The sequence below is a fragment of the Ostrinia furnacalis genome, unplaced genomic scaffold, assembly GCF_004193835.3.
Source record: "Ostrinia furnacalis isolate ACB-3 unplaced genomic scaffold, ASM419383v2 OfSCF0216, whole genome shotgun sequence".
Classification (NCBI taxonomy): Eukaryota; Metazoa; Arthropoda; class Insecta; order Lepidoptera; family Crambidae; genus Ostrinia; species Ostrinia furnacalis.
In genome coordinates, this window is record NW_021130455.1 from 1,230,490 (window position 1) to 1,299,051 (window position 68,562).

At 36.9% G+C, this 68,562-nt stretch overlaps 2 protein-coding genes across 2 annotated transcripts; one reads left to right on the top strand and one right to left on the bottom strand.

The window, feature by feature from the left end:
* Nucleotides 1-22,603: 22,603 nt before the first annotated feature.
* Nucleotides 22,604-36,053, bottom strand: LOC114357040 (uncharacterized). Its single transcript, XM_028310465.1, has 2 exons — nt 32,408-36,053; nt 22,604-22,678 (listed from the first exon to the last, which is right to left on the bottom strand). The coding sequence occupies exon 1, from the start codon at nt 35,445-35,447 to the stop codon at nt 32,598-32,600; it is 2,850 nt and encodes a 949-aa protein (XP_028166266.1). The 5' UTR covers nt 35,448-36,053; the 3' UTR covers nt 22,604-22,678; nt 32,408-32,597.
* A 160-nt stretch (nt 36,054-36,213) lies between these two features.
* On the top strand, nt 36,214-59,718 carry LOC114357458 (ATP-binding cassette sub-family A member 1-like). The gene is made up of 32 exons (XM_028311075.1): nt 36,214-36,659; nt 38,072-38,178; nt 38,406-38,535; nt 38,877-38,962; nt 39,051-39,221; nt 39,654-39,882; nt 40,084-40,251; nt 40,677-40,855; nt 41,098-41,244; nt 41,377-41,494; nt 41,567-41,721; nt 41,909-42,136; nt 42,212-42,350; nt 42,640-42,889; nt 43,002-43,101; nt 43,197-43,260; nt 43,353-43,465; nt 43,539-43,764; nt 44,003-44,085; nt 44,603-44,819; nt 45,112-45,330; nt 45,615-45,737; nt 45,818-46,027; nt 46,108-46,205; nt 46,517-46,661; nt 46,887-46,997; nt 55,164-55,300; nt 55,424-55,571; nt 55,820-56,030; nt 58,923-59,113; nt 59,188-59,273; nt 59,387-59,718. The coding sequence occupies exons 2-32, from the start codon at nt 38,146-38,148 to the stop codon at nt 59,618-59,620; spliced, it is 4,749 nt and encodes a 1,582-aa protein (XP_028166876.1). The 5' UTR covers nt 36,214-36,659; nt 38,072-38,145; the 3' UTR covers nt 59,621-59,718.
* Nucleotides 59,719-68,562: the final 8,844 nt, after the last annotated feature.

Sequence of the window (68,562 nt, forward strand, 5' to 3'; positions counted from 1 at the left end):
AAATAAAAAATCAACCTGTGTCGCTAAAGCCTGCCGAATAAGGACCGTCACGTCGGTAACTGTTATAGGTCGCATTAATCATGGCCTGTCAAGATGGACTCGTGAGAATGTTTGAGGAAAAGTTGCAGTATTTGAACTATCAGAAGTTACTGCTAGTTTCAGCCAAATGACGTCCACTGCTGGACAAAGGCGTCCCCCAAGGATTTCCATAACGACCGGTCCTGTGTAGCCTTTATCTAAGGGCAGGCCTTTATCTACTTACCAGGTCCACCTAGTGGGGGGACCTGCCCACACTACGTTTTCCGGCCCGTGATCCCTACTCGAGAATTCTTCTGCCCCAGCGGCCATCAGCTCTACGAGCTATGTGCCCCGCCCACTACCACTTGATTTTAGCAATTCTTGCGGTGCTTCTCATGACTCCTTATTGTCAGTGGTAGGGCGAAAACTGCATCTTGACTACAGTGGTTATCATTTATCAGTCCACCCACAGATAAAATTTTTGATGAAAATCTCGTCGTCCCGTTCTCACGTCGTATGTACCAATCTACAAACGTTATAGGACGTCATTTTCACCTAAACCGTTTCCATAACAATTTTCCTGTCCACTTCAAAAAATCCCACCACAAAAACGGCCCAATTACGAGCAATCAACATTTCGAACCGATTTTAAAATGCACAATCGCATACTTCCACTCGGCACTCGCGAGAAACTATTCGATGTATGATCGATAACTCGGGCGAGGTTAGTCGAGCATTCGATGCTAATTCCAAGTCTGAATGCTTGCTGTCGTGTTTGCTACTTTAGTGTATCAATCATATCTTTGATGGATAGATCTGTAGCTGGACTTTTAAGTCGACTCGCTGAATGAATATTTACGATCTTGAGGTATAGGCTAGCTCACAGATCAAACCATTGAACGGATTGCGCTGTATGGCACGCAGCTTTTATAGAAACACACTATATTTTACAAGCCAAGAAAATAAATAAAATATAATAAAGAGTTTTTTTTATGCATAACAAGACAGGTATTTGACCACAATCGCACCTGATGTTAAGTGTCATGCAGTCTAGGATGGTACATATCGGCCCTGCAAGTGCCTATTAACTCTCGCCTTGAAAAGGCCCGGATTATAGTCTTCGGGAAAGAGAGCAGCAGGCAACAAATTCCACACAATTCGGACAATTTCGGCGGTTTTAGCGACCTCTTCCAGACAATCTGAGGAACACTTAGATAAAAAGAAAAATAATAATGGATCCGCTAAAAAAGGATTTTCCAAAATTCACCCGCCAAAGGGATGAAACAGGGTCCTAAATTTAACGCGAGGGAATCCGCGGGGAAATGCTAGTCAGTCATACAATATTTACAAAATTGGTAGTTTATCCACAAACGATTTTTGATTTTGGGAAATAAAAACAAAATGTATCTTGTGTTCATCAATTTGTTTCTATCATTCTACGATTTACTTTTTTATTATTTTTACTCAAAGATTGACTTCTTTTTTATGATTCGATAAACATTTTGCTTAGTTAAATATTACATTTTAATTAATTACTTTAGGTTAGGTGTTTTTCAAGCGTGACGATAACCCTGTATTGTAGTTTTGTATTAATTAGCGTTGTTGATATTAAGAAGCGTAATTGAACACGTAATTGAAAGTTTATCGCCGCTACAGCTTTATCTTACGCGTGTCGATTCATGTTTTTTTCCTTGTAATACAATGTAGTTGTTTATTACCAAGAAATAGGCATCAGTGTAGAAAAAAAGTTAACATCGATGATTTTTTATTTTATTCAGTACATTAGAATAACCTTTTGCGGTAATTGTGGTACATAATGATAGTTCATAATAAAATATCCGTTTCATTTCTTTCTTAGTATCTATTGCTTCGTTTTGGTGTTAAATAAAACTATGGTTGATTTCAAAAGTAATTCTACATTTTTCAATCAAAATAGTGCCGATATTTTTATGCAATCTATTGCATATTTATAATTTTTTTTATCTCATTGCCAATGCTAGCTGAATTTGAATAAGTTTCTGGCATGTTGCTTTGCGTTAGAGGATTAGCCACATTCGAAACTTGGGAGAATTTTTGGAGCAACCCCACTGTCATGTCCAATAATCAGCTCAATCAGCTCCATCGATTTGCTGTAAATATTTAAATGCTGATTTAGCAAACTGACATTTAATTAGCGTGTACTACAAGTTATCTTTGACATCCGACCTAACAAGATAGACGCAGTAACCCGCGATAGCCGCCATAAATTAAATTAATAATTACGATATGCGCAAGCGCTCCAGACATGATGGCACCGAGGCTCTTTGTTCGTTTCGCTGCGTAATTGCAGTGAGATAGTAATTCGATAGATCTGTGCCCTGAGCACGAATCAGAGACTGCGCACATTATTTGGGAGGGCACGGCAAGGGAATTTTAGGTGTCTACAAAATCTACAAATATTGTTTTTCTTCTTATCGTATCGACAACAAACCTACACAGTGTCAGCCCAAAACTCTGCTACAAGAGTGGCGTTGTCAGCAGCATTCATTTAATCCTCCTGCGTGCAGTTGTCTTATGCCCGATTCCCATATTCAATCCTTGTCCAAATCCGGATTCAACTGTCAAATTGAATTCAGTTTTAGATTATATTTCCAAAATTTTCGATGAATTTACACTTTAATATTGTTTAAATAATCTTATAAACAATATAAAAATGTAAATCATCAAAAACCGCAGTTATTTTGGCCAAAAACATATTAAAATTTGACAGTTGACAATCCAAATCCGTATAATTTGGATTAGGATTGAATATAAAAATCCAGCATTAAAGAGCCATTGCATGTCTCATGATTGTCCTACTAGCGAAAAAAAGAAGAAAGTATAAGAAACTAGCTTTTGCTCGCGGCTTCACCCGCGTGAAATTTAGTTTGTCACAGATCGTCATAAATTATAGCCTATATGTTATTCTGGGTTATCATCAATAATACTGTAAAGTTTCATCAAAATCCGTTCAGTAGTTTTTGCGTGAAAGAATAACAAACATGTTAACATTGTTAACATTCAGACATCCATACAAACTTTCGCATTTATAATATTAAGTAGGATATGGTCTACATCTCTCATTCTCTATGTAACCAAGTCTTAAAAGTGGCATTGTCTTTCAGAAACCTCTAGAATGTCCATCCATTTGTACGATTCCTTATCAGGCTTTTGTTTACAAACAAATCCATTTTTTCATTTAGTAGTAGTTGGCGACACGTTTTCAATTTCTTCTGTGTAGGTTTCCTGGTACTTTATGATCAATTCTTGTACAAAAGTACTAAGTCCGCGCAAGACCAGCTTGTTGACATGCCCCTTATGAGCCTGTCAAGATAAATGCTAAGCGGAATCTTATTGGCATAGCACAGAGGCTCAGTAATTGTTTTTGTTGTTGTTTTATACTGTGTCCATAAAGTTTTTCTATTTCTATTAATTAAACCTAGGAACGAGGAGGGGCAACCCCAAATGAAATTGGAAAAGGCACAGAAGAAGAAAACCGACCAAACTATTCACAACCTTTTTAGATTGTTGATTATGTATTGTCAAATTAGAATGTTCAAAAGTTCTCTACTTACCAGGTCAATTGCTAATTAAAATATTAAGTATGCGGATATACGAGGATAAAAGATTTGCCATATTTGGGGATGTAAGCTCTTTATGTAACGAGATAAATCACTATCACTACATAGTATAAAACAAAGTCTCTTATAGCTGTCTGTGATCTGTCCATATGAATGCTTATAGATCTTTAAAACTACGCAACGGATTTTGTTGCGGTTTTTTTTTATAGATAGAGTGATTCGAGAGGAAGGTTTAATAATACTTAGCACCCATGCGAAGCTGGGGCGGGTCGCTAGTTGTAAAAATAATCGGATCAACTTGTATTAACCTGACGGTGTCAACACACTATTCTAGCACAGTTTATTGGTATGTCATACGTATTATAATCTACGCAATCCATTTGCGCAGCTGCGTGCGCGCCGGCCTGCCATTGGCCCCCGCCGGCGATGAGTGACGTATCTGTTGTTCGAATTTCAAAAATAGGTAAATTAATGAGTTTTAATAACCTTTTTATTACTGGCAGTCATCTTTTTATTAAATTGAATCTATCTAAACGTAGCAATATCCTTTCTTAGGTATGTAAACTTTGTCGAAACGCCAAAATAGGTCTAGAATTTTTTAAATTCGCTATGAATAAGACTTTCCAACTCTCGTCCCAGCCACTGCAACTCCTGTGTAGCCAGGATCTATTGCTTGACCGCCAATAAAAACCCAACCAGTGAAGGCCAAGTTTGTCGCAGAAGAAAGGAAGTTAAAAATTTTTGCACCACTAGGCTCGAAGGAGGCTGGTCTAGGCTTCGAACCCCCAGAGCAATCTGGATTTTCATTGGTTGTGTTTTTATCTGCGGTTAAGCTGTTAACGGCCGTTTGGTGTAGTGGTTCAGAACGTGCTACTATGCCAAGAGGTCCCGGGTTCGATTCCCGGCCGGGCAGAAATTGAGATGATGAATTTTAATTTCTGTGACGGGTCTGGGTGTTACTATGTATAATATGTATTAAAAAAAAAAAGTATATAAGTAGTATATCCGTTAAGCTAGCACCCATAACACAAGCATTAAGTTGCTTACTTTGGGGCTAGCTGGCGATGTGTGAAATTGTCTAAAGATTTAAAAAAAAAAAAAAAAAGATCCTGGCTACATAGGAGTTGCAGCGGTGAGAACGAGAGGTCTTGACTTATGGTCCTATGTCCCCTAGATGGGGCAGAGGGCGTCCACAGAACGAGAGGTGGGACTGGGAATAGTCCCGATAGTCTAACTTAATCAGGTTCTAGAATTAGTTGTCTGCTCGTTTGCCTCCTATCACATAAAAAAAAAAGTTTTACCAAGTAACTACAGCATACAAGTCCCGCACACGACAGATCGTGAAAGGATGAGTTAGCCAAGCATCAGATAACCGAGGAAGATAGATCCAATAAAATGCTGGAATACTTTTGAGGTTTTTTCGCACGACTAGTCTAGCAACCAAGTCAGGTCCCAGCATGTTATTAGCTGAACCAAGTAATGACAAATCCCGTGAAAGGATGAGTCAGCCATGTGCCCTACGTTTGACCAGCGCTATCAGCTGAAAACACTATCGGAAAGGGGTCGCCTTATCGCCAGGATCGGGTTGCTGTTGTGATTGGGCATTAATGCGTTATGATTGCTCGTTTGTGTTAGGTTTCAATAATAAACACGGGTCAGATCGGGAAGCTCAACTAGTTATATTGTTTCGTAATTACGCTGTGGTAATAAACCAAGCAATCGCCCCTTTTATGTTGCACTTTTGGTAATTTTTCCAAGTTCTGCTTAGATCCAAACATAGTTGTTGACTTTCTAGAGAATGCTGGGTAGGCATTCTCGTCTATTAATTTATCTTGGGTACTATATTCAGCCACACTTATGACCTGTCTCGGATTTGAGGTGACTATCACCAGATATCCTCGATTCACTATTTATTTTGCTTGTGGCAATAAATCTTCAATCGATCGAAATAATGGCAATAATTTGCCAAACGTAAGGCTTTACAAAGAGCGCCACAAAGCACGATCTGTCAAAGTCATCAGCTACTGTCAGCTGTCTTCTTGAGACAGTCTGTCCGTCAAGCAAGGGGGTGTTGTGTGTCCTACAGTACATTGGATACCACTCAAGAACCCGTCTGTTCTTCTTCCATCGGTTCTGGAGGGCTACTCCAAAACTGTTTACTTAGTTTCTGGTCTATCTGTCACCGTCGCTCATGCTGGCATCTCGCTTTGCGTGAGAGAGATGGCAACACTCGAAACTTCGGATAACTTTTTTCGGATTAACTCTGTTGCTACAGATGTGGTCAGCGCACTACCAGATACCTTTTAATAACTGCATAGCTCGCATCAATACTCATGACTATAGTTTGTTGTATTGTATTTTAAAGACTAAACCCTTGAAAAGGAGGCCGACAATAGTGACTGAGTTTCTTGCGCTGCTTCTTCTCAGCACTGGCCCATTTATTGTCCCGAAGCAGTGGTAGGGTTAATACTGGGACGTGTAAAAGTGCTTTTTAAAAGCCTTTTTGCAAAATAAATGAGTTTTTTTTACTTCCAAAATTGTCCATTAGAAATGGGTCAAATAGTTTTCCCCAAGCAGCTAACGGGACGGTAAACATATTTAACGAATCCAAATGAGTCATAACTCGAGTAGCTCACCCCGAGTGTGTTCAGCCACGGCAAACATTGGCGGTGTTTGTGGACAAACATTGCTTGCTTTTTTAGGGTTGTTTGCCACGAGAGTGGGGATTGGAGCAATTCCTCCAATGGTTGGCTCTGGAAATGGACTGCCTGGCTAATACAGGTTTGTTGGGCTAGTTTATTTGTATTCATTAATAGGTAATGACCGCAGTCCCATTTGATTTACTTTTGTTTACTTTGTTACTAGTTTGTTAGGATAATGTTGTTATTCTGTGTCTATCAGATGGATTCTTTTTCTTTTCGTGTCGACAACAAACCTACACAGTGTCAGCCCAAAACTCCGCCACAAGAGTGGTGTTGTCAGTAGCACTCATCAAATCCTCCTGAGTGCAGTTCTTTGGGCACTCAGAGTACGACATCAGGTGCTTCATCGACTGGGGAACAAAACCGCACCTGCACTCCATGTTTAAGCCATCCAAGAATCCCCACCTGACCAGATTGTCCTTACTACGGCCAACCTGCGTCCGAAGTCTATTTAAAGACTTCCAGGTAAGCCAGGAGAGCTCATGTCCAGGTGGAGGACTCATAGGGACAAAAGGGCAGGGGAGATGATGGATTGAAACTCTAACGGGCATTTGTCCGTATCATCATCATCATCATTTCAGCCACAGGACGTCAATTGCTGAACATAGGCCTCCCTCAATGACTTCCACATCTGGTAAACGAACAAAAGCTGTTCTTTATTACAGATTTGTTTCTTTTTTTCTTTCTCCTATGTGTAACTATTTATTGTTGGAATTCTGGTAGAGAAGAATGACTTCTACTCTTCTCGTGGACGTTGTAAAAGGGGACAAGAAAATCAGGGGTCTGTCCAGAAAGAGTACGGGGCAGAAATTTATTTATTTAAAGACTTTATTGCACACACATAACAATGTTCCGTACAAAAAGGCGAGCTTAATGCCATAAGTCATTCTCTACCAGCTGACCTTGAGCAAAACAGAGATATTGAGTAGGCGGTGATAAAAATTGTACCCCAAGCTCTTCTTTTGCATGTATAAATTGGAATGGGTCGTGCTCCTGCAGTGGTGACTAAATATACCTTCTCATATAAATCAAGGAACTAAAGCCTGGTCCGTGAGCACGTAGAATTTTGTCCAATAACCCCAAGCTACCCATCCTTATCGCTCGCGCGTAATTATATTGCTGTCGCGACTGTGCGACGGGCGCCCGCAGTGAGTGTGCGAGCGCGACAGCAACATAATTACGCGCGAGCGATAAGGATGGGTAGCTTGGGGTCATTGGACAAAATTCTACGTGCTCACGGACCAGGCTTTAGTATAGCGCAAAGAGTCAGTCAGTGCTTGAGGTTAGAGGTATAGGAGCGGCACGGATGTTTTTGTCGACGTCAAACGTCAGCGAGACTTCATATGTGCTTCAGATTTGTATGCTCTGTCACGTCATAAAATGGCAATGCCACCCCTCCCGTGTCGCTCCCATGCCTCAGGCACTAACTTAGTTAAGCACTGGACTTATAAGTATAGCGTGTACTACATAAACATTTTTTTCCCATAACAAACGCGACCTATACAGGGTGGAAACGATAAGTGATCTCACTCGATTATTTCTAAACTATACAAGATATCAAAAAACTAGTTACTGATTCTGAAAGTGCTTCATGAGCTCTATCAAACGGTACTATAATAGGTTAAATAATAAACTGGATCTAGCCGAAAATTCAATGTTTCCGGCTTCCATACATTTATTAAATTTATTAAAAAGCCTCATAATATTAAAAACTACTAAAAGATATCGTAAAACTGGTTACTGACCCTAAAAGTGCTTCACGAGCTCTATCCAATAGTAGGGTCATTCCATCGTTTCGGGTGTTACGTTCGTACACACATATTCAACAATTTCATGTATTTTGAAATAGTATTTTAATAATGTTAGTGCCTTAATCTGTCCGTTTTTAGTTGTTTTATTTAAATAATAGAGTTTGTACAGCTTAGAATGTAGGATAACGAAAATATGAGTCGAAAAGTGTGGGGTCATTCCATGACAAATGTTACCGAGGGTGAAATACTAAATATGTTCTTTTCGCATTAAATCTGATGAATTTTGAAAGTAAACATTCCGAATTATAATGTGCAACAAAAAAAATCTGAAAGAAACAAGTAATTTTTAAGTTATTAATCTTCAAAGTCTATACTTAAGTCAACTGTCTGAATGATCATTTTCTCTCTAATTATTGGTAATACGATTTAAAAAAAACTATCAATCTGTGAAACGTTTTACCACTATATGATTTGAGGGTATTTATCATAGTATTGGTAGATAGCGCCATAGTCCCAAAAAAATTGATAATCATCAAGTTTTAAGTGTGTTTTCTTGTTACTTCGGCGATGTAACACCCGAAACAAAAAAACAGGTATTTGTTTTTTTTGTTGCACATTATAATTTGGAATGTATACTTTCAAAATTCATCAGATTTAATGCGAAAAGAACATATTTAGTTTTTCACCCTCGGTAACATTTGTCATGGAATGACTCAGTATTAATATTAAGTTCTAGAATAAACTGGATCTATCTAATAAATCAATGTTTCCATCTTCCATACATTTAGTACTATCACAGATATGGTACTCATCTCTTGATAATATTATAGCAAATAAAGCCTAAAACTAATGTTTTCCATAAATAATTTTAAATAAGAATGCAATTTACGAGTTTATTTTAAGTTTTAAAGAAATTACACTTCTAATATTGAGTGGTTGGCATACATTTAGTATGGAAGCTGGAAACATTGAATTTTCGGATAGATCCCGTTTATTCTGTAAACTGTTATTGGTACCATTTGAAAGAGCTCGTGAAGCACTTTCAGGATCAGTAACCAGTTTTTCGATATCTGATAAATGGTTTAGAAATAATCGAGTGAGATCACTTATCGTTTCCACCCTGTATAAATGTACAACAAAAGTACGCAGTGCAATCCCTCTCGTGCAGGACAGACGGGAGACAAAGCGTGAAGACGCGCCGATTAATCAAATTAGACGCGCGACTGTACGCCCCCGAGTGCGCCCGTATTCATAACGCGCACCAGACATTTTTGTTTCGGGGATTAGTTACTTAGTTTTACACTCGGTTCATTTGAATATTTATAAGGGTTTTTTTTACATTTATTGTTTTATTGTGATGCCTATTTATGCCTATTTTTATAATATTTTCAAATGGTAAATTAGTAGGTACAAGTTACTAAAAAAATTAAAAAGTTAGTATGAAATCATTGTAATAGTCACAAATACCCCCCCCCCCCCTATTATTACCTAGAGCACGTAGATTTGCCTCTGGCTCCCATTCTAAGTAAAATACATAAGTTTTGTACTCAAGGCTTTATAAAAACCTCTTTACACGTGTCAAATATACATAACTCATTGCCAATAGTTCTTTTTTTTGTAAATTCCCATTAAAAACCAAACAAACTTGCCATCTAGATAACAGTGACTGTCACAATGATGGATCTCCCCGAATAGCATAAATTGTATTAGAATACTTGATTTAAAGTTGCCATTGCCATCTGGCCGCAGGATGTAGGCTCGTGTTGTTTTCCTTATTTTAATAGATTACGTATTCTGACATCGATCTCTTTAAACGTAGATTATTCTTAGAGCATCCTCGAAATTTTGGCAAAGACACGTGGTCAAAAATAAAGCATTTTTTTGTTTGTACAGTGACTGCACATTGAAATAGCATTTATTGTAACTGCATAAAGTCGTCGGTATATCAAGCTAATAATTATTTTTATTTAAAAAGAACACCAATGAGTTTACACTACTAAACTATATGACGTCTTCAATCAAATGCTGTTTTGCCACTAAAACGTGCTATGCTGAAGATGGCCCTTCTGCATTTTTTTTATTAGATACAATACAAAAAATAGTTATTTTAACTATTATTCTAGTTCATTATGATTGTTTTGTTATAAGCCTTTACAATAAAAAAAATATATTATTATTCTGCAAACAGGCTTTTAAAAAGCGCTTTTGTAATTAGTCAAATTACAAAGTAAGTTAAAATACGAGATTAGATCGAGCCTTTCGTAGTGGACCCCTAAAATCCTATTTCCGTTATAATGTTTAAATGTATGACTTAATTTGAATAGCTGCATGCGTCATTTTCGCGATGCTGTTTTTCACTAGTTTTGACGAAAAACAAAGCTTCTGGGCCGATAGGCATTTCCGATGTAGGCAGTCTAGAAACGTGTTTGTTATCATTTCAGTAGTTAAATAAAGTTTTTTGTGAACTTTAAAAGTTTTGAAGTTTAATAAAAAACTTTTTTGAATAGACAGAAGTTATTAAACATGTAAGACTTATCAACTTTGTTTTGATTGCTTCGAAAATAACGTATTTAAATTCTCTAGAATTCCTCTTTGTATTTTTTTGTTTTTTTTTTATTTGAAGTACGTTCTTAAACATTTTATTACTTAGGTTTTGATATATTTTGTTGTATTTTTCTACTTTTAGGGCCGATTTTACCATCGCCGAATAACTTTTAACTGAAGAATAAACATGTCATTTTGTCTTATTTCCCATACTGAGACTGTCAACGTGCCAAAATTATTCTTCAGTTAAAAGTTATCCGACGATGGCAAAATCAGCCCTTTCCAAATAAGTTATATTCTTACCTAAAAACAGGATCGCATTATAAATAGTCCCCCAGAACCCCATAATCACTTCACGCTCGACAATATTCGTTACGTTACAACAAATCATGCTGCTCTCATCCCCAAAATACATCCCTCTCTCTCCCACTCCTCACACTCCGCCCCCGCCAGAAAGGGACGGAGGACGCGTTTGGTCCTGACATTGTTATTATTACAATTAGTGTAAGTTAATATCCGCGTGTAATGATTTTGGTGTAAAATTGTAGATGCGAGAGGAGGGAGAAAATTATTTTATAAGAGTTAGGAGAATGTACACTTTTGGAGACTTGTCCAGCAGTGGATGTCATTTAGCTGAAACGAACGAAATTTTTTGTTGCAAAACTGCACTACTTACACCTGGCTAAGATGCCAGTGTGTTAATTTGTTATCATGCTCGGGAAAATAGGCGCCCCAGAGGCACTTATGGTGGAAGACCTTTCGCTTGTCAGGCTCTACAGAGTGGAAACACTGGAAACGATAAGTGATCTGACCAGATTATTTCTAAACTATACATACAAGATATCAAAAAACTGGTTATTGATCCTAAAAGTGCTTCAGGAGCGGTATCAGTAATAGGTTATAGATGAAACTGGCTCTATCAAAAAATTCAATGTTTCCAGCTTCCACATTTTGTAAAGACAGCTTGTATGGTTTCAAAATAATCGAGTGAGATCACTAATCGTAAAAAATGATCCTACTTCAAGGATACTTAACAATATGTCGGCAAATCGCATGATTTCCCACAACATAAGCGTGGGCTTCCAGTACAGTAGGATGGATGAGCGGTGCGCTAGGGTGGCCACTCGTCAAGGTAGTTCCATAGACCCGCGCGCTGTTGTTCCTACTGCAAAAGGTATTAGTGAGTGTAGCACGTCAAGGAGGGCTTCAAGCATCCAAAAAAATTAGCTAACTTACATAAAAACTATTTTCCGCGATTTTTAAACTCGCAAAAGTAGCAAGTCGCATTTCAATCAGTCGACAGTTAAACTGACTACATTTTTGTTGCAAGAAAGTACAATATTACAAACATAAGAGGCCACAGTGTGTAGCTTGATATTATATCGTCTGTACAATAATATCTACTTTACAGAACAGTATAGGTACCGTTGATATGTTTATCACGAGATATCCTCCAAGTTCTAACTTACGACTCGGAGGTCTTAATATGTCCTATAAACAGCACAAACCGTGGTCACCCCACGGCACGCGCCGGCCCGGGACTACGGCGGTCTGTTAGTGGGACTAATTGATTTACATAACGACTGCAAGCCGTTTGTTGGTTTAGCGACAACGAACTTATTTAAAAAGCGGTTGCGGCAATGCTATGCTATGAACGCTATGGGGATGCGTTTCATGTGTATAAGTTGATGTTGTTATGGTTTACTGGTGTTGGATCAGAATATAAGCCACTATTATTACATTGATGGCTTCTCCGCTTTGCTATGGAGCAGTGGTTCTTAACCTGTAAGTCACGAGGGACCATTTTACCAAATTTCTGTCTCGTCAGGGACCACCTCATAATCGGTCAAAACCAGTTTGACTGCAAAAATCAGTTAAAAGTGGATTTCGTGAATAAAACAATTTCAAAAGCCTATTTCAAGTGATAATGCAACCCTTGAATAATCAATACCCCACGTTTGCTTTTATTTAGAATGCTGCCTTGTGCAAACACAGTAAAAGACCAACAACAAAAAAGTAATTCGACAAATGACACCAAAATGTCACCGCAACCACTTCATTGACCCTCGAACGGCGTCCTCCCACAGACTACACACACTCAAAATGGCGCTTGCCCGACACGCGTTTCGCGCCACAATTTGTTTTTTTAATCCACCCGCTGTGTGCTTGTCAATAATACGCCAACCTGTTGGCTGCTAGTCTGTGGTTCGGGGTTTTAACGTTTTGGGTTTTCGTTACGCTGGATAACGTTATTTTGCCACATAGTTTATTCCAGTGATAACGTTTTAGGCCATTTCGGGATATGAATTAGAATTTTTGTGGTTAGGATAATAAAGACTTATTGAAGTTCTTCTCTGTTACGTTACATTTTGCTATCTTGTAACCATTTTTTTGTGACCTAAACAACTAAATTAATATAGTAAGTAACCGGCCCTATTGTGGTCTGCTCTGGACAAAAGTCAACCATCTTACCTAGAAAAATAAGAATCAATTACCAAATGAAATTAAAGTAAATAAATATAAAAATGTGGTTGTAAATATGGCGCCCAGCAGTTTTAACAGCTCTATGTTTACAAAGTCTGCCTATAGGCTGCGCTGTGGTGCAATAAATTCAACCTTATATTTTGCTTGCCAATCTACCGTAAAATGACGGAGATTTATAGCTTTTTATTTACACGATATCCTTTTGATGGACCCCTCTTATTAGGGTTGCCACTTTTTAGGCTATTTTATTTGTTAGAAAATTATACGTGATGTTTTGCAACAATACTGGTTGCAGGACGCTACCAACCGGCCAGTCTTGGATATGTTCAGCAGTGGACGTCCTGTGGCTGAAATAATAAGTGTATAGGCGACTTAGTTGGAGCTGGAGCTTAGGTCTCGTAGTTGAAATAAGCTTCGTTACAGCCAAGTGACGTCCACTGCTGGACAAAGGCCTCCTCGAATGATTTCCACAAAATTACATTATTTATTTGCATTTTATTTGCGACTTATATCGTCATACACAGTATTCGAAAGTTTTTAATTTTACTACAACCAAAGAGGCAACCCTGAATCCAACCCTCATTTAGCCATCCAATGGGGTCGAGTTCTTTTTTAATTTGCAGGGGTGCTCTATTGGATTAGAGATAAGGGAATTGCTTATAATTGAGACTTTATTTGGTATGTGCCGTGATTAAAAACATTCTGGGTCACTTTGTTTAATTACAAAAAGATCAATGGTGATGATAATTTGTCGTTGATAACGGTCATTTTGGATTTAGTAACAACAGTAGTTTGGTAGCCGTTAAATAAGTTTTTTAATAGTAGTATAGATAGATGTATCTGTCAAACATCTTGATTAAAGTCCAATTTAATCAACAAAATAATTTACAAACATAGGTTCAGCAGAGCTAACCCGTTTATTGCTGAAATTGGAAATCTGAAGGACTTTCAGATTCGTTTCCCACCTTAAGCAAGCAATCTTATTTTATTTTATTATTTATTTAGGACAACCAACAAAGGCACAAATACAAGAAAAGGGGGTTTTCAATCTTTTTCAAGTTTTTTTTTCCTTGACTGAAAACTTGTTTCAATCTTCATAGATTCTGTCTGTGTTTGATCTAACTAAATATTGCCCTATTCAAATGCCTCAAACTATGCTTGAACTTGAATTTAGTTTTTATTTTGTTCGTGCGTGTTTTGTGGCGTGTTAGTATTTTAGATTTGACAGTCGTGCCTGAGTCGCGTTACCAAGTTCAGTGTGTCAAATTTCGAAAAGCAAAATGATTTTTATGGACAGAAATAAATGTGCGTTAACCTTTAAAGTCCCAGACGGCATACATTAATGCCATAACAATTGATTATCTATTGTGTCTAGATTCGCGGGCCTTGAAGGATTAATGCAACAACAATCAGTCTGATGAGTTGTCGACTGTAGTAGTAGTAGCACAAAATATAGTAGTAGTTAGGTACTTTAAGATAATGCTCGGCCTTAGCACTATTATTAGATTTTCTAGAAACTCAGGACAAGCAAAATAATTTTCTAGCAATTACCCTCTGTTTACAAAGTCAATAATGCAGATTAATTTGATAATATTAAGAGATAACGGTACTTGTTGCCCCTCGATCGCCAATAAATAATTATTAATTGCATGTTTATTACATTATTTATGTGTTTGATAATACATAATAACAATTATGAAATAAGAAGTTCAAAATATTTTAGTTTCTAGGAAGAAGACTAAAACTGAAGATCTTACAATAATGTAAACATAAAATAATATTAATTAAATACATATCATTTCTTGGAAGCAAGGAGAATATAATGTAAATATCGTCTATAAATATAAATTAACCTTTGGACGATGAGATAGGCCACTTATGCTATAAAAAATATGTCAATGTTTTAGACGAGACTCCTACTGAACAGTTTTTTATTCTATTAACATTACACACACTTAAATTTATTATTAATACCTGTAACTTAACCTCTACTGGACGCAGAAAAAAATAATTACCTCAGTTGGCGCCCAACGTGGTGTCTTCTAACCTTTAAAATTTTCCTCGATGGAAAATTCCTTTTCTTTAATTGTAATCGTTTATCATTAATAATGAGGCCCTTTTCATTATTAACGCTAAACGAGCAATTACTATTAGAATCGATTGAAGTTGTAACCCTCGGTTATGTTGTTTACTTTGATATGCCTATTAATTTTGCTATAGTATATTTTTTATAATTAAATATTTGTTGTTCATGAGTATGTTTATTTATTGTTTATAGAGTGAACCGTGCTGCTCACATGGGTAATGAATAGATTTTACTTTTTACTTATATTCTGCTGCTAAAGTTAAGTTGTGTTTTTTTAATTTCTTATTCATTATTTACATTATTTATTATATTATCTTTAGTGTTCCTACATCTTTGCGATGTTCTAACATTACATAATTTTTCATTTGGAAAGACAGACTGACTCAGTAAAGATTTGAACTTACATTTCCCTACATTTTGCCTTTATTTTAATATCCTACGAATTATTGTGATCTATTTAAGATTTTGAGTTTATTCTAACTCAGTTACCTAATTAGATATTTGAAGAAAGCGTAGCTTAGCACATAATAGTATTAATATCAATATCGTGGAGAACCGCTTCTACAACTTTGTAATAAAGAACAACTTTGTAAATAAAGGCAAAGTTCTTTGAAGGTCACAGGTTCTTACTCGAAATTATTCGTTACGAAGTTCTAAAAGTTGGGGCTTCGACGCCCCATTCGAGTAGTTATGTCATTAATGTTTATAAGCAGTACAATAACATTGTTTTGACATTGATTTCGAAGACGAATAGATATTCGAAGGCATTTTCGGTCACTAATATTATTAAGGGTGTATTCGACCAAATATAGCATTTTTTAATCTCAGAATAAAACACCAGTTTTGACATTTCCCATGCTGAAACTGTCGAATGTGCCAGTTATACCAGGAGTTATCCTCGGATAAAAGTTTGGTCTAATCGGGCCTAAGAATCTTATTCTTCTTTCAGAAAGATTTGTTTGTTTGTATTGTATAGGCTTCGAAACTACTCGACCGATTTTAAAAATTATTTCTACATTAAAATCCTTCATTATTTCTAACGAACATAGGCGGTACGAACGAAGTTCGCAGGTTCAGTTAGTCACTAAATAAAAGTTTAGTCGGCATGTACCCATAGGCAACTCTCAATCTAGTACTATGGCCGATATTAACAGTTGTTCATCTGATATGTAGTCAATACTTCTACCGATTTCTTTTATATATTGACAAATATTTAAAGAAATAAAAAAGCTTTGCCTTTACATGTCTCATAAATAATCTTTATGCCCCAAAGCGATCGACACCAGTGGAAAACGCCCCGTCCGCGTACAAGCCCAGCGTATAATTTGCACGGGGTGGGCATCAGTAATGCAGGGATTAGAACCCCTGCTACCGAGTACTGACTCTTGGCGTATGTAGGCCATGGCAATCGATGCGGCGACTATTACTGAATTAAATGGAGTTGTCATTATCTGAATGGAGAATATATTTGATACACCGATGGAATATTGCATACATGTACAAATTGTACAATGCTATGTATCTACTTTTACCATTTTGAAGCTCGATTTTGTTAGCTTCAATTGGATCAGGTAATCCTGGTCAACAAGGTTTCAGAACTTGCTTGAATCTTCGAAACCCAAAGGTTTGGAAGATTCTGAAACCTTTAAAATGGTACCATTTTTATTTATCTTCTTTTAGCTATTTATTTCTTACTATTACTTGCAACAAATAGTGATGATTCCATACAGTTGCTCAAAAGTCATTTATTTTGTGTCTTCTTTCCCTTCCTTGCAGATTTTTACATCACGAAATAAATTCTTCCGTATTTCAGCTTTCTAGATCTGTTATTTTGAAAATCATCACTTAGAAATATGCCTAAAATGTTGTTTGGCTTTACTGATTGGACTGCAATCAGTAAAGCCAAACAACATTTTAGGCATATTTCTAAGTGATGATTTTGTTTCACTCGCTTCATGAGTCGGGCGCCATGGAAAACGCCCCGGACAAGCGCAGCGTATAATTTGGATAAGCCTTCGCATCGACTGCATGCTTATTATTGCTTTTGATGTTGGCTGTCCCTCACCTAGGAAGTTTGATGTCGCGGATGTCATTATTATAAAAATGACTGTGGAAATAGCATTGAAGAAATGATAGTTTTACTGGTTTCTGGTACAATTTTGGATTGTTTTCTAACAGAAGGTATTAAGTTTCAGCCAAATCATCGGCGATGGCGATCACTGCGCGTGCATAGGCCAATGTACGCGTTGGTTTGGCTGAAGCTTCAACAAATTGGGTTACTGGTGACTTTAACTTCCACTTTTTCTTAACTATAAGGGGTAGCTCTTGGCCACAGAGGAACTGGCTATCTTTACCTCCCAACTACCGAAACACAACATTGTTTTTATCACAAACTTAGGAAAAATGATGATCTCTATTCTCTATCCAAAACCTATGGAACAAAGTTGTAGATTTTCACCTGACAGATACCCAACCTAAGAAGGGACTACCTTCTTTTTTTGTTGACACTGTGGAAATGCTTTGTGTACCGTCACCACTGTCGGGGTAGGGTAGTGTCTGGGAATGGCACCCTGATAGTTCCTCAGCAAGCTTCGAGAAGCCAAAGCCGGAAGCTTTAAAACGTAGGTACCAGATAAACAAACGTCATTATCGCAATCTTCTTCTTGTCGTGTCGACAACAAACCTACACCACAGCGTCAGCCCAAAACTCCGCCACAAGAGTGACGTTGTCAGTAGCCTTCATTCAATCTTCCTGCGTGCAGTTGTTTGGGCACGCAGGGCACGACATCATGTTCGCAATTATAATATTAGCACTGTCTAGATTGCTTCTGCTTTAAAAACCATTACCAAAGATGTGAGTGAAAATTTGGCAGTAACACATTATCGATGTCCCATCAACTCAATATTGAAATGGTCCCTCGCGAGTTGATCTGTGCCCCATTGAAAACTACCCCCGCCTGTACGGATTAACCGTTCGCTTCGTGACATCCCCATTATTGTTATGTTCCGCTAGTATCTCTGGGTCTGGGGTAGTTCGTAGGGTGACCATTCGTCAGGATTTTTCCGGATAAATCTGGATATTTTCGAAATTGTCGAAGTGTGTTCGACTTTTTGGTTTGAGCTCCTTCGTAGTGGTTAGATAGTTGGACGCGCAAGATGTAGTCCTGGGTTCGGTTCTCGGATGGGAGCGAAAAATCAAATACCCCCTTATTAATAAAAAAAATACACCTAGGATGAACACTGGATTAAAATGACATTTCCATACTAATTGACAATTTAGGCCAGAGTTCAACTAGGGTGTAACTTTTATTAATAAGGGGGTGTGTGTACCCACTATGTTTAAGAATAGAGTGCAAACAAATAAAGTGTAATTTTTGTTCTTAATGGTTAAGAAAGGAATGCTTAGAAGGCATTGTCTTCCATCATATGATATCAAACGTCTACTACAATGATTCAATAAAGGTTTTACTAGAAGAAATAAAGTTAGCACTAATATGAAATTGGGTGGACTCCAAAATTTCCAAATGGTAACCCTAGCTAAGGGATGGACGGTGAATCGGCGTTTTATGGGGTCCAAAAGGACAAGGGGTGTTTTTAATTTGGAGCTATGGTCATTTTTAGCGTTGGGGGGTTATGTTCATTTGTTGATAGGTGTCTTGGTGCAATATTAAACGGTAAATTATCTTTATGAGTTTTCAACCGACTTCAAAAAAGGAGGAGGTTCTCAATTCGACAAAAAAGTAACTTAATTTTTGTTAACACCGCAAAAAAGTGTCCCACTTAAATAGTTGGGAAGTGAAATAAGTTATCAAGATTGAGTCCCCGCTAATTCTTGACGTAAAACGTAAATTAATAACTACCTAACTGTTTGTGTTCTTCTGATAACAAATATTTTACGTACTTTGTCACTTATTGAATGAAATCAAACCCATTCAGGCTTCAAAAGCTCTATTACTTACTTATTCTTTAAAGGAAGCGTATTTTCAACCCGCACTCCGTCACTTCGTCATCTTGACGCAATCGAGTCAAGAGCAGGTCCCGAGCTGATTATCCTTATTAATTTGTTAATTGTGTTTATTAATTCGCTAATCGCCCATTGTTCTGTATTGCTGATGTAATGGGACGCTGATGGCGCGCATTATTCGCGCTTTCACTCAAGCTAAAAGGACAAAGGGATTAGGTTGATGTACGGAATGGCGGTGTGTCCGGAGTGAGTGGTAGTTTTAGGCTGTCTGTCAAGCCCAATTCTCAAGGCTACCGTTAGCGTTACTGACTGAGCTATCAACAAAAATAGTTATTAAAAAAAATCTAGCGTCAAGAATCGCATCTCAAGCTACATTTTAAATGACTTGAAAAAAACTTAATATAATTGTTTAAGGTGGGAATCGAACCCTTAGGCAAGTGAGGCAGTTACATTTTTTCAAGTCATTTAAAAATTGCGCTGAAAAGGAAATCTGTTTATACACCCCCTTATGGGATGAAACGGGGATCCAAAGTTTCCACCATTTCTCTGACTAAATACTTATCGAACGCTCAAACCTCTGCTGTTAACATGAGCTGCCATATTTTTCTTACGCTTTTATTGTAGTTGTTGCAGTTATTTTTAAATCTTTTAACTGACATCTGTCGACGCAGCTTAATTTTACCACCTCCACTTAATTTTAATCCATTTTCATTTACCAAGCGCGATCAACGCACCAAATTCAATGAGTGTATTAATTTTTTTAACCCTTCACTTAGTTATTTTTTGATAACGTTATTGTTGTTGCGGATTATAACGCAACCCTTGCGTGAATGCGTTTCCGAACAATTAATTTTTGAGTGTCGCGGGTATTTTAGACCGTGCGGTTGGTATTGGACGGGTTGAAAAGATAATTGTAATTTTTTATTGCGTTTTGTAAATGTTATTATATTTTTTGTGAATGTTATGGTAGTAAAATAAAATTGGTAATAAAATAACTGTTTCATTTCGAAGCAGCACTGAAACGATGTTTTCTGTCCCATTGAATGTAGGTTATTTAATCGGTTAAAAATCAATTATAGTAAAGCTCCCAAAACATTTTATTTGCGGTAAAAATAAGTATTGTTTGATTAATTAAACCCAATAAACGTTACCAACTCAAAATGGCATAACACAAAAAGAGCTGATTTTCACAATAACACGGATACAGTTCGAGGGATGCAGATGCAGAAGTGAATTTTTATTATTTTTTAAATTAAGGAAAATCTCTAATGTTTCTGTAATTTTTTTGCAGTCACAGAAAAAGCGGGATACCAATCGCCATATGGAGGCATGGACAATGGAATGGTGAGTTCTTTTTTTATATTCTTAATTATTTGTTTGATAAATAACTGTAGTTAAGGTATTCTGTGAACTTCTGTGTATAGGCGTTGTATTTTCACAGTTTTGGTTCTGCAAAACTTGATGTCAAAAGTGTGTTATGTTCAGTTGACTGCAAAATATTCAGCTTTATTTGCTGTCGTCTACATTACATATCCTTTATGTTAGTCATTAACGAGGGAAAGAATCAAGTTTGTATTTGATTTGGAACTCGAGATATTCAGAAATTGATGTCCTCTTCAGGTTATCTTTTTATAGGTTTTATTATGATAGCAATTTTATTCAAGACAGTTTATTTCTAAGCGAATTCTCGGCGTTAGTATCTATTCTACGTTAACGATACCTGGATTTTTTCGAAATTTCAAGATACCCCAATGTTAACTTTGTTTACAATCGAGGCGAAATATGAAGAAAATAGAGTTATCTCACTGTTTCAAAAAGAAAGCGAAGCAAAAAATAATATATTCCCACTTATAGGAGATACGGGAAAAGGTTTCGATTCGTCTGCGTTTTTGCGAAACCTTTGCGTTGTTGTGACCGCAATTTTATTTATGAAAAGTTAGGACAAAAAAAATCAACGAGTTTTCTGGTCAAAATTAGTGAAATCTCAGTAAACGCTGCACATGTGAGATGGTGGAACAATGTGTATTGTCCTTGAAACCCGTCGCCATTGACAAATTAAGAAGTACGTAGATTAAAATTAATGATTTCATACAATAACTAAACATTTGTAATAATGTATCATAGCTCTACCTAATTGGATAGCAACGTCATCATCATCATCATCATTTCAGCCACATGACGTCCACTGCTGAACATAGGCCTCCCCCAATGACTTCTACTGCCACATCGCCCGGTTGGTAGCGGCCTGCATCCAGCGCCTTCCTGCAATCCTGGTAGGATAGCAACGTAAACGCAGTGTTTTCGAAGACGTATTCTCTTATTAGATACGTATGGCTATCCCAGTGATTTAACTGAAATATTATGCTACTCAGCTAAGTGCCTATCAAATAAGGTAGAGTATTTTGAACCATAGATAATAAGAAGATTAGAAATCTTCTCTTGAGTCATTAACTCGTAGGTATGTATTTTATAGTAGACCAATAGTTTTCTGCGTAAACAGTAATATTTTCGATTCGTTTTAAATAATTCCCAACAATCGCACATCTCATGGTGACCCTACCAAGGAAAATACACTGGACGTTATAAATCACAATATCGAATTCAACGTACGTTTTGTTATTCTCTTTTTTGGAACTAACCTTTTCATACTTGGTATAATATTGTTTGTTTAATATTTACTATGCAGTCGTTAGTACATTAGATTGTGGCAAAATCGCATGTATTACAACTCAGTAAGGAAATGCATGCCTGTGTCATGTCTCGGTGGACTGACGATCTAGCTACGGGACTATTCCCACCTCTCGTTCCCACCGCTGCAACTCCTGTGTAGCCTGGATCTACAGCTTGACCGCCAATAAAAACTCAACCAGTGTGTTGAATGTAATTGATTTGAAGTGCAAAAATTAATTTACTGTTTATACGGAACTCCGTGGATAGCTTCCATAGAGCATACTTTTCTTCTTTATGTTTTGATGACCGTCATCTTATTGTCAACTGATTCTATAGACGGGCGTAATAGCTTCTGGTGTTTTATTTGATGAAATATAATTCAGTTAAAAATGGAAGAAATATATTTTATTTACGCCCATATTTCAATACAGTGAAGGTCAAGTTTGTCCCGGGGTAAAGTTATATTCTGCACTGCCCATATTACTGTCCCAAAGCAGTGGTAGTGTTGGGACGTATAAAAGTGTTCTTACATACATACTTGCATAAATTTGATTTGAGTCCTCGAGAAAAGTTTTTATCCACTCTGTGGACGTCCTTTGGTTGATTCGAACGAAGCAATTGCGATTCCGGAAAACACATCGTGGAAATCAGTGGACGTTCTGTTGCTGAAATGATGACGAAAAGAGTTTCATAGGAATTGCAGTGTGGAAGGAAAGAAAGATGAAGGCAGTTTTAACTTCTTACCCGACTGCGCCAGAAGGAGGGTTGTGTTTTTTCACAAATTCAAATTCAAATTCATTTATTCACAGAAATACACGTCCATTAGATGTTTGTAAATAATCAATTTCGTTACAGTGTACCTTGCCATGACTGGCATGNTGTACTATCGCCAACAGTGTTAACTGACCATTGAAAGTCATGTCATCTCGTTCTATCGCAAAGAATCGCCATTTGATTAGAGCGAGAGCAAAAACGGAAAAGGATAGTTAACAGTGTGGGCGTGTGGACATAAAATTTTGAATTTTCAGAAATCAAATTATAAAAAATATATCTTATGCCATCCAGTCCCAAATAAGCAAATCTTGTTATCATAGAGTAGTGTTTCTATGGAAAAGTTTGTGCTTTGGAAATAGGTAGTAATAATGAATGTACAGTCACGGAATGAAAAGGTTCGTCAGTTTTCAAATTGATTCCTTCAACGAATCGCGAGCACATATTACCTTTTGAAACTATGTTACAGAATAATCTCGAGTTAGAGAAAACAATCTTTAACTGTTCGTCAATAAAGTTCAAAATTATTTAAATCAAAGTTGTTTGACGATTTATCTTGTCAAGAAGATTATTATGATTGATAAACTAAAACCTTCTTGTTGGTTCAACCTGCCATTATTAATTCTTTTAAATAAAAAAAACTATTGTCAATTGGTCAATGTCATCATTGCATTGCACTGACGGGATAGAAAAATAAACAAGCAAAACCTTATTCGTTAGCAAACGTCATATTTATTTAAATGTTAGCAGCACTGTTTCTTGCACTGTTATGTTGGCAGGTTTGACTCTTACAGTACCTAGTGCAAGCGAAAACCGACACTAAGGTGACGAACCTTTTTATTCCGCGACTGTACCTACCTAAGTATAGTAATAAAAGTTATTTTACAGCATTCAGGAAAGTGGATACCGTTGAATAAACATGGTGTATCATGTTTTACCCATACCAAAGAAGAATCTTCCTACTTTAATGGAGTCATCTACGAGTATGAAACTTGTGAACCAAAGATGTTCGAGATGAAGACACTTCAAAAGCCCTCGAAGCCTTTATGGTATACTTCAAACAGCCAAAATGGACAAAAGATAAATGAAATATGAAGTCAAAGAAGTTTTAAGTGATCCACAAGTTGCTGGAAGTTGTATGGGATTTGTATGGCGCAAACATGTATGAGTCAAGCCCTCTGTGTCCGTGTGCTCTCAACCCTTATAATGGCGGCGAAACAAGGGCTCGAAGTGTAAGGGTTGCCAATTTTAGTCAAAAAAGTATTTTTTTTCGAATGACCTTTTCGAGTTCGCGAGAATATTTGCACGTTTTCACCATCAATCTCTAATTTTTAAGTGACCCCTATGAAAACAAAATTCCCTACTCCTATTATGTGTGTTAAAAAAAAGGGATTGTTTATGAAAACGGGCAGTAGGCTAGTTTCCTAAAAAAACTTTTGGTCCGTCAATAACATTATCAAAAAATATTGTACACGTATATTTTTTTTATTTGTCAATCAAACAAGTAATTATTTTACGAAGTTATGATGATGCGTTGAAGTTCCGGGTGACGTTACAAAGTGCTACATTTTAAAGCACTTCTTGACGTCACGGGCCTTTTCTTTTGAACGTTGGTACGCTCTATTTCTCTCAATTTTCATTATTTTGAAAAAGTGAAAACTACGTGTCGAGTATTTTTTGATAAGTTAACTGACGGACTAATTCAAACTCTTGCTTTTTTACCCAGGAAACATCCCTATTTTAAATAATAATAGCTTCTATATTATTATTATGCTTCCAGTAAACTAATTGATGCCATCAAATTTAGAAGAAACAAAACATTTAACCAACAATGGACATTCTGACGTTAACCGATAGTTATTCTTCCATAATTAAACCGGTATTAACTTAATTACTACAAATGGTACGCGCCAATTAAAAATATTTTGTACAATTTCAATCGTTGGAATCTTGTTTTGTTATGGAATGTTCATTTAGGTAGCTATAATTAATTTTATTGAAAAGGGATTTGTATGTTATTGTGTAATTGTTTTAATTTACAGTAATTTAATTTCAAAGCTTTTCAGTTAAGTAGGATATTGTGCGTATTGAGCCGTGGGCAAAATATAGTTTTTATGATAATATCATTCTAGTCCCTATAGATAAGCGATGATGCTCAGAATATTTCCTTGAAAGTCTACTAGCAAGAACTGCATACCGTTGTGATATTGCGTTAAAAATATGCCATTCTCTTTCCCGCCCCCGACAGCCCTATAAACCTTATTGATACCCGGATACCCTATGACATGTTGTTTGACAATTGTCGCGTGGAGTGCCCTCGTCCCTCGACTTGATGACTTAGGAGGCGACACTTGTAATACTTTTGTCCCTTCTAAGAATATACAAAGTTCTACAAGGCCCTAAGATTGAGGTGGTTCGGGTTTGTGGGTTACGAGTTCGAACCCCGTTGTAAATGTTACCAGTATTTTTTTCTGTGATGTCTTTTTAAAGTTATAGATTATGTCATACCTGCTCTAGAATATCAATAGGAAATTCAAGTAATTGCCCGCCTATTGAGGTATCCTGTCTAACGACAGGTTTCACCTATCATTTTTCTCATTTCATTGCAAAATGTCATAATAAATAGCTGTATATAGTTGTAAATTGTGCCACTTAAAAATGTGGACCTGAAAAATCTGTCTGTATTTTTGGTATATTATTGGTTTCTCATCAAATAAAAATGTATTTACCAGTATTCCTTGTAAGCCTTCAGTAGGTACTGGTAATTATAGAACACTAGCGAACCACCCCGGCTTCGCACGGGTGCTAAGTATTCCCCTTGAATCACTCTCTATTAAAAAAAAACCGCATCAAAATCCGTTGCGTAGTTTTAAAGATGGAATTTTAAAAAAGATATTAGGTACAGACAGCAGAAAGCGACTTTTACTATGTAGCGATGAAAGAAACTTGACTAGGTAGGTACAAATTCAAAGAAGGCTTGGCTCAGACACTGTTTTCAGCTATGACCAATTCTATTGAGGTGCTAATCGAGAATAATTAAATTCTTTTAATTTCTCAGCTGTGAACCATCATTTACATACCGGGAAGTCGGTTTGCTCACTGACGAGAAGTTAAAGTTTCTGATCTCTATTCAAGAGCTGAGGAGTCAGGAGTTGTTAATTTCAAAGGCGAATTTATCAACAAGTGCTGGTGAAACAGACACCTCCTGGTTCAAGTTACTGTCTTATTAAGATTTTAGCTGCTGTTATTATATATTTAGCGTTTAACTTAGTTCCTGAGGATGCTTTTGGGATGCCAAACGTCAGCGAGACTTCGAATGTGCTTCAGGTTTGAATGCTCTGTCACGTCATAATATGTCCATGCCCATGTCATCCGTCCCATGCCTCAGGCACTGACTCATTTAAGTGATACAACGTAGACATAGGTCTACGTTGTATAGTACATCTATAGAGATGTAATGAGATCTACGTTGTAGCAGTCAATTGTGATTTGATGTCAACTGTAATACAAATTGTACAGTGGGTCAAATTTTTCCGGTCCGGTCACAGTTTGATGAGAGCGAAAGAAAAAACAGAAATGGGCAGCCTGTTTTCACCATCAATCCCTAATTTTTAAGTGACCCTTATAGTAACAAATAACAGGAATTTTGTTTACATAGGGGTCACTTAAAAATTAGGGATTGATGGTAAGAACGGGCAATAGCCCACTGGGTAAGTAAATAATATCCAATAAAAATATTTTAAAGAATTTTTGTGGTTCGCCATACATTTGTAAACTATGCAAAAAATTCACACACCCATCAAAACCAAAAACGTCCAAAAAACTAGACTTTTTAAACATGCACGAGTCCAGAATTAGTCTTGGTTAATTTTTCTAAAGAAAACACAGCGCACCCGTACAAAAATGGCGGAGCAAATATTCATTAGCCTGGATACCCGGGGGCACCCGGCCCTACGAGGACGATGTTGTAGGTAGAAAGAGAAAAACGGGCTTTCCAAGAAACGTCCACGTTGCTGGAAAGGCGTTGACGGGGATTGTCAACGGGGAATAGTGAACATTTTGTTCACTGTTCCCCGTTAACGTTAAATTACTTACCATCAGGTGAGATACAGGCCAAGAGCTTCCTCGTTGTGGATAAAAAAAAAAATTGGCTACCCCATTACGTTCAAAATAAAATCCTAATATAACGGGGATTAATGAACTTTTTAGTTCATTATTCCCCATTATAAGCTCCAATTGGCGTTAACGGGGATTAGTGAACAAAAAGTTCACTATTCCCCGTTGACGGGGATTGTCAACGGGGAACAGTGGAATAAGCCGCCGGAAAATGGGGCATGAATTTTAAAAAAATTGATAAAAATTTTAATGTTTTTTAAGAGTTATTTCATTTTCTTATCTACGAGGACGATGTCATAGGACGAACGAGGAAAACGGGCTTTCCACGAAACGTCCACATAGCTGGCAAGTGGGGCGTGGAATTTAAAAAAATAGATAACCTTTATTAATGTTTTTTAAGAGAAACGATTTTATTTTCTTCTACGAGGACGATGTTGTAGGAGGAACGAGGAAAACGGGCTTTCCACGAAACGTCCACATAACTGGCAAATGAGGCGTGGAATTTAAAAAATAGACAAGTGTCTTTAAGAGAACCATTTTCTTTTTTTTTTCTTTTTTTTGTTACAACACAGAGGTCTTTAAAATAAAAAAAAATAGAAGATGCAAAGCTTGTTTTGTGCGGAAATTACGCTCATATTCATAAGCATTATGATGTCTCACAGTGCGCGTGGACGCACAGGGTGACACACGAACTAATCACAGAGCTCTATTCAAAGCTGTGCGTTCGATTTGGTGCTTCATTTATCGTTTGTGAATACGGGCGTTAGTGACTTTTGTCTGTACTAAATGCTATGCATCTGCTGAAAAATGGCCTAAAGCTATTTCCACTACCACCGGTCCTGCGCTGCCCGCATCCAGCTGCTTTTGCATTCACCAGGTAGTCGGTTCACTGAGTGGTAGACCCATCTACACTTCGTATTCCGATCTGCAGTACTCGAGGACTTTCTTTTTATCCTCAACAAGGAAGCTCTAGGCCTGTATCTCACTTGTATCTCTTTTTACCCCAAACATCATTAGTTTTACAAGCTATGTGCCCCGCCGACTGCCATTGGTTCTCTTACATCATCATCATCATTATTTCAGCCATAGGACGTCTATTGCTGTACATAGGCCTCTCCCAATGATTTCTATATTGACCGGTTGGTAGCGCATGGCCTTCCTGCTATCTTGTTAGGTCGTCGGTCCATCTTGTGGGTGGACGTCCCACGCTGCGCTTTCCCGTACGTGGTCTCCACTCTAGAAGTCCAGAACATTGTGGCCATCGACTTTTAGTTCTGCGTTCTATGCCCTGCCCATTGCCAAGTTTGCGAATCTCTCGATCGGTTCTCCTACGGATTTCCTCATTTCGATCAAGTAGGGAAACTTCAAGAAATCCTTAAAGTGAATATTAGCTACAACATCATATTATAGTATGATGAGCCTACCGAGATAATAAGATGCTGCCCATATCTGCAGATGTGATCTTTGTATTAAAATCGGCGTACGTCGGCGGAATATGAACAACTATGGTGTTTTACTGAACTAACACTGGCACGTGGCTTTGTCTGTCTTGAACAATCCTGTATTCAATTCCCTACTGAAGCAATTTATATGCAGGTTTAAAAAAAAATTGGTCTCAATATTTTCAAAATCTTTCTTTATTTGCATAATTCCAGGTAACTTTTTATCCACAACGAGGAAGATCTTGGCCTGCATCTCAAAGTGAAAGTGATGATCAGGCCGAAGGTGGAAGCGAGCTTCATCCGGAATCCTCAACCATAGAGAAACTGGCTATTTTTCTTCTAACTGCCGAAACACAACAATGCTGTTTTAACATTGTTATGGCGACACTTAGGTAAGATGGCGGTAGTTAGCCAGGCGGACTTAGAACAAGCCCTACCACCAACCAAACCGAACTGAAAAATGTTGAGTAACGCACGTATTCACAAACATTATGAGGTCTCACAGTGCGCGTGGACGCACAGGGTGACACACGAACCAATCACAGAGAGCCATTTCTATTCAGCGCTGTAGGTTCGATCGTTTGTGAGCATGGGCATGGGCGCAAAACTTTTTGCAATGTGTTTTTTTTCTAAGTGGATTACTGGTATTGCTGGTATTGCCTTTTAATTTTGTATGAAGAGTATAATAAATCTTAGAACAATAAATACTAGTTAGTTAAATTATTTCTACAAGGTGCTTAAATTAGAATCGCGTAAGTTTAGCGTTATTTCCAATTCAAACAAGTGTAAATGCAAATGGATTTGATTCATTTACGGAATCCCATTGAATTTAAAACCTTATGCTCTTGCAATAAGAACTAGGTGCATATCTTTACAAATTTAAGACCAGTAAAGCATTATTCTCTTGTAAGCTTTATCAATTTAAAATGTAAATTAAATTAGAAAGTGGACATATTCGTACCTAGTGCAAATAAAATAGTTATACAGAAAAGTAGGTATATTTCTAATTTCAAAATAAAGGCTGGGTTTCACCATCTTACTTTAATAAAGTTAGATGGTGAAACCGTCAAAAATCTGTCAAACTCCATACAAAAAGCATCGGTTACGTTTATTATATTTACCGTTAAAGTTAGGTGGTGCAACTCAGCCTAAGAAATTTTGCGGGCGCTACAAATTCATGAATATAGGATCAGTGAAAGATTAAAAAAAAATTCAAAAACAAATTCTTCTTGCGTCAAAGAGTACCATTCATCAATCCACACAAACTTTCACATTTAATTTATACTATAAGACGGTAATTGAAAGTAGAAATGATTAGTAGGTCTATACTAACAAAGTGTTGAAAATTATAACGTTATACGTTATAACTATACCAACTTGTTAAAGTTAGCGGCTCGCTTTCAACATAATTCGGCAGGTGGTCATTTTCTTATTACGGGACGGCTTCATGCATTATGGAGCCAGTTTATACAGCGCTGTGTGGGAGTTGAGCCATTTTACTTTAGTGCCTTTAATTAGGTAATGGGTGGTGTAACATAGTTGATACTTTTATTTTTGGCGTAATGGAATATTTAGAGTGGTAGTGTAACAGTCTCTTAATTAATATACGAGTAGGCCGACAATATTAACAGCGTTTTAAAAGATAAGGAGATATTTTTAAAGTGCCCATTATGGGCTATCTTCTTTTACTATTTTTTAACGTTTATAAGTGCCAAAATACTGGTCAAAATAAGTATTTCCTTTTGTTTACAAGCAATATCAACTAGCATAAAAACAGTACATATTTAATTGTACTTTAAATGAAATAAAACCGCTTACACGATTATAGCATGTTATTAAAAAACAACTTATTTAAAACTCACATAAATCACGCGACAGTATTTAAATACTAATGAACATGATTTACAGCATGTTGCATAAATCGGCCCACAAAAGGCGGTATGCAAAAGAGCGGCAGGACATAACTACCGACTATAAATCCAATGTGATTACTAAAACGTATGTAATTTTTTATTTATCCTTCCCATATTTTTCGCGGATCTGTCCCCAATTATTCTTTTTATAACTCAATTTTTGATATTTGCATAAGTGAAGCATTCTTGGGAGTTGTTAGCTGTTATTTATTTTGCATAAACCGATTCTTGAGGTCTTTATTTGGATGTAACGTTTTGTGCTGCCGAAAATTTTGAAGTTTCGATTTTTACATAAATATAGCTTATTACTCATGTAAAGTTTTTTAAATGTAATAATTTGTGTATGGGAGCTGTATTTTTAACCATAACGGGGAAGCTTTGGGGCATGCTTCTTTCCATGGAAAGTGATCATCAGGCCGAAGGTGGAAGCGAGCTTCACTCGGAATTCTCAACCACAGACGAACTGCTTCTCTTAGCTCCAACTGCCAAGAAACAAACATGATGTTAACATTGTTGTTAAAGTTACAGACTTTGATACGGTGGTTTAACTAAAGTAAGTAGGTAGGTACCTAGACGAACTTTTAGCAAGCTCTATAACCGACCAAATGACATTGGGAACTTTTTGCCCCACTTTTCGAAAAGTAGCGGACACAAACGAAACCTATCACAGATACATACTAATATCCAATGAATTTCCGTGCATTTTTTTTTTCTCTCTTATATGGGAATATTGAGAAAATGAAGTTTTAATATTTTATTTTATTTTACATTTAGGTAACATTTTTGACGACCTCCGTGGCGGAGAGGCGCACACACTGGTTTTCAAGGTGTGCCGGGCCAATCCTGAGGTCCTGGGTTCGATTCCCGGCCGGGACAATATAGAAAACGATCTTTTCACATTGTCTCTGGTTTGGGTGTGTTGTGGTTCGTCGTTCCCGATTTCCATAACACAAATGCCTTAGCTACTTATTTTGGGTTGGAGTAATATATGAGATGTTGTCTAATATTAATTTAAGTATTTATAATATTTTATTTATTTATATTTTTTATTTATTTATATTATATTATTTACTTTTATTGGTTACTCTGCAATGCCAAACAACATAACATGTAAAAATATCAAATCATTTTAGACAAATATATTTTCAACTTAGACTCGTCATATCTCAGAATTCCCATATCTCACAACATAGCGCTTTAAGTGAATATACCTAAAGTATAAAGCTTTGAAATAAAATACGTTTCATCTTTGTCCGCCGTGGGGCATTTTCTCATATTAAAGTTCCCAATGTCCTTTAGCAGGAAATTGGCCCCCGCTGGGAATCTAATCCAGGACCTTCAGGTGGTCTTACAACTAGACTACATTTTAAGAAAATACTTTGTGAATTCGAAAGAACTTCCTATCTTACTGTTTATGTAACAACAGGTTAGTTTTATCGACATCTCAACTATTTTTTATTTTTTGGACAACCATGGATATTTTACAATGTAGTTAGCTAGTCACAAGTTAGAAAAAACTAGATGTAAATATTTATTATAAATCATTAACCGTAATAATTATTTTGACATTCATCAACTTAATTTGACATAATAGTACTTACTTTTTAAAAGTATTCCAAGTCCTTCTAACCTATTATTTAACTTAATAGAGACGTAGTCGGCAGTATTTCTATTTCATTACATTCTAATAGCCGTACAATTTTCAATCTGGCATTTTAACGGTTGGCCACTACGAAGACAATTAAAAATAAATTAAGCGCGGGAAACTTGACGTGCCGAACAAAATGGCGGCCTTATGATTTTTATTGCCGCCGTTTCTGTATTTTTACACGGAGAACTAGCTTTTCAATTACACTAGTGGTTCAAAAGTGCTTGCTTTTATGGCAGGATGGGCCGGTTTTAAAATGTTTTTAGGCATTTTATGGGTTAAGCTACTGTTTTTACTTTAAGTAATATCATTAAGGCGTAAAAATCTAAAGTAGACAATTTTGTTTTTAGAATTTCGTTTTCTTAAAAGTATTTAAGAGTAATGAAAGGCAATAAGTAAAAGGTCAATATTATAATTCATACTGATTGATCCACTAGTTTCATTTCTTGATAAAAAGTAGATTTTATTTCTCATAGAACATCTATCTACAAATAGGTATGTATCTACCAGCACCATCTCTATAGTAGTAAAATAAACAAACAACTTGAAAAAATCGAACCGCCTAAGGCGGGAATCGAACCCACGAACTTTCGCTTGCTGGGCGATTTTTTCAAATTCAAATTCAAATTCAAATTCATTTATTCACAGAAATACACGTCCATTAGATGTTTGTAAATAATCAATTTCGTTACAGTGTACCTTGCCATGACTGGCATGTGAAAGTTAATTAGGAGAACATGTCAAAATATTAATAATCTTATGAAAAGTCATTTGATAAAATCATAACAATGTCAACAATCCAATTATACTAATCATTACAATTAAATGTCAATTACATAAAATAACACACAACCAATATTAATACATAAAATTTCACAATTATTTAATTCTAAAAAAACTCATTTACAGAGTAGAAACATTTATCGAGCAGCCACTTGTGCAATACATTTCTAAATTCAGGCATAGAAGCTCCCTGTATATAAGCTGGCAGTTTATTGAAAACTCTTATAGCCATACAAAATACATTTCTTTTATATAACGTTAAATTAATTTTGGGCAAATACAATCTGTTCTTGTGGCGAGTAGTCTTTTCTAATACCTGTTCATGCGTCTTAAAATTATCAGGATGTTTTTTTACAAATAGGCATAATTCCTTGATATATAAACATGGCAATGGCAATATTTTTAATTTTTTGAAGAGTGGCTTACAACTATCTCTATAGCCTGCCCCACACATCGCACGCATGCATTTTTTTTGTATTTTAAATACTTTTTCGGAATCAACAGAGTTCCCCCAGAGAATAATTCCATAATTTAGTATAGAGGAGACATAACCGTAATATGCCGACATCATTGCTTCATTGTTTGAAACGTATTTTAATCTTTTTAATACAAATACAAATCTGTCTAGTTTATTGCACACATTATCGATATGTGGTTTCCAAGTGCAGTGTTTGTCGAGAATTACACCTAGAAATTTAGTTGTTTCGACCTCATTGATAGATTTATTTTGATAATGGATATTTAATTTAATGTCTCTCGATTGAGTTGTCTTAAAATGTATCCTATTTGTTTTGTCAATATTTATTTTCATATTATTACTATCTAACCATGTCATCAATGTTTTTATTGTGTTGTTTATTTCAGTTTCAAGATCATAAGTTTTATCTGCTTTAATTAATATAGTCGTGTCGTCAGCATAAAGTAAACATTTGTGTCGTATTGTGTCGGGAAGATCATTAATGTACAATAAAAATAATATTGGACCCAAAATGCTTCCTTGGGGGACTCCAGTATCATTTATCACACAGTCAGAGAAAAAATCCTTTTTATAAAAATTCTGTAATCTATTTATTTTAGTACATTGCATTCGGTCACTGAGATAACTTGTGAACCAGTCATTTGCAATACCACGAATTCCATAACTGTGCAATTTATTTAATAGTTTTGTGTGGTTTACAAAGTCAAACGCTTTACTCAAGTCTAGGAAAATTGCCACTAAGGGAACCCCGTCGTTGATACTCTCGGTGACATATTTCATCAAATTAAAGCAGGCAAGTGTTGTTGAGAAACCTTTTCGAAATCCGAATTGTTCGTTTTTTAAGATTTTTTCTCTGGTTATATAATTATACAGCCTTTCAAACATCGCCTTCTCAAAAACCTTCGAAATAACCGGTATGAGTGTTATTGGTCGATAGTTGTTTAAATCAGATCTATCGCCTTTTTTGAAAATTGGATTTATAATACTGCGTTTAAGTTGCTTTGGGAATAAACCTTGTTCAAAAGACATGTTGATTAGGTAACTAAGTGGGCTACTAATAAGTTGTGCCACTCCTTTCAATATATCGGTCCGTATACCATCGTATCCAAATGACTTACTGTTTTTAAGCGATCCTATAATTCTAATAATTTCGTGTGTATCGGTGGGTGTAACGTAAAAGCTGTTGTGACCGCGTTTACTATTATGTAAGTTAGATGAACCATTCGTGCTGTTATTCAACGGTGGTTTATTAGTCAGTTCAATAAAATATTCATTAAAGACTTGGCATAAGTCATTTGGATTCGTAAAGATTTTATTGTCTTTCTTAATTTTTTCTAAGTTTTCTCTAGGAAGATTGTTGTTGGTATTATCTTTTATCACCTGCCATGCTGCTCTACATTTATTGACGCTTTTATTAATGTAATGGCTATTAACCAATTTTTGAGCTTTGTTTAAACATGATCGTAATAATCTATTGTAATTTTTATATCTAATTCTGTTATCGTATCTGTTATTGGACGAGTTTATGTATGCTAGATATAGATTCCTTTTTTTATGACAAGATTTTCTAATACCTTTTGTTATCCACGGAAGCCCGACTTTTCTATTAGAGTATTTTTTCCGTATGAACGGAAAACAAAGATCATAGAATAGTAAAAATAAATCGTGAAACTCTTTGAAGGCCTCGTCTAAATTATCCTTCATATAAACATCTGAAAATGTCAAAGCTTTTATGCATTCCCTAAATTTAAAAATATTATGTTTTGAATAATCTCTATGATCCTCGTACCAATATGGAATGTCGTTTGCTGCTTTGCATTTGGTTTTAAATGAAAGAGTCTGTGCAGTTTCATGATCTGACAATGCCAAATAATGGATATTTCCCTCTGCATTTTTTATATTACATGCTATTAGATCTAGGCATGCTAGTCTTCTAGTGGCTAAATTAATATTAAGGTACATGTTGTGGTTTTTTAGAATTGAACTTAATTCTTCTGAGTATTTGTTAGCTTTTAACATATCTATATTCCAATCACCACAAATAACAATTTTCTTATTACTATTTTTCTTAACGATGCTGTGTAGTAACATTGTGAGCTTATCATAGAATACGTTAACATTTCCAAAATTAGGTACCCTATATATGCATATTATAATAAGTTTTAAGTTAATTATTTCGATACCACAGCATTCAAATGATGACTGGGATGCTAGATCCTTTGTTATTTGTAGTTCTTTAAAGTCTGTTATATTTTTCTTTATTAGGATGCACGTGCCCCCTCTCTTCTTGTTGGTTCGACAATAGGTAGCTGCTAATTTGAAGTCCCTGAATTGTATATTGCTTTCATGACCTTTTTTCAAGAAGGTTTCACTCAGGCATATTGCTTGCACGTTCAAATTCTTTTTTTGTTGTAACTCTTGTAATGCCATTTCTATTAAGTCTCTTTTTTTGAGTACCGATGCGATGTTCTGATGCATAATTACAAAATCATGTATTTGTTTCGTCTCGAAAAAACATTTTTTCTGAGACCTTGTCAATATCCTTTTTATTATGGCATAATATGTCGTTTATCAGTTGATTCAAATCCGTAAATATTGTTGACATTCCATAGTTGTTTACTTGGCCTGATCGGTGATAAAACATGCTATGGTCATAGTTAAGGTTTAAGTTGGAGTCCAATATGTAGGCATATTCATGCATGAGGTTATCTAGATGAAGCAAATTGTTGAAGTTTTCAATCCTCCAGTTTAGCATGTTTGCGTAAGGATGGTATTCAAAAGTTGGGAGACATATAATTATGTTAGTGTGAGAAATTTCCTTAAGTGTTTCTCTTATGTAGAATACGAGGTCGATGTTATTATGTGTTCGCTTAAAATCATCCTTTCCAATCATTATAAGACAAAAGTCATCCATAGTGAAGGTTTTCAGTTTTTCATTAATTCCGTTGAGTAGTAGTTTTATTCCGCATCGGGGTCTGATATAATGGCACACTTCAAAGTTTTCCAACTGGTCCCTTGCAATTGAGTGTATTTTATTGGTATTATTAGCGCTTAGTATACATATTTTGTTCGATCGGTTTATTTTCGGCTGTGGGGCGCCACCGTCAATACCGGATCGCTGGTTCAGATTTTTGCCATGTTGGAAACCATATAGTTGAACGATGGTAGCGCCCCCCTGTCATTGAGTTTGGTGGGACAGTTCAGCGTGGGTCATCTATAACAGAGAATACAGAAAGCTAAAAAACAAAATTAGTGAACATTCTTCATTTAATCACTACGATCATGACTATGGTAGCAAATCTATGGTGAATTATTCTGTCACTGAGTTGTCTTACTTACATTGTCAAATTTGATATGATGGCCTATGTTGATAGAAGTTGAGCTGCAGAAATTATTACTGAGAAAGAACTACATTTTAAATTGATAAATAATAAATTAGATAATGTGTCAATCGCCATAAAGATATCGATAAAGCTCCAGTGGTTCATAAAAGCCTTAAAAGGGATGTATTTAAGAGTTCTCACAGTTCTGATGTGGAGGCTCTGGATAGCGAGGAAGAAGGAATTCTTCTCCACGCTGATGGAGGTGGTGGTTCCAGTGTTGCCCTTCGCCCTCATTTATGTATTTAGGGAGAAACTATTCCCAGACTCTAGTTTCTCTGGTACTACTTTTCTTGGAGTGGAAAAGCCTGTAAGTTTATCATCATTGATTTGTTCATGCGTGTTCTATTCTTAAAATACCTGAACTCTCAACATTCATACGTTCGGGATTCGATGCCATTCGGTCTATTCCACTTTGATCACCTGGATTTGATCATCCAGGTGATCAAAGTGGACTTCCAGCGGTAATTTAGTGTCCTTTGATCACCCACGGCTACGATGTCCTAAGTGATCAAAGTGGACTCCAGATAAATTATTATTTTAGTGTCCTTTGATCACATATAAATAAATCATACCTCTGAATAGTCACATACACGTCCAATTTGTTTGTTGCGGTTTTTAGAAAATATCAAAAATGTTACAAAACAAATTAATGTAAGTACAAAAATTAGACATGTGACTATTCAGAGGAGGTGTGATTTGTTTGTAGGTGATCAAAGGACACTAAAATAATAATTTAACTGGAGTCCACTTTGATCACCCAGGGCATCGTATTCGTGGGTGATCAAAGGACACTAAATTGCCGCTGGAAGTCCACTTTGATCACCTGGGTGATCAAAACCAGGTGATCAAAGTGGAATAGACCCCACTGATTGCGAGTTTGAAAAGTAATAAATCTGAATAAGCAGAATACGAGTCCGAAATTAGAGTCAGTTACTAGAATTTCAATCTGGTACGTAACTACCAAACCAGGCAGCTGTACCTAAGTGTTATCAGCTGCTGCATGTAGCTCTTAAACAATTGCAGAAAGGTAATTAATCTTGACAGGTCTCTATGTTCGTTTGTTCGCTCGTTTCAGCTAAATGACGTTCACTGCTGGACAAATGCCTCCCGTGACCAAGGATTTCCACAATAACCGATCTTGCGCTGCCCGTATCCAAGTACTTCCCGCGACTTTCACCAGATCGTCGGTCCACCTACCTTTTCCACCCACACAACCTTTTCCGGCTCGTGGTCGAGAAGTTTTCTGCCCCAGCGGCCATCAGCTTTATCTACGAGCTGTTTTCCATGTATTTAGTTGTGCTGATTCTCTAGGGACCTCTATCGATCTGGAGTGCTGTAGGGCCCCAATGCGTGCTTTACACTCCAGAGACGAACTTCACCAACACCCTAATGGACTTGGTGGGTCAGAAACTGGACCTGCCACTGTTGAAGACTTTAACTGGTTAGTTACGGATAACAAGGCAGTTAGGCAGATTCTGCTGAAGAGTCAGAGTTAGAACTCTTTGCGTATGTATCACAGTTCATAATGTAGAGTCATCAACGGTACAGTATTTTCAGAAGTAATAATACCACAGACAGTCAGCATTCGTCGGTGTTGTTCTTGCTGTTTTCAATAGATTATGAAATCGAAATTCTTTATAGTAAAGACACGTTAATTTACGAAGCTAGTTCTGAAATACTTAAATTAAACCTAGATAAAGTTAGATAAAACTTTTTAAGGTACCAAGTCAAATAATGCGCAAGGATATTATCCATTCCACAACGCGTCCACCGTATTCGGATACACTAAAGAAATGGGGCCAGATGAAGCGGTCATCGTGTTTCATGTGAGTACCTAATGTCTCTATTTATACACAACAAAAAATAAGTAAACAAACAGGTATATTAATTTTGTATCAAAAGCTTGTTACCATAGCTTACTTACGACAATAAACGGTCTACGTAAACATGGGAGTAGTATAACCCTCCGAAATATTTCAGCTATTGTTAGCTGGGGTCTAGTCTCTTCTAAGGTTTAAAAAGATCTCCTCTGGTGTTTTACACGTAATTTCAGAACGTAGCAGAACACAGCTGGCCAGACAACCTCAATTATTCAATCCGAATGAAGAACCAGTTCATGACAGACGGACCACTCTCTGATGGCGAGGAGTACAACGTGATTCCACTGCCTCATAAACAATATGGTGAGGACCTAAGTAGTACTTAAGGGGAGAAGAATCCTGAAGAAATAGGCACCGCTCGTGATATAATAAAAAGTCTAATTAAAGACTTGGCCCACCCACAAGGTGAAGCGACGACCTCATAAAGGTAGCAGGAAGGCGCTGCTTACTGGCAGCTGCCAACCGGTCAATATGGACATCATTAGGAGAAGCCTATGTTCAATAGTGGTCGTCCTGTGGCTGAAATGATGATGAAGATGATGAACCACACGAAGACGCCATTTGCAATGAAGAAGAAAAGTACATAACATAATTTTTAAATTCTATAAAAAACGTATACTTTTTTAGATATCGTTATTTTCTAGGAACAATATACAAGTCGTTCATGCGACTCCAATGGGCCGTAGACACCAGCTTCATAGAAATGATGACCGGCAACGTAGTTAAACAGGTATTTTTATGCCGTATACAAAAATACATATACCTACTCTTTAAGGGCAAACCTTGCGATAGTTATTTATTATATCTTTCTTTTCTAGAGAATGTCGGTGCAAGAGTTTCCATACGTCAGCTACTCTAGCATAGAAGATAAAGGCGCCACTCACTCTCTCAAATCAGACTTACTGTTTTTCGCAGCTGATCTAGCAATATTGCCGGGTTTTTACACATTAATGTTGCGCACATTAACTGAAAAAGCGAATGGAGTACAGGTAATGCAAGCTTGTGCCACCTAGCTATTGTTGGCTTGCATATTTTATCCTATCTCCTGTCCTGGTTGCCACGCGAATTAGGCAGTTGTAATTGAGAAAAGAATAATAGAAAGACACACAGTAATAAGGAATACTAGTAGATATTGACTTGGAAATTTTACGTTGAGTGACAGTATGAATGAGCTTCACAGCCTGTCATGTAGGTAGAGTACTTATGATAGTACTAATCCCACCTCACGTTCCCACCTTCTTCTATTTCTGTAGTCAGGGTCTACCTACAGTTTGGCTGCCAATGTAACTCAGCCTATAGAAGTCATAGTAGATACGAATGATAGCACAACAAGCTAAACACAATGGCGTAATAACTCGTTAATAGTCTGGTGTTTTGTTATCTCTACATAGTCTTGGTATATATCATTTTTGAAATGGCAGGAGCTTATGAAAATGACGGGCGTGACTCCTTACGACCTGGCCACGTCTCACGTCCTAAACGCCCTGGTTCCTGGGCTGATATACTCGCTGGCCAGCACTGTGCTAATGAAAATGGAACCGTCGGCTCTGCTGATGAAGTCACACTCGTTCCTCATATTCTTGGCGATGTTCCTCCAGAGCTTGTTCACAATTACTGCGGCTATGGTCAGCAGTTACTTGGCGAGACAAGGTGAGGGTGTTAAATGGAGAAATGGATTATGCTAAAGTTGTCACTATTTGGCGAAACTGGCGAGTGCCAGAACGGTTTTTCAAGTATGTAGTAGAAACAATTTTGTTGAAAGAAGTCTGATCACTCTCATGTACTGTCTTTTCGCTAAGATTTTTGTCCATTCCTCAAGGATTTTATTGAAATTATTTATATTCTTCACAGCACCACCTACTGGGTTGACAGTATCAGCGGTATACATTTTGCTAACTCTACCGGCGTATATCGTCAGTAATTTGGATTTGTCGAAATACATGGTGTACCCTTGTGGGCTGATACCTTTCATGCCGCTCTCCTGGATCTTCAAAGAAGCTTGTAAGCTTGAAGCCATGGGTAAGTGACAAGCTAACGTTCAGCCAGTATTACCATAAAGTACTATCGGCAACAGTGTTAACTACCCATTGCTGGTCATGTCGTCTCGTTCTATCGCAAAGAATCACCATTTGATGAGAGCGAGAGCAAAAACGAAAATGGAGTTGTTAACACAATCGTACTACGGGACATAGTGTTAACTATGGCGATAGTATGAATATGATACTGAAGGCTCATTATCTCCTTGGATAGAGCTTATGCCACTCCACATTCATCGAGATCTTCAAAACTGACTTAAAAGACTTACTTATCCAGACAATCATGTAACATAGTCAGTAATGCAGCTTGATGATTATGTATTAGTAAAGTGTACTTGTTGTTCTTATTGTATAGATAGGTACTTATTACGAGTATAACAAAACCAAATAGTTTATGATTGAATTCAGGAACTGGGTTAACGCTCACAACCATGATGAAGTCCCACACAGACATGTCGGGCCCGGCGCTCATGGCGTACATCGTCTTCGTCATCCACATCATCCTGTGCGTGGCACTGTTCTGGTACCTGGACCTGGTCATCCCTGGCTACTATGGCTCTACGCATCCGTGGAACTTTCTCTGGCAGGTTAATTTTAATTTCCAATGGTAAGGTCCTAGTACTAACTAGTACCTATTCTATTCTAACACAGCTCCCATGAGTTCCTCATTCAACATTCGTTGGAAGACGGTTAGGGGAAAAGTTTTAGTGACTTGTTTGGTTTACTTTGTATCCTAGTAGATATTATATTTGCTGACAACTATTTACAACTGTTACGAACTTACCAACCAGACAATTTCTTTAATGAGACGATTTAATTATTCCATTAGAAAGAATATTGGTCCAAAACTGCATCCGACCCAAATATCGGGACGGAGAAAATAGAAAAGCCACTAGCACAGGTTCAAGACCCGCAGTATTTCGAGGAGCCTCCTAAACACCTAGAGGCTGGAATCAAAGTCATCAACGTCACCAAGGTATGTACAGCCGACGTAAGATCAGACCACACATTTCTGCTGTCTGTAATGAGTCAATCTCGTATAGAAAACAAATGACATAGTCACCTACATATGAAAACCTGGTCTAAAACAAAGTATTTAATCTCACAGGAATATCCTAAACATAGGGCACTGGACAACGTATCCCTGGAAATTTTTAAAGGCGAAATCACTATCCTACTGGGACACAACGGCGCGGGAAAGAGCACTCTCATGTCTGTCATCACAGGTGAGTATATAAGATTGCTTTGAAGCTAAGTCGTTGGAAAAAAAGCAATATAGATGCCATTTTATCTTTTAGGTATGACGGGCGCTACAAAGGGCAAGGTTCTCGTGAATGGTTTTGACATGATGTCTCATAAGGCGGCAGCGCGACAGCAAATGGGCCTGTGTCCGCAACAGAACATGTTCCTTGAGAGTTTATCAGTCATTGAACACGTCATGTTCTTCACCCTGGTGAGTTGCTTAACTTTAAGCCATAATTACAGAAATTTTTTCCCTGAATTTCAGTTGATCAAAGAATTTCGACATGTCCCTGAGTCTGAGTAAGTCAGTAGAGATATATTTTGATGAAAAAATAAATATAAAAGATTTAGAAGTGACTATGAAAGAATAAAAACAGCTAAACGCTATGCTATTTCAGCTAAATGGTGGCACATTTGAAGAAGCCCGAAAATCATCAAAGATCCTCTTAGACCAGCTCCATATAAAGGATAAGGCTAAAAACAAAACTTCTCAGCTATCTGGAGGTATGCAGAGACGGGTTCAGTTAGCGTGCGCCCTAGCAGGCCAGGCTAGCGTACTATTGCTGGATGAGCCAACGTCAGGTTTGGATGTAGAGACCAGGCGTTCGCTCTGGGATCTGCTATTGGTGAGTGAAGAATAGGGTCAAAATAATTACTGTACAAATAGTCATAACTTACTATACCATGTTATTTCTACACAGTCCTTGCGAGGGACACGCACCGTCTTGCTGTCGACTCACTTCATGGAGGAGGCGGACGCTTTAGGCGACCGCGTGGCGGCGTTGCACGCAGGCCAGCTACGATGCCACGCCACGCCCATGCACCTCAAGAGGGCCATAGGTAAAGTAATACATCGACTTTGCTGACGTTTAATACGATTTGACGGCATCTCGGACCGATAGTTCACGTCCTAAACTATAACCTTAACTTTGGTTGCAACTTCCAATCTCAGTGAGGCCAATTAATGTTACTGCTATTTACCGGGTCTGTATTGAGAACTTGAAGGAACAACATTTTCAGTACCTACATGATTATATTGTCTTTTTGAGAAACGAAAAATGTCTATTACTACACGTGTACACTAATTTTCTCTGTGAGAGATTCGACCCTAAAAGGTTCTTTTCTTCAGGTACCGGCTACCGCCTAACTTTCACCACGACCGGAGTGCCTAACGAGCCAGCTATTACCAGTGCTGTCAAGTCTGTGGTCCCCGAAGCCACAGTCAAAGAATCTGGGTTCAACTCCATCTCCTACAACCTACCATCTGCAAACAGCAAAAACTTCCCCAGCCTATTTTCAACGCTGGAATCCCAGAAGACTGAGCTGCGTATTGAGTCTATCGGAGTTGGAACGTCTACGCTTGAAGAAGTGTTTCTGAAGTAAGAATGATTTGAAAATATAGGGTATCCGTAGAAGACGTGAGGAGAACGCAATATGAAGTTAAAATTCATAAGAATGCATAACGTATTCGCCTTTCTATTTTCATTTCAGCCAAATGACGTCCACTGCTGGACAAAGGCCTCCCCCAAGGTTTTCCACAATGAACGGTCGCGCACTGCCCGCATCCAGGCTCTTCCTGCGACCTTTACCAGATCGTCGGTCCACCTAGTAGGAGGCCTGCCCACGCTAGTTCTTCCGTTTCTATTTTATTGCTTTATTTTGCTTTTTATTGCTTTATTTGCAAAGTCTGGGCTTTGCAGTAATGTTGAAACTGGTCCAATAGCGGAGGATGAAATCAAAGGAAGGAAAGGTAAATCCCGAACGTTGGTTCAATAATACAACTAATATAATAAGCTGACACCAAATTATTAAATAAGGCTGAAAATATTCCATTTCTTTTAGCGCCCAAGTACAAAAAATTAAAGGGTATACCCCTGTACTTTAGACAAATGATGGCACTAATCAAGCGATATTTGAGGTTCCTTTGGATCTACAAAATCACACAAATTGGATTCGTAAGTACTTTCTTTATTTCGAGATGTCTAAGAGGATATTATTTCACTTTGGATTTCATATTAAAAATTGCAGGGAATAATCCGTGTTGTAATCCTAATACTGGTCATAACCGGCATCACAAACGACTCCAAACATCCGAAGAAGGACAAGACGTTTCTGGCCATGAACCTCGACATGTACAGACCATCGTCAGACTACAGAATCTTGTACAAGATAGATGGGAACGACTCTGATCTGAGGCCGCTGAGCGATCAGTACCCGAGAGTGCATTTTGAGAGCGCCTCTGATGTTGATGAAGGTAAGGCTTCCTGGTTTAGATCTTCTTAATATGATTTAAGAGACTCATGCCCGTTTTCACCATCAATTCTTAATTTTTAAGAGACCCCTATGGTAACACATAACAGGAATGTTGTTTTCATAGGGGTCACTTAATTATTAGGGATTGATTGTGAAAACGGGCATCATGCTCCTGCAGACTAAGTGATCTGATGATGATGTTGATGATGAACGTATAAATAATTGAACACATTTTGCAGCTTTGCTTCGTTCTAGCCAGCAAGATAAAATGGAGTATTACAATTATTTAGCTGGAATAGAACTCAATGAAACTGATGCTAAGGTGAGATTAAAAAGTCAAAGACAATTTTTTAGTCGGCCGTTTGGTGTAGTGGTTCAGAACGGACTACTATGCCGAGAGGTCCCGGGTTCGATTCCCGGCCGGGCAGAAATTGAAATGATGTTTTTAATTGAAAATTTTAATTTCTGTGACGGGTCTGGGTGTGACTATGTATAATATTTATGTATTTAAAAAAAAAAGTATATAAGTAGTAGGTATATCCGTTAAGCTAGCACCCATAACACAAGCATTAAGTTGCTTACTTTGGGGCTAGATGGCGCTGTGTGAAATTGTCCAAAGATTTATTTATTTATTTATTTTATTTAATTAAATAATCTTTTACAAACCAATCTAAGTCCTCATGTTTACAATGTTAGTTATGAGTTATTCTTACCAAGACGTTTTTCCCTATTACAATTTGAAACTGCAAACCTGTTCAGCTAAATTGTAGATCGTAGAGGGAACTTCATCGTGCTGCTGATCTTGAGGGTAAGTAAGCAACTGAAGACTTGAATTTCAGGTGATGTACACAACGACAGTTCGTCACGCTGCTCCATCAGCTTTGAACGTACTGTCCAACCTCGTCGCCACTCGTGCGCTACCTTGGGCGGGTGGTCGCACCATCACCACCTACAACCATCCTCTGGCTGGCGCATACACGCCCTACTCCTTTACGGAGATAAAAGAACCGAAAAGTATCACTAACATTAATCTTTGGATGTTCTCCACAACTCTCAGTAAGTAAAAGTCTTCTATTTTTTTGTTTTAACCACAAAGGTGTGCGATCTTTAGACAGCCTGTAGACTACAGACTTTTGGTTGACGGATAGTTTGGTCGGCTTCCAATTTGTACCAAATCGGTGCTTTAAAGGCAACCAAGGAATGGCTTCTAAGGCTGAGTTGCACCACCTAACTGTGACCGTAACTATGACGATAACCGGTGTTTTTTGTATGGAGTTTGACAGATTTTTGATGTTTGTCAAAGTTAAAGTAAGATTGTGCAGCCAGCTTAACTCTACTTCTATTGCAGTGCTTCTCTCGGGCATCATCTTCATGATCCAGCTGCCGTGCAAGGAGGCATCGGGCGCGCGCCATATCCACGCCTTAGCTGGTTGTTCTCCAGAACTTCATTGGGCGGCCTTGCTGTTAGCATGTGCACTACAGGTGCTCCTCACGTACGTCGTCACTCTGATCGTGGCTTGCACCTTCCTGGACTTCGATAAGACTTTCTCGGACATGGAGTTTATGAGTAAGCAGCATCTATAATGTTGTTATGCCCGTTTTCCACCAAAGCACAGCGGAGTGGAGCAGAGTGTAGAAGTGTCGGGCCGTCAAATAGAATTTGACAGCGGCGGCGGTGCGGCAAAGAGCGGAGCTGTACAGAGCTAGGCGACGAGAAGTGGAAATAATGAAATCTGATTGGTTATTGAAAACACTTATCCGCTAGTCTCCTCTCCGCTCTGCTCTGCCTTGGTGGAAACTGACCTTACGTCTTGTGTGGTGTACAATAAACTGTATTCTATCTATTTTCAGTTGCAGCTTCGGTGGTGGTGCTATTGGGTAGCATGGCGATGCTCTCTTTTTCGTACCAGATCACGATATATTTCTCGCAGGGTCTGGCCGTTGGACTGATTGCTATCACAATGGTTTTTTTCGGTAAATTTTTAAAATTGTTTCTTTCTGGAGTCTTATAACTAGCTGGTATATTCCAGGTGTAATACCGTTTTTGGTTTTAGTTCTCATATTTCCAATACTTCTGGGATTGGTGCCATCGACTAGAGTCTTCGAACCGACGGCTGTGGTAGTGATGCCTCCGTATACCTTTAACCAGGCAATGGAGGGGTGTACCATGACGGCATACCTAAACGCGTTCTGCAAACTCAACAAGGACAAATGCCCAACTCTCGTGATGGCTATCCCGTATTTTGACGCTGACAAATGCTGCAGTAAGCCCTAGCTTTACATCAGTAATTGTAAATTCAAAGCTACTGTTTTAGTAAATTTTAATTAAGTCTTTCAATACCAGAATCTGTGGACACCAACCCGTGGTGCTATTTTTGCTTCCAAGACGTTGCGCCTGGAAAAAATATTATTTATCTGACCGTCCAAATCTTCCTGTATATGGTGAGATATTACTTATATTATGTCACAAATACATTATAAATAGCCGAATAATAAATTGGTACAATTATACAAAATCTTTATAAACTACTAGCTGACCCGGCGAACTTCGTACCGCCTTAGCGTAGAGATTTTCTTAATATTTTTTTCCGTAAGAACCATCCTTGGACTTCCACAAACATTAAAAAAAAAGAATTATCGAAATCGGTTCAGCCGTTCACACGTGATGTCGTGACAACGCGAAACGGGTTTCATTTTTATATATATAGATAACATGGTTAGTACAGACCACTCTTACTGTAATGTTGTTTTAGACTGTTGTGATCTTAAGCCAAAGAGGCATGTTCTGTGTGATATGGGAGAAGACTGTGAACTACACGTACAAGCCACCAGCCCCGCGATACAATGATAGGATGGTCAAAGCAGAGCAGGAGTATGTCAAGAAAACTATCAAGCTTCGTAAGTCAACTTGAATCCGTAAACGACAATTATTTACTAAGGGTGGATTCGACCAAACAAGAGTAAATATTAATCTCAGAATAAATCATCTGTTTTGACATATGTATTTCCCATACTGAAACTGTCAATGTGCCAGTTGTACCAGGAGTTATTCTCGGATAAAAGTTTGGTTGAATCGGGCCTTAGCCATAAAATGTGCTTAAATGTAACATTTTCAATTCGCAGCGCCGCAATATATCCCAGACTTAATGCTGGTGTCAAAAGTGCACAAGAACTACCGAGGTTTAACCAGTAGCTTCACTGCAGTCAAGGGCGTCAGTTTCTCCGTCAAGAGAGGTATGAAGATTCTGCTTAACTCTATCAGCTTTCTGCCATTAAAATCTTGGACTATTGCTTTTTTATGGCTATTCCATACCAGTTCATCGCTTTGACCTTGCCTACCATCTACTATCTGGGTGAATTTCAACAAGTGCATATTTTTGCCTAATTTTGGTGGAAATTGTTATTTGTGTATTTTTATTCTTTAATTATAGATCAAATTTATTGGAAACTTATACTGTTTCTAAAATGATTAAGACATTAAATTTTGTCCAGTAGTTTTTTAGATTTTCCTTACAACAAAATTAAGAGAACACCAAAATTTATAATTAAGCACCAAAATTAGAAAATATGCAGTCAGTCGGTCATATCTTAGTGCCAAGCTCAAGAAATGGTTTTAAATTTACCAGAACCGACTCCAAAAATATTAATCATGGTATATTGTCCTAATAAATAAATAACGACGTACTTATTTTCTACTTTTAAGTGATTGTTGGCGTCGGTTTCAATTTTTTTGTTAAAATTATTTTTTTTCATGCTTTTTAGTTGATTAGTCCTTGTTATTGTCANATACATATTTTGTTCGATCGGTTTATTTTCGGCTTTGTATTTTGTAATCCACTACACACATCACGTTGCGTTACTTTGTTTGGGGTAGGGGTAGCTGCTGCACTATGTAGCCCTCTGGATGTCTCTCTTCGGGTTGGTGTAGTGGACGGTGGAGAGGAAGTCTTCATATTTCTTGTAACTGGAGAACCATTATTGTTATTTAGGCTTTTCCTGTTTCTTTTACTATTACTGGCTTTTAATGGCGTCGTGGCTTTGCATAGTTCTTTTAGTTGTTTAACTTGCATATGGCAGCCATCAATTTCTTTTTTCAGACATGTATTCTCCTCTATTAAGTTGATAACCTCGTTTTCAGTTATTTCCAATTTTTCTTTCAGTTCAAGAATAGTTCTCTCCATTTCTTGCATCTTCTCATAATTAGGGTTACTTAAATCAGGACAGCTTCTTGCTGATTTTAAGTTGGTGGCTGACGTACAAGTTGAGTTAAAAGTGTCATCATCAGTTAGCGAGCTGTCAAATGAACTTTCAGGAGGTAAGTTTGTCCTATGCTGAATGCGGAAGGTTACATTGTCATGTGATGGTGATTGTTTTGGGCTCCTCTCAACATTTCCGCAGCATGTATCACATTTAAACCTTTTTTTACTCTCTGTTGTCATAAGATAAAAAAGTTTCTCGCTAATACTAGTACAGTCCAAATGGTAACTACTATGGCAAGAAGCACACACCAAAAAATCTCGTCGAAGAATATCTTTTTTGCACTTTTCGCATGTATCTGCCATCCTGTGTTATTTTTATTTTATACTAATTCAAGTTCAATATCCGTAGAACGCGCCCTCTAGCGTCGAGTAGTGTTACTAGCCAGTAATGTTTTTTCATTAAACAACTGGTTTGTTTCTTACTTGGATCTTAAATGTTCATGTCAAGTTCAGTGAAGAAATAAATTGTCTTGAAATAATTTACAAAAATTTGCGCACGGTGTGGATTCGATCTCCCGACTCCGAACTTAGCACGGCGCCGCAAACAGATACGCCATCAAGTCCGTTGTATGATACTGTGAAATTATCAGTCCGTTGTTCTTTACCAATAATCGTTTACTGGCACGTAGTTCAAATTGGAGTTAATTTTCGATACACCTTCACTGTTTACACTTATTCAGTTTTTCTTGATTATTATACTTTATTGATTTAAATTTAACTTTGTTGAGTAGTCAAATAGTGTTTTTGTCATTGTTTTTGCACTATTTTGCACACTTGATGTTTTTGTTTCACATACAGTATTTTCGTCCCAAACACAAATAACACTTTTATAGTTTTCGTTACAAACACTGTCACTGAATATTTGGCCAATGTTTTACACGTTTTTCACATTTTTTTGTCAAAATGATAACTTTAAACATTTTTAAATTATAAAAGTTCACGGAGCTTATGTTTACTCTGGCAGTGGCGCCATCTGTTCAAGTTGTTTATTTATAATTTACTTTGAGAAGCGACTCTAATCTCTAAGAAATTTTAATTAAATTGAATTAAGTTTTTTTTATTTTATTTTAACTAGCAGACAGACAATGGTTTCTTCCACTTCCGTGGTCTATTGGTAAGTAGACTTGGGACTCTGGGTTTTCTCAGAAAAGACAAATATTTTTGTGTAATGCTTAAATGTTCCAAGTTTCGTTGGAATTCAATAAACCAAATATGGTTTAAAAACATTTTTAATTTTTCTGAAGGCACATTCTGATTGTGCCATGGTCACACGTTAATGAACTACCAGGATTGGACCTCAATGGCTAAAACCTTCCCACCTAGTACTTTCCATAGCCAACCATCGTGGGAAACATTCCCCGATAAAGTAAAAGAAAAACGAAAATCAGAGGCAAATCCGTTCACCGGAGCGGTCCCTCGGGTCGTACAGTCTACCGCCCATCAAGCTACCCATTTTCGTCCCAAAATAGCTCATATTCCAACGAAATAAGATCTCACTTTTACCTTGACGTGTCGACTGTATAGCGATCTAGTTAGAACTCAAATCGCTTTAGCGACGGCTAACTTACAATTCGATTTGTCTATGGCCAAGTCCATCGGATTACTTTTTAAATGTCGGGTAAATCACGAGTCATTTGGAGGAGTGTATTTGATGTGATAGACTTTAGGGCGATATTTAAAAAGTTTACTTGTAGGGTAGATCATAGAAATCATGTTTTGCAAAAGGTGCTGCAAAACTAAGTGACAAATTATGAGTTCAGGAAATCAAAGGTTCTATAAATTAATTTATTTTCTTATTCAATTTAAATAGGCAATTAAAAAAATCTAGATAGGTCCCTTACGCTTAACACCATCCTCTACATGAACAGTTAGGTATAACAAATAATTTAAAAAATCTTATGAAAAGACTATTTTAATCATGAAAGTTTGTTTTCTTTCATTTATTGGCACAAATCGTTGTTTATTTGACTTCAAATCAAAATTAAAAACAATTTTATTGGCCTGGTTGATATTAAAAAATTGAACCCAAAAGTGAAATAATTATACTTACATTTTACTACTGAGTTTGTGCCTTAGAATTACTGGTTAAAACAGTGATTTTTTTGGCTTAATTACAACGATATTCAAACCACACATTTTAGATATAATATTATTTATGTTCCTGGTAGAACAAAATCCTATTTCATGGAATTGGTCTTTTACATCTCTACTCACTTTAAATAAATAAATCGTGTTTCCTCGAAACTCGCTTTATGTATAATTTAAATACATATGTCTAAAATGTGTTACTGTTTGTTTACAATACTTTTCAATAGAAATGTTTTATTTATTGATTAACAAAAGAGTATTTTTAAGTATATTTTGTTAATCATTATTGTATTATTTTTCTGTTTAGAACAAATGAATGTATTTAAGTCCTACATTAATTAATTATTAATTTAAAGATATTTCTCCTTATTTAATATCTAAGACTTACGATAACTTATCGTCCACTACTGTAAATAGGCCTCCCCCGATAATTTTCATATAAGCCAAGATCTATCTAGCTTATATCCATTAGAAGTACCTTTACCAGTTGTACTAAAATTCCAAGTTGAATCTCCAGTTTCTTGAATAAAAAGGAGTTTGACAGACCAATACATAGATGCCTATTCCTTACGAGAATGCAAAAAATGTATGTATAGGCACAGAACCCTAAAAAGTAAGAAAAATCTCTGTGATTCCGTTTAAGGCTCTACACGACAGATGTGACCTTTGCTTTTCTCTTAAAACGTCGAAACAAATACTCTAGGGGAGACCGGGGAGAGTTGTAACAGAGGAGAGTTGTGACATTGTTTATTTTTTACTCGACTGCGCCCGAAGGAGGGTTATTGGAAATTATAAACTAGCAAGCTCGTAACAGTGCGCGTTTTTAGTTCAAAAAATATTCTAGTTATTTTAAGAGTTTAAATGTTAATTGCCATCGTGTGTCATCTAATATTGTTAACCTATGGCTGCCGTGACACAAGCACAGCTTAGTGCAGCAGCCGCTAGAAAAACAGACTATTTAAAAATGTAAACCTTTATAGGCAAATAAATAAAATACATTTACTTTATTTTACTTTACGTATATGTCTCGAACTACAAATGCGCGCTGTTCTCGCAATAGAGAGACTTTGTCGGCCGATAGTAATCAGTAGGTATGGACATGAGTATGAAAGCGCGCCCATTGGTATCGGCCGATTCTTCGTACAAATTAGGACCGGGCCCAACTATCGGCCGACTAAAAGTCTGTACCTAGACCTAGTCTAATAGGTTTCCAAAAATCAACAATGTCACAACTCTCCTCTGTTACAATTCTCCTCGGTCTCCCCTAGGTACCTTTTCGCACCTACAAGGAAACTTCTCAGGGTAAAACACCGGCCGTGTACACGTCACTTTACATTTATGACCCTCATTCATTTATTTAAGAGTCAGACAAAAAAGAATTTATACAAAACGAGCTGTGATATATGTATCGTTTTAACAATGGTACGGTCAAAACAGTGTACATTACTTTATTTATTTCATATACGGTAAGTTTTCGTAATGATTAAAAACATGAGAAAGTTTCATTTGAATTTACGTACGTTTGGGTATGGGGTATGGAATTTTAAACTTTACTCATTGAACGCCTGTATTCACAAACGATGCTTGCTTAAGTGAAGCAGCAAATCAAACGCACAGCGTTGAATAGAGCTCTGTGATTGGTTCGTGTGAGACCCTGTGCATCCACGTGCACTGTGAGATCTCATAGTGATGTTTGTGAATACGGGCTTAAGTTTATTTGTTACGTCACGTTTACTCGATTGTCCAAAAATGATACAGGGCAAGCTTTATATGTATAAGGACGTATTATACTACGATACTTAACACATTCAGCCCTGAAATCCCTGAAATATCTTCCAGCAAAAGTCTTGTCAAAATCGATTCAGCCTTTTTTGACATACAGAGAAAAATTAAAAAGCCACCAACCGGGCGTTGTGGAAGTCATTGGGGGAGGCCTATGTTCAGCAGTGGACGTGTAATGTGAATGTGAAATTTTAATGATGATGATGATGAATACAATTTAGTTTCAAGTAAGTTTCTGTTAATGATAAAATACATAATGCATTTATTAATTCTGTATTTATATTTCAAACGGATACTCCGATATTGTTTATTTGTCAAATATTATGGTGCTATACAGAGTGTGTATAGTTGTCGATAACTATCAACAACTAGTCAACTACGTTCGTTTCGTAACCGATACTCCAGCGATATTGCATGCCTATTTACTGCTGTTTACTATCAAAATATCCTTTAGATTTAACGATATCACGCTGCACACGCAACGTGAATTTGTCTCGGCCTTGCGAATATCATTAACCCAATTGGAATTTGATTTGATAGCTTGTTATGACGAAGAATCGATTTGGCTGTTTTCAATATTAAATCGAGAGTAACTTGTTCGTGTGCGTTTTCAGACATCCTATATTACATTATCCTATAATCTACTACTAGCTGTGCCCGCGACTTCGCACGCGTGAAAATAGTTTGAATAATATTTCCCTTTTTTGCAACATGCTCCGCCCCCATTGACTGTAGTGATGGAAACGATAAGTGATGGAAGCTGAAAACATTGAATTTTCTGATAGGTTCAGTTTATTCTGTAACATTTATTGATACCGTTTGAAAGAGCTCATGGAGCACTTTCAGAATCAGTAACCAGTTTTTCGATATCTTGTACAGTTTAGAAATAATGGCCTTTAGCCTTGCTCGATAAATGGGCTATCCATCACAAAAAGAATTTCCCAAATTGGACTATTGTTATCGTGATTAGCTTACTACGATATTAGATTTCTATTTTCAGTTACATTAATAGCTTTCTAACAATTAAAAATCAGTTCCTAAAAATACCTCAAAGCCGTACTTCGGCTTTTACTATTATTGTTGTTACATGACTTTCAGGAAATCCAAGTTCTTCGAATAACCGAGCTTTTAGGAATCAAATAAGGCTTAGAATACGAAGTATACTACATGAATAATTTGTTTTTATACTAAGTTTAACTTAATCTTTAGATCCTACAATGCGTAATTTCGTAAGCAAAGTTAGAGCATTTTTTTTTCAATATTAGCAACTAACCTGGCGAACTTTGTACTGCAAGGCCTTATTTTATTACCCTCCTTTTTTGGGTCATCGTTTAAAAAGTAAAAAGTCCAGGGTGTCAACTACCTCCATTCCGAATTTCATCAAAATCTGTTTAGCCGTTCTTAAGTTACTAAAAGTGTAATAAACCCGACTTTGTGAGCGCGTTAGACGCATCAAATTTGTATTGCAAACTAGCACGTCTATTACAACGGCATAAGAGACCTCAGTATTTAGCTTGATGTGCTGCTGTCTATCTCATCATCATCATCATTTCAGCCACAGGACGTCCACTGCTGAAGGCCTCCCCCAATGACTTCCACATCGCCCGGTTGGTAGCGGCCTGCATCCAGCGCCTTCCTGCTACCTTTATCAATCGTAAGTCTACCTTGTGGGTGAACGTCACACGATGCGTTTTCCGGTATGTGGCCTCTACTCCAGAACCTTGCTTTTTTTTAAGCGGAAGAAATGCTTTGTGTACCATTCCCGTCACCAGTGCCAGGGGACAGGGTGGTGTGTGGGACTCCCGTCAAAAAAGGCGCTCCTCCATCCTGAAAAGACTTCTTCTGATTAATTTCTTTGCGGGTCCAATGATAGTGTAACTTTCCCCCGGGACAAACTTGACCTTCACTGGTAGGGTTTTTATTGTCGGTCAAGCTGTACATCCTGGCTACACAGGAGTTGCAGCGGTGGGAACGAGAGGTGGGAATAGTCCCGTAGCAATCCTAACTCTTCCAACTACCTACTTATAAGTAATAAACTCTGGCATAAACCTGAATGAACAATCCTTTCGCATTAAAACAAAAATGGCGGTATTTTCATCCCATTACTCATAATTTGAATCATCAAACGGAACAAACATACATTCTGTTTAACCTGAGCTTTCGTATTGCTGCTGTTTACATTTCCCGTTTGGAGATCCACGGGAAAAAGACAAAAATCATCAATATTATTTTTTTCAAATCTCTGTAAATAGATAGTAGAAAATTAAACTATGTATAAGGGTGAATATCAACAAACTCGTTTTTTGCCTAATTCCGGTGGCGAATTTTAATTTCCACTTTCCAAAACTTTTTTGTGGCAGAAATAATAGTAAATAACTTGTATTATTCAATGATATGGTAGAGATCAAAATATTATTAATACTTCTCGAGATATGTCAATTTGAAATTATCAAGAGCCACCGAAATTGTATTTGAGCCACCGGAATTAAGAATCAATCCACCGAAATTTATTTATACAGCGGACTTCGGAATGTTACGGATGATTGTCTCAAATTACTTATTTATTTGTAATCAATTAAGTATTATTATCCAATAAAGATGTTTATAATTAAAAACAATATTCAGGCCTGTGTTGTGACCCTAAAAAAGCATCAAATCTTCCCACGTGAGTCGTAATAGCCGACTAAGGAATCAAAATACTGGAGGGTGGGCTGCAGCATCTTTCCGGGTATTATACTACCATACTGGAACTACCAACCAGCCTGNCCGTCACTGCTCGCGAGGGCGGTACTAAACCTAACGAATGATGGGAGTGTTTAAATCCTGTTTGATCTTTAAAGAAACTGACGAGCTATTTTATTATTGACACCAAAATCATAAATTTTTCGCGGACAACACTTAAGGACGTGACTTAATCACAGTTATTTGGGAAACTTGCTTAATTTGGTAATCTTAGATAATAGATAGATTGTATAATCCAAAAATATACTTTTTCCCTAAGTTCTGTTTTGATCTTCAGCTAAAAAAATACATATTGTAAGAAATTAAGGATGTGGACACTGCACCAAAATTAGAAACGCTTAGTTCAATTATTTTTTGTCGAATTTGTAAAAGAAAACACTCATTAATAATGTTGTCCTTAAAATGGAACCTCTGTATATTTTCGTGTAAAAAAAAATCAAAGTTCTATGTTATAAAAAACATATGATTTTCAGCTACGCCGCTCAAAAAATGTGTTTGGGAAATTGACCCATCTGTATGTTTGTCACAGGCGAATGTTTTGGTCTATTGGGCGTAAACGGAGCAGGTAAATCTACCATGTTCCGGATGCTGACTGCAGACATGTGCCCAACCAAAGGGCGCATCTTTACTAACGGCCATGAACTGACGTTTCCGTATTCCAGTAAGGTGATTAGCTTTGAGTGAACTTTTTAAACTTCTTCCAGATTATTTTTAGAGGACACCTTTCGTAAACCTTTCCATATCAGACACACCATCTGTCTCTACCAATGAATAGTGAATTGGTTCCAGTATCTGTACTCTCTGGGCTACTGCCCTCAATTTTGGGGCCTGGACGACTTCTTGACCGGCAGGCAGAACCTGGATCTCCTTCTCGCGCTCCACGGCCTCAACGAACGCGACACGAATGCCGAAACAAAGGCCTGGATCAAACTTGTTGGTACGTTTTTGTTTTATAATTGATCAACGGTAGAGTACTCACTATGTACGAGTTTGGACCTTGACCAACTGTGACCTGACTTTGTCCAGTAACTTAGAGGCTACCACCGCCACGCTATAGATCTCAACAAAACAGACGCGCCTGGGCCATGTCAATGCCATAGCAGTGGCAATTCACATTGGATGCAATTACTATTCTTTCCGCTAGCACCTTTCAGTTCAGCATTTCAACGTTATATTTCTGGATAGGCCTGGAAAAGTACACGGACCAGCTGGTGTCAGGCTACAGCGGCGGCTGCCTGCGGCGGCTGGCGGCGGCGTGCGCGCTGTGCACGGGCGCGCCGCTCACGCTGCTGGACGAGCCCACGGCCGGCGTCGACGTGGCCGCGCGCCGCCGCGTGTGGTACGCGCTCAAGCGCGGCCTGCGGGACCAGCACGCCATCATCATCACCTCGCACAGGTACCGACTCCGAGGCTATATACAACAAGTACAGCTGGACGAGCCCACGGCCGGCGCCCAAGTAACACAAAACACAATTATAAGAAGCGTACAACAGCATGAACCTACGTGCAGAGCAGTATATAAGCAGCATATGTAGCACTATATCAGCCGTATAAAAGTCTATAAGTGTCTTGTAAGCGCAATTTGGGCCCCAAATAATACGGCTTTGAGCATTATTAAAATTATTAGTGCTGCTAACCAGCGCTTATAATGTTATTGAAGACAGACATTAGTAAAGTTGTTAGACAGCATATTCTAATGTAAAAAGCATTTTATTAGATGTTAGTACAGCTTTGAAACAGCTTTCAGAATTACAATGCTAAAGTTACGTTTTATTCTAAGGCTGAACGTTTTATTTTGTTTGTTTGAAAGTATTCGAAAAAACTTATCGCATTTTATTGTCCGATTTGATTATTTTTCGTTTAGAGTATTGCAGTGCAATGGTGTTGTGAGGAGATGTTTTAATGTCTTTATTTAAAATAATTTATCATAAGGTAAGTATCATATTTTTTTGTTTCAAGAATGAAAATGAGCTGGGAGTATTAGTCTTATGTGAAAATATATATATGTTTGTGGTTTATAATTCACGCGCCCTCACAGAAATCCTTTTTTTAATAAAATAGGGACAAATTTAGAATCGACATATGACACTTTTTGTGATTTTTTTAACGATTTGATTAATTTTAACTTATAAAATTGCTTCTATCGATACTCCGCTTGTAAGAAAAGGATAATAAGTAGTATTTCATGCATATGTGTATTATAATTTTATTTTCTATGTTAGAGAAAACAGAAAGCAAATGGCGTCAGATAATATTAATGTTTTAAACTTTCAACTAGTGTCTTTTAATGTTGTCAGTCTTATTATAGTAAAAAGAAAATGGTTAAGTCATTCAACCTACATATAAAATATCTAAGTGATATCTTTAGCATTACTGTAACACTTTTTAGGTATGTTATAATGTTCATTAGGTTTAAACGTCATAAAAATGGATTGCTTTAGTGTTAATCAGGGTACCGAAACAATAATTTAGAATCCTTTAATCACGTCATGATCCCCTACTCCACGTCTTTCAATTTTATCTGTCTCCAATTAGGTAGGTACCTAGTTTGACAAGTGTTAAGTATAAAATCATTATCACTACAAATGTAATTTGTAATGAAACACGATATAGCTACCTATCTTATTTTTCGCTCATTGTAATAGTAATAATTTAAAGGAACTTTTTGTAACTAGTTAGTAGTGTTGCTGTAGTCGTTTTTTTAAGGGTATGCGTTATACGGGTAATTATTTAGAATTCAGGTAACTACTTCTCTATTAAGTCATAAATAAGCTTATTTGTTTTTTTTTCAGATGCCTTTTAAAATAGTGCAAACGACCGAAAGGGATGAAGGAATGTTCTACGGAACTTCTTGACTCACACAACAACCGATTGTACTGTATTTTGTGTATGAGGTGTATCATTTTTTGGAACACGTTTTGCATTTCTTAAACCAAATATAAAGTTTGAATATTCCGTCTTTATCTTTCTCTTTACTCCACCTGTTCTCTTAGGCTGAGTTGCACCACCTAACTTTGACCGTAACTATGACGATAACCGATGTTTTTTGTATGGGGTTTGACAGATTTTTGACGTTTGTTAAAGTAAGTTGGTGCAACCCGGCCTTAAGTTTTTTCCACTGTTTATTCATGTCAATAACGTGACACGTTCGACATAAATTTTCTAATGAATATACAGGACCTGGACGCACAAATGAATATAATCATACGGCTCGTGGTTTTATGGCCAAATTATGACCTAAAGTAATAAAATATTTTTTTTATTTATCTAAATAGTGCTAAAAGCTTTAAAGTAACAATAAAATAAGAAGATAACAGAGCTAAAACTTTAGTAAATGTTTGGCTAATGCTGAGCAGTAAATAAGCATAAGAAAAGATCATAAAAATGCGTTCAATCTGTAAAATGTGTTCATATATCTGAATGCACTATAGAATATTTCGACAACGTTTATTTAATGCATTAGGTTTTCTTATTTACTAATATACGGTTTTAACCTTTGTGTTAGTGTAAATGCTGTTAAAGGTGCTGTATATTAAAAGTAATTAATGTTTTAGTATGATTATAAGCCAATTAACTTAATTTTTTAGACCATATAATAGCTTCATGCATTGTAAATTTTACCGCATTCTACTCAAAAGCATTTAAACTAAGTCAAAACTGATTTAAAGTGATAGTCTGACTTTAAAACGTAAATCAATCTTAACGTCAGTGAATTTACAGCTTGCGTGTTACTTGGGCGGGGACGTGGCCGCGCGCACAGGTACTCCGACTCCGAGTCCGATACCATACCATACTCAAGAGTTAATAAAGCTAATGGATAATTACACAATTTCACGCAATCAGTCAGTAGCCAACGATAACCCACGCAATATTAAAAGGTACGACGTAGTTGGAGCAAAATTTATAGAAACCCATGAGTGATGCACAAGCTTCCATAGGACAAGTCTTATGGCACGAGGTCATACCATCTATCTAAATTTTTTGACCTCTTTTTTGTCGATAAAAATAGGTCTAGTTTCACGTAGTTTCAAATGTGTGTACACTTTATCGTGACTCACACTGTATTTAAGTAGTTATGGCAGTAGTATCGATGGGAATGAAGATACGAGTATGGCCCTTATAAATTACCCACGACACTACTGGCTTGGTAGTGTAGAAGGGAAAAAATATTCCCCACGACGCTACTGGTAGTGTGGTTTGGTAGTGCGGTGGGTCAGAAGGGCTCGATTCACATGGATGCAAATGAAGCCGGTGATGTTTAAAGCAACTAAGACTTGAAATATTTCAGTTTGGACGAGATGGAAGCGCTGTGCCATCGTATCTCCATCATGGCGGCTGGTGAGATATGCGCGTTGGGCTCTCCCGCCGGACTGCGAGCCGCGTTTGCTTCGGGGCACTCGGTCATCTTGAAGATCAAGTATGAACCGGGCGCGTCAAGCATGAGACACAGAAGATCTCGGCGAAAGGGCAGTAAAACTGGTAATGAATGAAATAAATCTCTGTTTTGCACATCTTATAATTTGGTCTCAAATTAAAACATTTTTAATTTCCAGTCACTATAGCACCAAACCCGAAAGCATATCGACTAAAAGCCGCGATAGAGAAGAAATTCAAGTGTACTCTCAAAGATGAACATAAGGTAAGCAATTTTTCAACACTAAGTCAAGATAGTTGTCTGAACTCATTCATTATTGAGATACATACATATTGCCATTAAAATAAGGATACATTATCATATTAATTTATCCATAGACGATGCTGCACTACCACATAAACGAGACGATGGAATACAGCAAGCTATTCCAAGAGATGGAAGATTTAAAGACCACCTTCTCAGAGTTGATAGAAGACTATACCGTCTCGGAGACGACCCTGGAGGAGGTGTTCCTATCATTCGCGAAGCCCCAGAGCGGGCCAGCGGGTAAATCTAAATCGGGGACAAAGCCTAAAGGGATTCTAAAAGATGTGTCAGCCGGGCCCGCATAATTATTTTAATCTTCCCTTTTTACGTATTTGAGCTATCATGGAATTGATCGAAGATGACTATGGCAATATTATGTCCCTGTATTAAACATAGGGGAGTTTTACTTTTTGTTTTTAGACAGTTTTTTGTAAATACTTGCTTTATATTTTAATAAATTCTTATTCCTAAGATATGTTTTTACTTTTTATCTTTTCTTCTTCTTATTCTTTTTTTTAGCAATTCTCGTCGCTTTCAATATCAAAATTATTTTGCACCGACTTATTAAACAAAGTTAGGATGAAAAACTGACTATGAAGAAAATTAGGAAAATGCAGTCATTTTAAAATTACTTTATTAACTAGTAACTATTACAAATAACTCTACAAGGTGTAACGTTGCCGTTTGCTGTNCCCATAACTTTTAATAAGTCTTTAATAGCTATTTAAGACCGATAGCAAGATATTATTTTAAAAGATTTTCTTTGCAGTGTTTGTTTCCTTTTGTTTTTTTCTTGACAAAAGTCAACGTGGCGATTTGAACCTGAATTCTTCAAGTTCTTTTTCATCAACTAAGCTAAAGAGGTCAAATTCAGCCGGTTTTACATTCTATAATAGCCTTTCTGTAGCTTTAGCAAGGACAGTTACTAAATGTGATGAGAAAAAAACATTTCATACGGATTACAGAACCCATTTCAAAACACCCACTTCACACTTAACTGTTTTTTAAACTGAAACTAATTTACATATTATTATTGGATCAGGAAACAAAGCGATTTGCCTTTTGGAAATGTGCCAGTGTTACAGTCGCTTTTAGTAAAGTAATTTTCAACGTTATTGTAAAAGGATTAAGAGCAAGTTTACAAGAACGACTTTCGATCCTGCGTCAAATATTTTTGTACTGAAGTGTGACTATATTTTTTGGTGAACAAATTGCAAGCACCTAATTGATATGTCTGTAAACTTTTTTTTTTTTTTTTTTTTATGCTAGCCAAGGCAGGTATTTGACCGCAATCGCACCTGGTTAAGTAGACAAAATTAATGCTTATGTTCCCGATATGATGATGTTAAATAAGTACATAAATACACTTGTACAAAGATTTTACCGTACTATTAATGTGCACTTAGCTCCAAGTTTTAGTTATTTTATTGTAAGCATTATAGATAAACCAAACAAATAAAAAAGAGTGTATTTAGATTATAGGAAAATTAATTTAGAAGAAATCTTTTCCTAATTTTATCTCATAAAGCAGTGGAAGGCGCTGGATGCAGGCCGCTACCAACCGTTCAATATGGAAATCATTGGGGGAGGCCTATGTTCAGCAGTGGACGTCCTGTGGCTGGAATGATGATAATGAAAGTGTCTCATCCAGGTATCGAACCAAGAACTAAGTAGGTAATTATTTTCAAATCGTTTCACTTAGTCATCAATTAAGTCATAATATTAACGTAGGTATAAATCTTTTTAATTCAGTTGTCCTACTTTTTCTTTCACAATCGTTTAGTTCCACATCACCATGTGGCCCATAAGTAGGAATTAAAATAAGATAGACTAATAGACAGAAAACTCCAGGTGAAAGAGTAAGAATCTTATGGAATTACATACAGTAGGCCCTGTACATCATTTACCCCCTTATTACAAAAAGTTAGACTCAGTTTGAACCCTGGCTTAAATTGAATTGTCATTTAGTATGGAAATGTAATTTTAAACCAGAGTTCGTCCCGGGTTTAACTTTTTGGTAATAAGGCCCTAAGTGTTTAGTAGATCCGCAGGAAAACCAAAGTGGACACATAGCTCGTAGAGCTGATGGACGCTGGCGCAGAAAAGTTCTCGAGTGGCGACCACGGGCTGGAAGACGTAGTGTGGTCAGGCCCCTCACTAGGTGAACCGACGATCTGGTGAAGGTCGCGGGAAGTACCTTGGATGCGGGCAGCGCAGGCCCGGACGTTATGGAAATCCTGGGGGCCTTTGTCCAGCAGTGGACGTCATTTGGCTGAAACGAACGAACGAACGAACTGACTTAAAACATCAAATAAGAATGTTTTATGAATTTTAGAAGTCTGTTTATTTTAAAATTTTATATGCTCCATGCAGAAATCGAACCTTGGGATCACCTTTTAAATTGTAGAGGTGTTGACATGAGCTCACTGAACATACTTCCATTATGTCAGATTTAAAGAAGTCTATAATTTATGACCGTATTCGTCAAAGCAATAAAATATTAATTATTATTTAAAGACAATATCAATAACTTTAAGAAGACCGATAAACTTTGTTTTTAATAGTTACTAATTGTTTCTTTATGACTTCGAGACAGTTTTAATAGTTTTTTTTATTAAATGTGGCTGCCAGTTGCGTAAATATAATTTGGCAATCTTTAAAAAGAATTTTCTTTTTAACCCGTCTAGCCAGCAGCGTGGGGAAAGTAGGTCAAATCCTATATTAATTTGCTTCTGGTAGATTAGAGAGAGTTTTCCTCCTGCAGTGGAGACTATGACCATACCATCGTGGTTTTAAACCTCACCACTTGTACGATTTCAAACTTCAAATCAGTAAATTCTAACGTTTTATCAGTCTCATTAAACCCATAGATGAGTGTCAAAATCTAAATAAAAGATTTTATTCAGTACTTGGCTCTTTCCAGTGCGCTTAGGTATACATGTCCCAAATAATATACGTTGCCCTACTACTTCGGAACAACATAATATGGGGTGGTGCTGAGAAGAAGTGGCGGAAGAAACTCAGTCAGCTTTGCCAGCCTCTTTTTCAGTGTTTTGTCAACTTTAATCTTCGGATCTCTCGCTTGCAGTGGACTTAATGACTTGTTGATAAGTGTCACTAACTGTGATAAATATTTTAGCTAACGATAAACTGTCGAGTACTAATATAGAAGGCTTTCGTCAGTGTGGGTCGATATTCGAACAATTTTTTTCATGTTGAACTATGTAAATGTAAATTTTAATTAATTAAAATTAAATAATCTACAAAGAGCCAACAATGTTTGAATCGCATATTTTACTNACGTTCTGAGGGATCGATAAGTACCGCACGATACATTTTAGAAACATCAGCTGTAAAACATACTTCATACAGTCTGAAATTGGTGATAATTTTTATAATATCAGAGTGTAGTTTTCGTCCGGTCAAAAGTATATCATTTAGTGACAAACCGTTATCTGAAGGAGCCGAGCCGTCAAACACAACCCTGAGGGGCGTAGTGGTACTACTTGGGCGCAACACACAGTGGTGCGGAATAATGTATTTAGAAGGCTCTGTGCCTTGATACAGTTCCATGTGATCCAAGGATTCATATTCCTTCATGAAGTCACCATAGGCCTTACGAAGGTCTGGTGCTCTGGCGAGACGGCGCTCGATTTGAGTGAGTCGTTTATAAGCGACATCATAAGAGTTACCTAGATNCAAAATTCACAGGGTCAAATTTTTTTTCTGTTTCGAACGAAATTTCGTCAATCGATCGTCTTAAGAATGACATTTCTGTGACGATATAAATTGTGGTAAATAATTCACATTCACTAGATCTAATAACTGAAGCCACGATAGCCGAACGGTGAAGGGGCCGGACTGGCCGTCGCGATATCCGAGGAACGCGGGTTCGAATCCCAGCGCCACTCGACTATTGTGGTGAGCCCACTCGTAACACAAGCATATTTAGCTTACCACGAGAGGCTAACGGGACTATTAGGTATATTATGTGCGATACAAATTACTAGTAATCTTAAAAAAATACTATGAAAAATATGTAGGTTTTAAAAATTGTCTTATTCATTGAAATGTATGAAGTTTTATTCGACAACACTATAGCCTGCGTACCTACTGCATTTTAACATTAATTACTTAGCATTTGTCTTGGATGAATTAAACGCATTTGTGTATGGCGTCAATGTATTGTCATTCACTTGTCATTTCTAAATAATTGAATTGTTGATTAATATGAGTAGGTAGGTATATTATTCGAAATCATGTATTAATTACGTATCGAAAAAAATTCAGGTGTTAGATAGAAATGTCAGTAGGTACTGGGGGTCACCAGCACAAGATGACTCCAGGTGACACAAGATGGCTCCCTCCTCGTATTTTGAATTGTATTAAAATGAAATTGATAATTTGGAAAAATATGGACACAGGAAATTTGAAAAAACGAAAAAAAATAAGGTAATACAAATCCTAATTGTTATTTATGATTAAAGTTAATTATCAGTTACCTTATTATTGGTATCCGTATCATAATAATTCATTTTTATCTCTGTAATATTTGTTTGTTTTTCATTTGGCCTAGCCAAATTTAGGTAGGTACCTACGCATTTACATACCATTTGGCATAATAAGCGATAATCCTTTTTTTTAAGTATTAATTACGATAAGACACTTCGATAATAACCCCTGTTTGACGTACCCTAATTAATAAGTAATAGGTATAATTATTATTATAATATACAAAAAACGTAAATGATCATAATGATTTATTAATTTTTTGGGTTTTCTAATTTTGTACAGAGAATTTACAGAAATACAGAATTTAAAGAAAACTATTTTTTTCAGTACAATTGTTTTAAAATTTTCTGGCAAAGAAAGGTACATACACAACGTATAATTACAAGAGACTAGCGGCCGCCCGCGGCTTCGTACGCGTGGATCCCGTTTTACCCCCTTTTTCCGAATTTTCTTTGCTATAAACCTCACGGAGCCCGAGACCTTTCCAACGAATGCAAAACCGTGGAAATCGGTTCGTGCGTTCTGGAGTTATAGCGTCAGGGAGGAAAACCCGACTTATTTTTATATAGTAGATAATGTATTATGCGAAAATTAAACCTAAATGAACGCAATAATTTAGGATGAGGATGATAAATATGTAAGAAATTTTTGAATACACGTGTAAGTTGTACTTACAGTACCACAAAATGATTTCAAAAAGTGTTCAGAAAGTTGTCAACGAGTGATGTAGTTACTGGTAACTTTATGACTTATTGACTGGCAAAACTGTATTTCAAATACATGTCTTATTTTAATAAGTATTAATATTAAAAATATTATTATTTGAACCCTGGCTTGTAATATTGATTCACCGCGTTGTAAGACTTTGTACCCGCGAGTCCAAGTCCAAATGACAAACAATAACATAATTTATCTTAATGTTAAAGTATAATTTCTTCAGGTGATACGGAAATCATGTGACTTGAGCGTTATCTACTGTCTCTACATCGATTAATTAATTAATTACAATTCTTTGCGTGTGATCTCTAGGCCTGGCGATAAGTTAAGACTACTTATATCTTTAAAATTTTGCAATATTGACGCAAATCATATTCAAGGAAGCAATGCATATTGTTAAACATCATTTCCGTACACACCTCTACATTTAAACTTTGAACTTACTGCTAAGTACAGTCACGGAATGAAAAGGTTCGTCAGTTTTCAAATTGATTCCTTCAACGAATCGCGAGCACATATTACCTTTTGAAACTATGTTACAGAATAATCTCGAGTTAGAGAAAATAATCTTTAACTGTTCGTCAGTAAAGTTCAAAATTATTCAGATCAAAGTTGTTTGACGATTTATCTTGTCAAGAAGATTATGATTGATAAACTAAAAAACCTTCTTTTTGGTTCAACCTGCCATTATTATTTCTTTTAAATAAAAAAAAACTATTGTCAATTGGTCAATGTCATCATTGCATTGCACTGATGGGATAGAAAAATAAACAAGCAAAACCTTATTCGTTAGCAAACGTCATATTTATTTAAATGTTAGCAGCACTGTTTCTTGCACTGTTATGTTGGCAGGTTTGACTCTTACAGTACCTAGTGCAAGCGAAAACCGACACTAAGGTGACGAACCTTTTCATTCCGCGACTGTACATAGAGACCTGAGCGAACTAACTGAAATATTTTTTAAACTAAATAACGTCAATATGGTTGAACTTTAGTTCATTTTCATGTCGTGTTTTCAGTAAAAACATAATTACTAAACAAACACAAAATGTAAATTTTCTTACTGTAAACAAAATATTAATTTGTAAAACATTTTGTACATGAAATATTTTTTTAAATAAATGTGTCAGGGTCGTTCCGCAATAATGGAGTAGGTACCTAATAAATGCCTTCTAACGTAAACGTATTCCACTTTGAGCACCCGCCCAAAGAGCACCCGCACGAATAGCACCTAACCTATTTCACTTAGAACGCCAATCTGTATAGAATTCCACGAATAGCACCTGACCAAACTAAACTATCGTTAGTGTACGTCAATTTGAATGCAGGAAACATTATGACACTAACGAGCTCCGTCAAACGTCATCATTCCTCCTCTTCATTTTACACACTAAGGTAAGGTAAGCATAGCAAGATAGATTGTCCAAACTATGAAAAGTAATAAAAATATTGCCGTGTGGTTCTGGCAGAATAGAATTTGACCACTCCCACACTTCCCGTCGATCTTCAGACTAAAGGATAAATATATGCGAAAATCCAGGCCTCTCAACTCTGGTCATCAGCTCAGCATCAGCTATTCTGGGGGGCACCAGACTATTCTGGGGGGCACCAGACTATTCTGGGGGGCACCAGACTATTCTGGGGGGCACCAGACTATTCTGAGGGGCACCAGACTATTCTGGCTATATATGCGCATGTGGGTTCTTGCAGTGGAGATTCCTGTTCATGATGACGATCATGAAAAAAGTTTACGACAACCTCTGTCCGCTATTGTACTTTAATTATTTCTTTACAATATGTGGGACAGCTATCTTTACTACTATCAAAGCTAAATAAACCGATATAGATCGGTAGATAGGAAAATAAACAGCCCATGTAATATCTGCCTATTGTGGTATGCATGAGTTTTCATTGTGTAAAAAAACTAACGCAACATTTCACGGAAACATGCTGTAGTTACAGCAGCTGTCCAATTTTTTTTACTACAGTCATTACTATGTGTTTTGAGCACTACTACAATACCTACTTAAGTTTTCTTAAAATCAAGTCAACTACTATCAAGGCTACTGACAACGCCATTCTTGTGGCGGAGTTTGGGCCGACGCTGTGTAGGTTTGTTGTCGACACGACAAGAAGAAGAAGAAGTCAACTGCCTATCGCATAGTGGTTCTCGTACTACTATGCCAGATCTCGCAGGTTCGATTTCCGCACCATTCAAATATTTTTGTGCATATAAACTTGTCTTTTGTATTTGGTATGAGTTTTTGAGAAAAATAGATGGTGCTGCACAAAATATTAATCCAACGATAATTCTTTTATTATTTTATTTTAAACAACCAATATTAAAGTCAAGTTTGATAAAGATATCGATAAGAAACAAAAAGTGTCAAGGTCTTATTTAGGACCAGTGAAATACGAAATAAAGATCAAGTTTAATAACTTATTCCCTGTAAAGTAACTATTTTGTGTCAACGAATATTTCTAAAACTTTTGGATTCATCTCTACATTTTAATCGCTTGAAATATTAAATCACTTTTGTCAATGAAATAGAATTTTAAATCGCCTACCATTGAATAATTATCAAATAAATCACAGACATACCTTAAATCAACATGTAAAATACGTTTCGTAATTTACTGTCCGTGCTGGTGTAAATCACTTCCACTCTTTATCGTTCGCGATAACACAAGCAAAGACGTACTCGTGCGGCCAGCGCGCGGTCCACAGACGGTATGACTCAACCGCACTTTAAATTGATAGATGCCCGTATTCACTAACATTAATATGAGGTCTCACAGTGCGCTTGGACGCACAGGGCACAAAATATAACAGAAGACAAACTCCATACTAAACGCGCTCGAGCCACGCACACATAGACACCGCTCTAGCAAGACTGTCTTGGACGAATGCGAGCGCGACAGACGTTCGCCACACGTTTGCTGTGGTTCGCTTGAGTCACGCGCCGGTCAACCGCCTGTGATATTATATTTTTTGCGAAATTGACGAAAATGAGTGAACAGAAAAAGTCGTATTATAATTGTTCGGTATTTGGTTGCTTAAACTCATAATTAAATACCGAATTTTCATTTTTTAAATTACCAGTTGATTAGGAATTATTGGATAACTAGCTTTTGCCCGCGGCTTCACCCGCGTGAAATTTACTTTGTCACAGATCGTCATAAATTATAGCCTATACCTATGTTATTCAGGGTTATAAACAATAATACTGTAAAGTTACATCAAAATCCGTTCAGTAGTTTTTGCGTGAAAGAGCAACAAACATCCAGACATCCAAACTTTCGCATTTATAATATTAGTTGGATAATAGTGTCGTCAACCACTCAACTAAATACTACTTCCTTCTCGTGTATTTGTTTGCAAACTATTACTATTATAACGTACTAAATATTAATAAGTATACGTTATGATATCTGTTATTGTCTTTCTTGCATAGTATTAAGAGTAACATTTTTCTATCATAACGAAATAAACGCAACACATGACAACCCTAGCGCGACGGCCGAGCGTGCGAGCGAGAGAGGTATGCAAAGCGAGGTACATACATGAGTTTACCTTCTGTTATATTTTGTGCACAGGGTCACACACGAACCAATCACAGAGCTCTATTCTACGCTGTGCGTTCGATTTGCTGTTTCACTTTTCAAGCATCGTTTGTGAATACGGGCGTAAATCTGTTGCGGTTATAAACACCAGCTATTCTTCAGGAAGTAATAAAGTATTCAGCAGTGCATTGTCGATGCATGATAACTTTTTTGGGCTGGATAATGCATTCAAGTTTAACCATACAAATGAGGTTCTAGCGGTTTTGTAATCTTTGAAATACTTCGTCAAATGTGATGAAATTGGGCAATTACCTACGAGGTCTGAGCTGTTCGGATAACTGGATATTAAAGATCTGTGTTGCAACAGAATAACATGCTCAAGCATATAATCAAACACGTTAAGCATAATTTAAAAACTTGATATAATGTAGATTTTAAGGTATTGGAAGCCCTT

Excerpts from the sequence above, each read along its gene's own strand:
- LOC114357458 (XM_028311075.1), top strand. The coding sequence starts at position 38,146 with ATGGGGCCAGATGAAGCGGTCATCGTGTTTCAT. Across the intron at positions 46,662-46,886 it reads CAAGAAAACTATCAAGCTTC|CGCCGCAATATATCCCAGAC; the intron begins GTAAGTCAACTT and ends TTCAATTCGCAG. Across the intron at positions 59,274-59,386 it reads CTCTCAAAGATGAACATAAG|ACGATGCTGCACTACCACAT; the intron begins GTAAGCAATTTT and ends ATTTATCCATAG.
- LOC114357040 (XM_028310465.1), bottom strand. The coding sequence starts at position 35,447 with ATGCATCAGAACATCGCATCGGTACTCAAAAAAAGAGACTTAATAGAA.